Source organism: Platalea leucorodia (genome assembly GCF_965183815.1).
Source record: "Platalea leucorodia genome assembly, chromosome: 1".
In the NCBI taxonomy this organism is placed as follows: Eukaryota; Metazoa; Chordata; class Aves; order Pelecaniformes; family Threskiornithidae; genus Platalea; species Platalea leucorodia.
The window spans coordinates 96,949,221-97,021,309 of record NC_138823.1 but is presented as its reverse complement, the minus strand read 5'-3'; the positions used below and the strand labels follow the sequence as shown (position 1 = coordinate 97,021,309).

Sequence of the window (72,089 nt, the reverse complement as noted above, 5' to 3'; positions counted from 1 at the left end):
TTTAATATTCATTATCAATTAGAAACTAGATTACTGAAAGCAGGAGACCTTTTTAGAAGGTACAGAATCCAGTATTTTGTTATTCTGACTGAAAACACCTCAGGTGATGAGTAGCACCATTGAAATCAGTTATGATACTTCACAAATAAAACAGAATACCCCCTAGAGAGAGTTTTAATAATCTACCCTGTGTAAGATTCTATAAGTCTTCTATATGCTGTGTGCATCACCACTTAGATATTTACATGCCAGACTGGTAGGAACAATTTGAAATGTAAGCCTTTAGAAAATATTCGGAGACAAGAATGACCTGGGAGCAGATCCTGAGAGTGCTATTCAAGGGGAAGAGCACCCAGTTCCCCTGGCAGCCTTTGTTCAACATAAAATAAATTACACTATTAGCAGATCAAAACATTGCTAAACGTATGTAGAATCAGGTGGGCTTTAAACTGTTAGAACCGCTTACTAGCATGCAAGAACGGAACAACACTGCTGGCTTGGTGGAAAGGTCAGGGGTGCTTTCATCTGTATTTGGTATTCTTTGAACTTAGAGAATCATATTAGAGAGAGAAGAGACACTTGTGTGCTAGCGCATCAAATTGCCTTGCTGTTAAACTGGGGGCCCGGCACATTAACCACAAGATCTACCCAGGAGCAGGAGCCCCCTTGAAGCTCTTTCACTGTTCCAGGAAAATGCTGCACAGTCGCAGAACGGGGCTGTAAATATTAGATTAGATATAAATACTGCATATTGCCACTGGTAGTTTTGGAAGATGCACTGTGAAAATTCAACTAATGCAAGCTTTTAGAAACTTTCCGGTGCTGAATGTTATGAACAAATCAGCAGACCTGAGGCTATGTTTGAATAAAAAAATGAGCTGGAGAATGTGTCTAGTTCCTCTGGGTTAGTGCAAACACGCCCTGAGCTAGCCCTTTGCTTTTGCAGCCCCCACATTGCCATGTCTGTCTTGACTCAACTTTATTTTTTTCAGTATGGGCTGAAATTTTGCAGTAACATCTTCTCTATGTAAAATGTTACCTTCTGTTAGGAGGGTGAGAAGATGCCCGAGATCCACCAGCAATTACTGTCCCCTAAGGCATCCCATGTGGTCTCCAGCCCCACCAGGAGAATGATGAGCTGTTTACGTCAGAAGCCATTTTGACATTGTTGTACATCCCATTAAAAACCCAGATGAAATCAAGACCAAAAGCAAATTGTTGTGAAGCTCGTGTTTCACACTCAAACCACATTTATGGGAAAAAGAACCCAACCTATGTACGATGATTACACTCTAAACGTTTTCTTTTGAGAAAAAAGAGAAGCCACTTCAGCATAAATGTGATGGTCTGGAAGATTATTCAAATGCAATGCATATAACTGGTCTAGTTCTTTTAATATCAACTTTTCCTTGAAATGAAGTAATGATTTTTAGCCAAGTGGTGGTTTTAGGGAAGGGTCACTTTTTTTTCATTATGGGGTTGGAGACTGGGAATTACGCAATAATTTCAAGTGCTTGTCCTTAAAGTTCAGTTTACTAATTGGTTGGCGAAATACTTCCTTAAAACTTCTTTTTGGTAGCAGTTTAAAACCATGATTTTGAGGGATTTTTTGTTATAAAGCCAATTGGTTTTGTTCTCTAAAGGAGAAGAAAGATGGAGACATGATTTCAGTGCTAGCAGTAAAGAACTCAGGGCTGAGTATGTTCAGCAGTTCCAGTTCTGTCAACCGTGGTGCAGCTGCAGACTTCCCAAGGAGCGTTAGCAGGCATTGACTCTCTGGCCAACAGCAGCGAGTATGGTGAATGCTCCCAGGATGCGGGTGGATGTTTCAATTGCACAGCTGTGCACACCTCCTGGTCACATCAGGGTTATCCTCAGCACCTAGCACAAGAGGTGTCCACTGCTTGCCAGTGAATGGAGGGATGTCATTAATGTGGTGAGCCATTTTTCCTCTCAATTTATTAGCAACTCTATCAGGAAGGGGGACAGAGAACCTTTGGTCCTCATGCATTAAGACCCACGGACTGCTGAGCTCTCAGCAGAGTGTATCCCTGCCGGAAGATACAAATGCACTGATGACGAACCATGACTGCCTGCCAGTAAGAACGAAAGATAATCTTTTCTGTGTTACGACATTTAGCAGGATTGGGTTCGGTGAATGAATAAAGCTTCTTCAGTGCCATAGCTAGTCCCTGCCCAGCGAGCCCGTGTAGCTCTTTTGGCAGAAGCTTCAGAGGAACCACTGCATCTGCTTATCCCCCTCATTCGGTTTAAGGAGCAGATGTTCCCACCTACATTTCTTCCATACTCCTGGGAAGTCTGCTAAGCCTCTCTTAACTGAACAAGAATTGGTTGCACAAACTAGCTCCTGCGAGGACCGTGCGGCCCTTTGCAGACTCCAAAGCCAGAGGGCTCAGACTAGACCTCCTAAGCACTGACAAGGACTTAGCAGATGTTTGGCAAGCAAAAAGGTGGTATACAAGGATTCCTTGTATAGTGCAGCTTTGTGGGTATGGAGTCAAGCCAGGATGCAAAGTCTAGTTAGGTACCTGCTGGGGAGGATGAAAGAGTCGAGATTTATTGTGGTGGCACCTTCAATATGAGCAGACGCCAAAGCAAAGAGTAAGGGCTAGTTTTACTAAGCACTTGGGCGAGAATCATTGTGCTGCATGTCTCCATTTGTCCCTCTGTCCTTCTAGTTATTGTCCTATTGTCCTACTGCGCCCAGCATGCAACTTAAACCTGAGTCTAGCCTTCCTAGCAGGCTAGCTGCAGTTCAGAAGACTAAAACAGCGCGTTTCACCCTTTTGTGAAGAATAATGGTGAAGCATTTGTCACAGCTGGCACTACACAGCAAGCTTTCACAGAGTCCATTTTGGTGCAGCTCTGCATTGCAACCTACAGAACAGGAAAACCACATCCTTTCTGAATGTAAGCATATGACCTAGAAACTCCCAGTGTGAGGTGTGATTTCAACTCTACAAAAACCAGAAAGCCACATTTTGTAGCTGCTGCTAGCAAGGTAGTTAGATTGCTGGTGCAGAGAGTAGGACATTGATGCAGAGGTTACTGAATCAGTAACGGATTTAGGGGTCTTTTGTTAAGTACGGTACAAATTAGCAGAAACAGAAAGCAACTGAAAAGAGTAGTTTCCCTCTACTGTATCTTTGCCTTCTGTGTGCATTCCATCAAACGAACAGGCTTTTCAGAAGTCCTGGGAAAAACTTACTGGCTACTTTGAGCACTGAGACACTTGACTGCAATGAATCATTTTCTGATCCTTGCTGGACTAGGGAAGAGGCCACTTTGTATTTACAGGATAAAAGTGGCAGAGGTCATGGCCGCCTAAGCAAGCAGGCTGTGACAATTTCAAAATGGATGAATTTTCATTTGGCTGGACCTTGCGGAACGGAAACTGGCTCAAATTTTTCTACTACTCTTATTCTGACTACCAAATCTCTCCTGCTCACAGAATTCCTGGACCAAAATTTTACCTGGAAACAGCTCAAACATATTTTGAAGATGTGATGATTATTGTTTTATGTGTTTTCTCCTCTGCATGTCTGGTTTCTGCCAGAAGAAATGCATTTGTGGACAGGGAGATGCAGGTCTCAAAATCCAGCTCAGCTTTGCTGAGCCAGGACATTCGGATATCTTGGCTATGATCCCAACAAACGTTCAGGGGTTGGATTCAAAAGGCTCAGGCACCCAACTCTCAGCCATCCATGCAAGGGTGGGCATACTGCAGTAGGACCTATTGGATACCTCTGCCTCCGACACCCTAAGATACCTGTCCACAGACTCCATGCTTAGGCAACCCAGACCCATCCCTAGCAGACCCAGATTTACTTTGGAAAATCTAGCCCTCAAACATTCACATGCCTAAGTGAACCGAACCTCCAAACCACTTTCATTTTTGAGAGGAAGGGCAGCACAGACTTGAGAGCAAGGGAAATCCAGCTAGGTGCTCTTTGTAGCATTACAACACAGCCAAGGATATAATGAGGGAGATTCAGTGAAGATACAGCAGCCCCGTCGAGCAATGTCTGTGCTCCCCTATTAAGCAATGTTGTCACAGCCAAGTAGCCAATTCTCCCTGCCGTTCAGCTCACGGCTGCCTGTACCTCAGCTGTTTTGCACTTCTTGTGTGATGATGAGCAAATCACCAAGCGCCTCAGTTTTCCTTCTTGCGAAATACTGATGATCCTACTACTCTATCTCAAAGAACAGCCAGCAGTTCAGAGACTGGTGACCTACCACACACACCTGGGAAAAACCTGTAGCAGAGGATGCAGTAATTTTTCTTAAATGCAAGGGACTACGTGATCAAATAGGTGTACTATATCTCTGCCATATATAGTTCTAGGTCAATATATATTTAAACACTGGAAGATGTTCTTTTAACCAGAATTCAACCACAGTGCGGTCAATAAACCACTGACAGACTGTAATGTAGTAATCCTTCCCTTATTTTCCTCTGCTAAAGAACACAGCTAAATGAACCAACTTCTCCAGTACTGCTTTTCTCATATTAGTTGTGGCTGTGGTCTAGAGATAGGTTCATATTAGCATCTCATCTCTTGTTTTCTAACCTCATCTGGTCCAAAAATGTCACTCTGTGCAATCAATTAATTTTTGAAACCCTGAAGGGGAATGGATCATAGAGTCATGACTAGCAGGAAAAAAAATTGAGAGATGATTTTTCTAATAAAACAGAGCCATGACACAAGCAAAAAAAAACCCAAATTATTTTGAAAAGAAATTGGCCAACCTGAGAAATATCACAAATTGTTTGTAAATAAGTAATGGAGAGAGAAGGAAGCAAAATTCATCCAGCTCATATTAGCCATGAAAAAACAGGTCCTTGATTAGAGAGAAGGTAGTTGCTGCTCTGAAGGCTGGACTCACTCTTAAGTGAAATCTTCTCATACCCCAACAGATTTTTCTGTATCTAACTATGTCATTCATGGTGAGCATCCAGAATTCATCTATATGTAGTAAGTCAGAATCATTACCCTACTACATATATGAACGCAGCTGTCACCTACTTCAGCACAAGCTTTATCAGCTGGACTGGTCCCAAGAGGCAGTAACCACTCATGAAACTGAGCAGCTTCAGTATAGTTTGTGGGTTCTCAGCACCACCAAGATCTTGCACAACTCAGACAGATTCAGTCTTTAGGATGTATGGGTAGTTTAATTAAGTGGTTATATCAGATACATCTATAAAAATGGCACGCCTGATATATTTTAGATTATCTGGGGACACCTGCTTACACACAATACATCCAAAGTCTAGAACCATGACTATATAAACATATCACGTGCGTGTTTGTTTTTGTTTTCTGAAATGCAGAACAAACCCTGCAAGAGAAAACAACACAACAAACATTAAAGCAGAGCCGAAAGCTGTCCAGAGCTGCAGGTGGAAAAATTCCTCTCTGCATCAGGTGCCTTTTGTTGCATCACTGTGCAAAGAAAAGGCTGAAGGATACAGATGCACTTTTTATTTACCCATATATTTGGGTGAAGGAGTGATAAATAGCAAGAAAGGATATCAATTCACAAGTTTTTAAGGAACTCTCTTATTTTTCTAAGGAGTGAAATAATGAAATAACCACTGTCAACTTCAAAGACCAGAATTGAGGTCAGCAAACAGAGCACCCTCAAAGCCTGAAGGAAGGGGGCAAGAGGAGCACTTGCTACTCACCATATGAATGGCAAGCAAAGAGAAAAGCAGACCTGACCTTTCAGGGAGACCTGGAAACAGCCCCAAGAGCACTGGTCATTAAAACAAAACACACAAAAAGGCAGTAAGAAAACTTCACTCCAGTGGGAAGAGGAAGTGGTTTAAGGGGATTAGCTCCCAAAAAACAAAGCTCCACTCTTCCTCAGACTGCTGAGGAGTCCCAGAAATAGTCTTCTATAGCATTGACGGGGCTGTGAAAACGGACAAATGTTGGCAACTACTCAACAAATGATAGTGATGGGAGGTGACATCTCTGGACCTCAACCAGCTAGCACACAATTGTCTCATTTTCATGGTGTGTCAAATTAAATTTAGACTTTAGCGCTTTGCTTGTCTTGTGCTGTTATCTCCTTTCCAGAGCAGAACACAGAAGAACATTTACAACTTTGCACTGACTTTGACCTGCAAACACAAATGCCAGCCCACAAAAACTAGTGCTCAATCATTTTTTTTCCCAGCTGCGACCCTCTTTCCCTTTCATGTCGGTCCATTTCTTCATGAGTGGCTCTCATGCATCTGTATCACAGAAGCATTTGAGAAGATTTGGTGGATTTGTACTTGATAAGCTGCAGGAAAATTTTCTCAGCTAGGAGCCTTTCATGGTGGGCAACAAACACAGTTCCCCTTTTCTGACAGTCCCTCTCCAACAACCATAACAACAACTACAAAACCCACAACAGCCTAGTAACCTGTTTCACAAAACTGAAATGCCCTAAAATCTTGGGATGTTACAAGCAGACACAGTGGCAAGGCATTCATGGATACAAAATAGACATCAATTTTGCCTCGGCATTGGGATAGCTCACTCAGTCTTCTCTATCTTGAGACTAAACAGATGATACCGTGGAGCCACAGCCACGCTTGAATCAGCTTTGCTAGGACCGGGATTACACCCTCTCATTCTTTTACTGAAGTAACGGCCTCCTCAGCTGTGCAAACCCAACTCATCTGGAAGTATTGCTATTGAGATCAGACACACTAAAAGTATCGATGCTTATTTGAAGTTGGCATTAAGAGTCTGATGTCTTGCTGCATCAAGGCAAAAAATATCAATCCCCTGAGCTTCAAAATTATTCAGATTTGGGCTTTAAAATGGAAGGGAGTTTATGGACTCAAAACAGGGCTGAAGTTAAAGCCCCTGAAGTTGGTTAGTTGGCTGTGTGACTTCAGGAGACTCTGAATTTGAATCTAAGACTCAACAGAGAGCAGTTGTAGAGACGGATGAGGAAAGAGAGGTATCAAAATGAAAGCAGGCAATACAAGTTTCAAGTAACTGCACGGGGACTTTTGCAGAAGAGGTATTGGTACGACTAGATGCTAGATTAGATCTGAATTAGTCTGAGCTTACCGCAGAAGAAGAGGGGATGTCTAATACCACCCACTTCTCCTCAAGCTGGAAATGTGAGAAAAAATCCCTCTGCTTGTGGTATTTTGGCACTTCTGGGTTCACAAGATCAGTATACAGAGATGAATAAAAATTAGGGAAAGGCCTGAAGCAGAGCTCCAGCCAATATCCATAAATTTCCACTGTTCACACTGTTTCACTGTTTGGTGAAACACTGGAACAGGTTGCCCAGAGAGGTGGTAGATGCCCCATCCTTGGAAACATTCAAGGACAGGGTAGATGGGGCTCTGAGCAACCTGATCTAGTTGAACATGTCCCTGCCAATTGCAGGGGGGATGGACTAGATGACCTTTAAAGGTCCTTTCCAATCCCAAAGCATTCTACGATTCTACGAAATTTGAGAACTCGTAGATGGTGCAAAATTTGTGGATAAGTTCAATGGGAGATGGATGAGGTAGGAAAAAAACTACAATGACTTCACAAAATCTTGAAAAACATAACTCTTCTGGAACACAATTTTGTTGCACAAGCAGACAAAGACTCATCAAGGAGTCCTCACTGGTTCAGTGAAGCACACACATACAAATGAATAAGGAAGGACTTGAGCACATGCATAAAGTTAAGCATGTGTTCAATCACTCTACTGAACACAGGGCATAGGTTCCACTCCCTAGCAGTCATTCCCATTTGGAAACCCTTGTCAGGGAGAGAAAGAGGAAGAACGAGGGTTGTTTAGAATGATATTTTTAGATAGATTTTTAATGGAGTATTTGTTAAGCTTTCTTCCACCCTGACTCCCCCCTGCCCACTGTCTGGGTTTTGCGTGTGTTTTTTTAATGGTTAGCAATGCATCACAGTACGGCTGCTGTTTAAATATTTGCCTGAAAAAAATGTAGTCTGTGCTTAAGAAAAGTGGTTTGGCACAAACCGGACATTTTCAAACATCCATTTACCAGATGGATCACTTTGTTCAATTACAAAGAAAAAAAAAGATGGCGAAGGAGTTGAAAATCGAGTGGAATGTTCCTGAGCACACAGCATTGTTTACTATCTGCATGTCTCCTGGCATCCTGTGAGAAACTATCAATAAGCCCTTAAAAAATGTTCCTTTCCTTTAAAGAAGTCTGCATTTTTAACAATAATAAAAAGGCAGTAAATATACTCTACAATAGCCTGATGGAAAAATGTGCTAAAGTATTTCTATAAATCAAATGTAGCAGTTTGGCATTAGCTCTGAGGCAGTAAATTTAGTAAATTAGGACCAGATGATTTTAAAATAGAATGTTACATAACTTTCTAGCGTGATATATATATTTTTTAATTTAACACAAGTTTGTCTGTCTTCATAAAGTTATCTTGGCTGCTACCAGAATGTGGTTCGGTCTTTAAGAACCATATTTTTTGTTATTTATCAAGTGCAGAATGTTTTAAATATCAAGGTAAGGAGGGGAACAGATTTCTCAAAAGACAGAAAAGGCTATCATCTGTACTGATCCACATAAGGTGTGGGGTGCTTTGTATCCCTAATGCCCCTGACTATTTCTCTCTCATTATTTTGATTAATAATAGGCTATTTCTCTATCCATCTTCCTTTTCTTGCCCTCTTTCCTTTTTCTCACAAATTCAAAGAAACGTCTCCCTCCATTCCTCCCCACAGTGGTTACAGCTCCTACAAATGCAACTTGGTCCAACAGACACTTCTTTCACCCGTGTGCTCAGGTCAGGAGTCAGCATTTGGCACCTTGCATTTCTTATGCTTTCCCACTTTTGATCTCTGCACCAGAAGATCCATCACGGAGAAATAAGGGAAATGAAATGATAGGACCAGTCTCACAAGCCTACTCCACCAACTTTAGTCCAAACCTTTTGACCCTATCTACACATATATACCTGAAACCTGCTCTCCCAGCACATCTTTGACTTTGATGTTTCCGAGCCAGCGTTTGCACCACTAGACAGTCATGTCAGACTACTCCTTATGTTCCGGGGAGAGGGGATTGCATACACATGGCCTTCATGGTCTTCTTTTTGGGCAAACACTCATCCATACCATGGTCTTTCACTGGAAGCAACAACTTCTGGAATAGCTACTGTGGACCCATCCCACAGCAGCCGCGCTCACTACGGCACGCTACAATGCCTTACTTTTGAAAGCATGACTAAGGTCCTTTTACAGTGCCTGCATACTGTCTAGAGAGCCAGAGCCAACACACTCTTATCTCAAAACTTTAAAGTTAAAAGAGAGCCTCTCCAGTACCCTGACACTCCCAAGGATTTTTAGCAATGGCTTCCAGACGTACATTCTCCAGGACCCTATGGCACAACAAATGAACTAAGCCCCTCCTCAAAAGCCATAAGTACATGTGGAGACAAATCCTTGCAGCTCCCAGACAGGGCTGAACTCTGAGGAGGTGAGGAGTCAAATCCTTGTATCAACCCTTATGACTCAAGCCCTCATCAGACTTCAGGAGCAAACACCATGAGTCAATTGGGATGTGAAGGAAAGGGCAGACAGAGAAGAGAACGTAGGTGTTGAAGGGAAGACCGGCAAGCGGTTGTGTGCAGCCTTCCTTTCATGTGATCCCAAGACTGGTGCTTCTATCAGCTGTGCTATCATCCAGACTGAAGCACGCAGAAGAATAACTGTGGTGGATACTCCCGAGAGCCGAGTTATCTGCAAGCGCTGCCTCCCTCAGCAGTCAGTCTACTATGAGGAGCCAATTAAGTCAAAGCCAAGGCTCGGGATGCTACGTGGTGTGGGCCAAATCCTGGTCCCAGCGAGGTCGAGGGAAGCTTTGCCAATGGGAACGTGCTTTGTCCTTTTCACCCCGTCTTTGGCTACCCTGTTGCTGGAAGCATTCAGATTCTGCAAACGATAGCAATGGAAAAGAGAGGGAACAGAGTTCCCACGTTCCTTCTCTTCTAGTATTGTTTCCTGAGAGTCCTGCAACACGTAGTAATGCAATGATCTATTTTTTAAATGACATTGGATTGAATTGCTTGTTAAAAATAACAGAAGAGGAGGAGGGGTTTGGAAATCAGTCATTTTCCTTTAAAGAATGATTTTGGGAGAGTAGACCATAAACAGATTTAGATGGCAGCAAAGATAACCATTTTTGGCAGTTTTGTTGAGATGCAAATTTACTCTGAGTATGAGATGAGAGCTTAAACACCAACACCCAAAGAAGAGAAAAATAAGTCAGTGTGAGACATTTCACGTGCCGTTCTCTGTTGTTATGGGTATCAACTGACCTCCACAGATCTGGTTGAGGTGAAAGAGAGAAAAGATTATTGCTTTCCTATTGTATATCCTCCATCCAAACACCTCCAAAAGAAGCAAATTTCCCTGAAACTCCTCAAGCCTCAAAACACCTCCAGGCTGAGACTTCATGGGAAGTTTGGTGGTAAAGGCAAACCAGGAGTTTCCCCTTTGGATTGTTGTTTGTGTTTTTTTTTTTTAAATCCCTAATTTGCATTTTATTAAATTTTCATTTTTGCTTCCCCTCCTCCCACTGGAAAGAACTGGTTGCTGGACAACAACCAAGCCGCTGGCCCTACCAGGGAGAAAGGCTTTTGGTGCTATGAAAGAGTTGCTGGTGAGAGATGGGGAGAGGGAAAACATGAGGATATAAAATATAACAACAGTGGATTACCTTTGCTAAAAGAAGATATGCAACAAAAGGTTTCTAAAATAACAGGCTTTGCAAGCAAAGTGGTCACAGTTGGCTATTCCAGTCACAAGCCGATTCCTTGGATGATGTGCAAAACTTCACAATTTACAGTCAGGAGAGATTGTATTTTAGGGCCAGTTTTGAGTTTTTGCCAAGTTAAAGTAGTGTGCATTTTGCAAATCAGGGGGAAGGAGAGAGTATTTAGACAAGGGTTTCTTTGGCCCTGGCTCCCTGAGATGGGGCTAAGATGCAGAAATGCTCTGCACAGAGGATTCATGGGATTTCAAGGATTTTGATGCACTATTTTAAATCTATCTCGTAGACGTGTAAGGACTTCAACGCACGCCCCTCTTTACATGCCATTTTGTATAATGCGTTTCTGTACAACCTCCTTCCACACAAATTCAGAGGAAAGTGCTGGCACGTGTGTTTGGAAGCGGGGCTCCCCACCCTGTTGACTGCGGGACCAGGAAGGCAGGAGGGGAAGGAGAGGCAGGCAGGAAGAGCAGGCAGGAGCAGGGCACCAGAGACTAGAACGAGCAGAGCCGTGCGCTACCACGTTCAAGACAAAGCTTCTGGGGATGGGAACTGCTACATATTACTCTGTGTGTGCAGGTACGGAGGTGAGAGAGATCCCATCTGCTTAGAAAAAGAAAACTTACTGATGCTAGTCTACAAAACCTTATCTTTCTAGACATCCAACAGCATGTCACAGGAAAGTGAACCTTTTTACTCCAGACCACTGTTTCCTACTTAATCGTCCACACTCACATTCCTGCTTTCATGAAGGAACTCCTTTGCGAGCGAGTTATGTGCTATTTGAGTCAGGACTTCATTCCCACAAACCTCGTATGCTGGACGCATGTATTCAAAAGAGCCTGGGGTGTTTCACAACTGGGACTACAGTGTTGTGGTGGGCTGGTTGGCCTCCACCAAAAAAAAAAAAAAAACAAAACCAAAAAACCAACCCAAAAACAAAAAGAAAAGAAAAACCTTACTCAGTTAACTCCTATTTTAATACCTGGTGGAATAACGTAACATGATCCACCTGGATAAAATCTGAGCTCCAGAGTTTCGCCCAAACTGGGGAAAGTTCAGGTAAAGATCTGAACTTTTGGATGCCGGCACTGTGACCTCTTATGACTGCATGAAAAGCTTAACGCGCCTAAGCTTTGTGCCTAAGTTTCTTGTCTGAGGCAATTCCGATTCCAATTCTGGATTCCTTTCATCTTAAACGAGCTGTGACATCTAAACATACATTTCCTCTTGAGCAACCTCCCTGTATTACATTCATCATATTTCACCCGCACAATTGTGAACCAGAGAGAACAGAAGCCTTTTGCAGTCTCCATAGTTGTGCTGCTTCTCAGCTTTTCTTAAGAAAAAGAAAAAAAACGCTCTTTTGGCATCAGTAGGTTGAATGGCATGCACGCCACACGTCTGGAAGCAAGCCTGTGTTTTTTAACCCATGTATTAAAAATATTCAGTGCCGGAGGGGAAAATAAAGGAGCGTATTCTGCGAGCACGACTGTTAGACTGGTTGGCCTGTTTGGGAAATGAATAAGCCTTTGACGGTACCTCTGGAAGGAACAGGCCAGCATGTGCTCCGTCCTGACATTCTTTTCCCTCTCCAGTCTTCCCCGCATGCCGTACGTTCTTCTTGCCCTCCCAACACCACCGCTTCGTGGGCAGGCAAGCACTGGGGACCCAGCCTGCCACAGCCCTGCACCCCTGGTGAAGCCACCGGCTTCTGCCACCTCTCCTACCCAACGCACCAACGTTACCTGCACCAGTGCGCGTACCAAGGCTCGCAGTGCCCTGACTTGCCTCGGCGTTGCAAAGCGCGCGTGGCAGCTCAGCTACGACTGCTGCCGTCTTCCGCAAGTCCCTTCCAACGCTGCTGAGAAGGTGAGGTCCCCCCGACCCAGGCGCTCTACGCCAGCCGGACGGCTGCGGAGCGGCTGTGCTGCGTGGACCTGGAAAAGCTACTCTTCTCCATCCTCACCTGCGGTTAGTTCTCAGCGTTGGACCTCAGATAAATTTACTTGCTTTCAGCGTTACGTTCTCTCCTTTCCTTTCTCCAGGGTGAGATGGGTCCCTCGTGCTGTTTTAACAGCGATTCCGCTGCTTCCCTTTCCCGTGTTCATCTTCCCGAAAAGGTGACCGCCTGCTTCTCGTAACAAGTGAAAATTGTAGTGGTATTTATTTTCCTCCCCTCCTTTTTCTTTTTCAACTGAACAGACTTTTCAGTTTTGATTCACGGGGTCAGGCTGGTGGCTTAGTGATAGCCAGTGCCAAAATATCTAAGCTCCAACTGCCTTCCATGATTCCTCAAGCCAACAAAGGCCGGATTCACTTTCAAAACCTTTCAGGTGGGAGGACACCGGTATGTTTCCTTCTGGCTGGCATTTGAAGCAAAGCAGAGAGGACAGAGGGAGCTGCGTTTATTCCCTTTATCTGAAGGAGGGTCACTAAACAGGGCCTTGATGGTTGACTTACAAAGTTAAATGGGCGATTCCTGAAGAAACACTGCATAAAATGCCCTTCTTGAGAATGTGAACGGCTTTTGTGCTTTATTGTGAAAGGAGGTGGGATGCCTGTAAGATTAGTTCATATATGTTAAAGGAAACGTAGAATTCTAGACCAAGGCAAGTGAACTAGCTCAGTGGTTAAAAGGCGTCTTAGGTAGAATGGCAAAGGACAGTCAAATTTAAAAAGAGACTTCTATCAACAATTTTTATTCTCACAGTTTGACCCTTGCATTTAAACCTGACCACTACAGTGATCGCTACCCACCCCTCTGTCGGCCAGGACAGGCTTCTGTTACTGTTAAATAGAATAGACTGCTTGCTTGAAAAGATTTCCATCACTGGTCAAAAAAAAAAAAAAAACAGAGCAGACTTTGTTTTGGTTTGCTGAAATGCAAAATATTCCCTTCTTTGGGTGAGAATGAAATCTTTTTCTCATTATCTCCTAGCGAGGTGGGAGAGGGGGGGCCTTTCTGTGCAGACAGACACAGAAGCCTGCCCACGTCAGTGGTGAATTTTTGTTAACGTTCCTTTCAGGAAACAGCAGCGTTTCATCTTTTTTAACAGATTTGTCCAAGCAAGCAAATTCCACCACTCTGAGTGTGTATAAAACCATTCTATACTGAAGAAATTCCATCCGCTGCATATCCACTGAACCAGCCTGGGCAGCGTTATAGAGGCGGCAGGACCAAGGCTAATTGCCACGACTCCTGTGCTCGCAAAGCGCAGTGGCACTATAACGAAACTAATTTTAATCCCAGTCCCCTGGCCAAGTATCACAGCAAGAAGCGATGCAGACGCTGCACATTATCCAAAGGACAGTTAGGGCTTTGTGCAGGAAAAAAAGATAGCTCAGTGTTTCCCAAACACAGAGCTCACAGACCCTTCCTGAAAAGACTCTCTCAGCTGTGAGGGAGACACTCTGCTGTGTCTCTCCTTTCTCAGGTTGTGTCATGGGGAAATAGGAACAAGGGATTTTTGTCTGAGTAACCTTTCAGAGCAGGATATCTGTCTCGTGTTCTCCTCCTGTCAATTGTCACAGGGTGATAGCTGGCTGATTTGCTTCAATGGGTGTTCCCTTCCCAGCCCGGCCGACAGCTCCGTTTCACGTTGTGTGCTGAGGGCCGTGGTGGGTGACCGCAGAGCCTGGCTGATGAGCAGTGCCTTTGGCTGCCCTACCGCTTCACCTGCTGCCGTCCCCCAGATACCCCAGAACCCCAACTGGCACCCAGGAGGGCACCGGGAAGACACAGACCAGTGGTGCAGCGAGGAATAAAGCAAGCGATAAGCTCACCAGGATCGTGTATGAGAGTAGGAGACGAGCAGTAGGTTGCCCAAATGAGCAGACAGTAATATTAATTGCCTTCAGCAAAAGCAAAGGAACAAACAAAAGCCATTGATGCGGGCACAAGACAAGTCACAGAACCCATTTGCTACTTCGCTAGAATTGCAGCGGCGTAAAATATGAGGCGGTGAATCAAGCCATTGCTGTGCTGCGAAGCAAAAAGACACATTACACGAATTACCCTCCTGAGAACTTCAATAGGGCCCTGTAGTTATAAATCCTGGCAATATAGCTCAAGTTGCCTCTGCAACACAGACATCAGTAATACCAGGTCTTGGCTCCCGCATCAACATGTTCCATTGTATAATTGAGCTGATTATCCAAGGCAACCAACTCAAAACTTTCCTAGACTACGCCTGAAATACAATATTACATAGCAAAGGCACGGCAGTCAACAAGGTCATTAACAAAAGCAAAGTGCTTGCAGTAACCACAAATGCGTGCTTGCCACGATCCTGACTTCTTATAGCAATGCGTCAAGGTTAGGGGATCGTATTCACAAATCTCCCTTTCATGGCGTATCTAATTCCTGATACTCGTGATAGATCGGGGAGCTCTGCCACACTGCCAGCTCTGCTAAGAAGTGTTGCACTAAGCGGGAGTATTTCACCCTTGGGGAAATTAAAAACCCAACCAAAGTGCAAAGAAAACCTAAGACGGTTAACGGAGTAGGCGAGAGAGAGGGAGGGAGAGCGCGTGAATAAAATGAGCAGTGGGACTTCACTGAGGAGGTGGTGTGCGATGGCAATCTCTCTTTCTCCCTGTAAAATAGCAATTCTTGTATCTGCTTCTTCAGAATTGTAAAGTATAACTACCAACACTGATGGACTTTGTGTTTTCGTGCCCAAAGTGTCAATCCAGTGGCATCTAATTAAAAGTTTTTAATAGGAGTTATGGAAAGCGATAAAGGCAAAACAATATATGCAAGGGAACAACCCAACTAGAATTTTACATTAACACATCTGTTACCTCACAGTAAGATCAGTCAGGGACATTTTACATACATTAAAAGCAACGCAAGCTAAAACAAAAGCAGAAGGCACAGCTTCTCGAATATGCTTAGGTTTCATAATGTGATCATAAAGCATTCTGAAAAAGGAAAAACCCCAGTTACATGAAAAGTATCACTATTGGTGGGATGACTGGAAACCAGATGCACTCTGCATTTAAATATAGGTGAAGTCAGAAATAGGGTTCTACTTTTCTTATTTTTGTCTCTGATACTTATCCCATTCTCATTAATGTGGTTTTACAATCGTTAATGCGTTTATCTTCATGACAATGGTGCCACATGAAGAGATTATATAGAGCTTACTCCGGGAACGGGATTTGGATGCTAGTCCAATACCATGCTAACACCTTAGCCGTTGCATCCTCTGTACTTAGGAGAAATTTCCTCATAACAGAAGAAATTTTTATCCTTGGAGTACGAAGGGCAACACCATGCAAAAAGAAAATCAAAGGTCAAACTCTACAGTTAAGAAACACTCCAAAGAGATTTGCACTCTCCTAATAGTAAGCTGGTTATGCATAATCACTAGAAGAATTCTTTTCTTAAATACAGCGTCTAAGGACACAGCATATAAATGTGCTGTGTTCTCTTGAAACCCAAATTTATTTTGATGCTACACCTGAAACAATGCTGCCCAAACTCAGCACATGTAAAATATTATCTATTTCAAATACCCTCTTGGAAAATCAGAAGAATCAACAGCAAACAGAAACGGAAGGAAAAACCCAGCGAAAAATCCCTACGAAGGGCTATAGCCAGTGAAGCTACAGCACTGCATAGGGAGCCCAGTCACAGAGGCACACTCTGCACTGCAGAAAGCAGAGGCTCACTTTTCTCGCTAATAACCGAGACATCTTTTGTACTGACAGGGACTCACACCAATGAACTATTAGGGCATGTGCTGTCAAGATGACAGTACAGAAAAAAATTGGGTTTGCATTCAGTTACTAAATTTGTATAGTACAACCACGTATTTTATGCTGGAACTAGAGAATGGAGGAGATTGCAGATAAAAGTATGACATTCTTTAGAAGCCATGAAGCCATTTTAGCAATAGGATCCCTCTCTAGAGGATTAGTCACATGAGAATTTAAGGATATCACTGTGCTATGGAATGAAGCTATGTTTGTAATCTGGTAGTACAAGATTATTCCTTGCTGTTTTTCCTTAGGCCACTAGAAATATCCTTGAATCCATCTGTGACCTAGAAACGTTGGGTAAGATCCAACTCGGGCAAAAAGGAGAGAATTTATTTCCTGTTCATCTAAACAAGCTGGAGTACGTCCCATACACAAAGATTCCTATTATGTGCACCATATTAATCACGCCTGATTAAGGAGTCTGACTTAAAAAGCATGGAGGACCACCACACATTTATTTTCCCCACTCTTTCCTGCCCCCAAGATACCAGAGTTAATTATTACTCTCTTCCAAATAATCCTTATCTGCCACGGTCGCTCTTTATAATGGACATCTCTAGATCATCCAAGCCATCTTGGCCTCTGGTGTCTAATCAGCATTCAAATAGCAGTTTCCCAGGCAAAGCGAACACTCGGCATTTTCATTCGAGAGGTAGTAGTTAAAAGATTATCTTTTGGGGACAAACAGGAACAAATATCGATTGCAAAGCCAGACACGGAACAGCATGCGGCGTTCAACCCCTCCAAAAGCCGCACAAGAAAAGGGCTGTTACGGAAGGGACGGACAGAAGGGGTTCGGCAGCAGGCGGGGGGCTCCGTGCGCTCAGGCTGGCGGGCAGGCCCTGGCCCTGCAGGCCCCAGACCAGCCCAGGCTGCGAGAGGCGTTTGTAGTGCCTCGCCACTTCGTCACTTGAGAGCCACTCTTCCCAGGGCCGTCTTCACCCGTCGCCTGGGCGCTCTGAACCTTGACAGGCCCCGAAATCCCCCAGCACCGGAGGCAGCAGCCGGGGCGGGGGCAGCAGACAGGCGGCCTTTTGTTCCGAGCGTCCGTTCCGTGCGGGGAGCTCGAGGTGTGCGGCTTTGCAAGGGCACGGTGGCGGGAAGCGGGGCCGCCGGCCCCCGCTCGGCGGCGGGGTTTCTCCCCTTCTCCACGGACGGCGGGGGAGCGGCGCACCCCGACCCCGCCGCGCGCACTCCCCTCCGCCCCAACGGCCCCCCGCGCGCGGGGCCACCGGCAGCGCGGAGGGGAGAGGGCGGGGCCGGGGAGGGCCCACCTTGTCCCCGAGCGTGGCCAATGGGGGGGCGCTATGCAAATGAGCGGGGCAGCCTGGCGGCGGGGCGCGGAGAGGCGGCGGCGCGGCGGCGGGAGGCGGCGTAGCGGCGCGGAGGCCCCGCAGCTCCGCAGCCATGAAGCACAAGGTGAGCGGCCGCCGCGGCCGGGGCGGGCGCCGTCCTGGGGCTGGGGCAGGGGCTGGGGCGGGCGCTCAAAGCCTGGCGGGCTTGTCAGCGGCTTCCCCGGGCGGAGGGGCCGCAGCCCTGGCAGGAGGCGGGCGGCTCGGGGCTCCCCTCGGCACCCCCCGGGGTAAGCGGGTACGGCCGTTGGGCCGGGGCGGCCAAGCCTCCCCTCGCCTGCTCCGGCGCCGGGTCCCCAGGCGCAGAGCCCCCGCGGGGGAAGACGAGGGGACAGCGAAGGGGGGACGCCGGGGGGGGAGCCGCCGGGTGCTCCAGGGGCGCTCGCCGTGGGGCGGAGGGGGAGAAGGGGCTCCGGGGGCGCCCGGCCGGTGGCTCGGCGCCTCTCCCGCTGCCACCGGCGCTGGCGGAGGGTGCGAGCCCGGTACCGCGGGAAAGGCGGGTTGGGACGGGGCGCCCAGCGTCGGTGCGGGACAGGTACCGCTGCTTCTCCCCGGGATGTCGCCCACCCGTGCTCCAGCCCTTTGCCAGTGCCTCGTTGTCGCAGGGCAGCGTTGCAGGGCGGTCTGTTTGATGGGTCACAAGCAAGGGGAAAAAAAAAAAAAAAACAACCGTATATTTCAGAAAATGGGTAGCTTATCCCCCTTTCCCGTGTTAAATAAAATCAGTGATTTTAGTTTAACCTTTTACCAGCGTTTTTTTTTCCCTAGAAGACACAAATGTGGAGGCTTTCATCCTAATATTACTCTACTTAAAAACGTCTGGGCAAGGTACCGAATTGCCCACGGGGCATTAGATTACTGTGCAGACATACCGTAATCTTGTGTGATTGGAAAAAAAAAAAAAAAAAAGAGGGGGGGAAGGAAGGGAAAAACTTTCTTTCCTCTGCCAAAAATAACTTCAACGTCAATGAAAAGGTGATTTCCAAATGTCACACATTATATACTTACTCAGAGACTAACTTGCTTTGGAAGTGAAGTCCATCTTCTTACTGAATTGAGGTAGCGGAGTATAAAAGAGCCCTGATGCTGTAACCTTGTGTAAGGCTTAAATGTGGGCAGAATGAGATGTGTGAGTGATACCTATGTAAATATACACAGATTTTCATGCTTTTCCATAGGTCTCTGAGCTCAGCCCAAGCTTTTAGGATCTCTAAAACCAAACTTTGGGAAAGTTTGGTTTTCAGAGCTGTTGCCAGTTTCTCCATCTCATGGTGGTTAAGAATAACCAGGAAAAAGAAACTGTATAAGATATAGACAAAGATACTCCATGACTTTGAAAATTTTGATCTGGATCTGATGGTGCGCTTTTTTTTTTTTTAATTCTATCTCCAACAACTGACTGATTTGAAGTCTGAGATCAAATTCATCTCCTGTCCCTTTCTACTCCCCCTCAAATCAGTTCAGGTAGAACTGATTACCTGCTTAGAAAAGCTGTAACTCTTGCCACAAAACGTCAGGCACTTGGGGGTAGAGGAGCAGTGTCGCTTAGTCCAGAGCTCATGAACTACTTTCCAGCTGCCCATGGCTAAGTGACACTTGTATCCCAGTGGCGAAATAGTGGTCCTGCATAGTTATACAGCTTCCTGACTTCTCGTGTCACTATCTATCCTTCCTCTGCTGCTAGCAGATCATGCCTCATACGTAGCCCAGTGGCACTGCAAGAATAGGGACCGATAAGGTGGCTCAAAAGGGGGAAGGCTTCCCTGCTCTGTAATGTTTCCTTTGCCCTGTCTGGTTGGAATGAGCATTTTGGGTTGGGTTTGTGATTACGTAATTCTAGACAAAGCTAGACAAAGAAAGAACAAGCCATTTAAAAAAAAAAAGACAGACAACTGAGGCTTTTGGCCTCAAAAGCCTTCTTGTCAGACTAGGGGTGTTTACTTTCCCTGGGAAATGTGAAGTAGTTACTTACGCTGTTTAACTAGCACAAACATCCTTAGATCTATTTCTTATCCCTGAAATAACATATAAAGAAAATACCTGCTCATTCAGTCTCTGTTATTTTCTTTCTTTTTGTATTTTCTTACTGTCTTTTATTTTTCTATAGGAAAACAAAAGTCCTGTAGTTTTTATTGTATACAGAAAACAAAGGAACAGAGCATGCTCATGGCCTGCCTGGGGACATACCATCACTTCAGAGGTGGCTTAGCTTCCAGGTGCAGAGTTGGGTCTATTTAACTGCTCCTGGTGTTATACTGGGGTCTGTCATTCTTTTCTTTCATTGTGATAGTCCACAAGATAAGGCCTGATTTAATGAAATGGTTGAGATGCTTGTTATAGTTTAATTAGATTATTAATAGTTGAACAGAACAAGATCTCACTCGTGTGAGACCCTGAGTACATCTCTACAACTCCTGGCTTCACTTTCAGTGTGACTAAACCCAAGGTCATTTCTGGTCTAGAAATCCTTTCTGCTTCTCAGTCTGCCCATTTTTTTTTTTTTTTTTTTTGCTCATAAAGTTTTCAAAAACTTATTCCCACTCTTCTTTCACCTAAGTTTCTTTTATTGTCCATCCCACTCTTTAAACATTCTTCCACCGTAATACTCAAGTCCTCTGAAAGCCAGTGGGAAAATCCTGTGGATTTCAGCAAGTTCAGAATTTTATCTTATATGCGTCTCTACACTTCTATCTTTTGTGCGCTGTGTGCAATTCAGTGAAGATGTAACTGTTTAAAGCAAAGACAGATTTGACCCCAAGTTAGGTCCTGTTCTACCATTCATGTACTAATTAAATATTGGAGAACGCAGTAGTTAGAATAACTGAGTCATAGGAAATGTTAAGCATAGCAAATAGTTGTACGTTGGTTGCGAGCGTTTCTCAGTCCTACTTGTCTAAAAGCTACTTTCAGAAACTAATTCCTGTAGGGTGCGGTTGTATTATGGCAGTACCCCAGTTCTGCATGTGATGACAACAGCATCCTTTTGCGCTAAATCTCCACGTACCACAAAACTGCATCCCATCAAGTTCTCACAGGATGCCATTCCAGTATTCTGTAATCCGGAAGGTAGGATCAACCTTTTCTGAAACCAAACCCAGCCTAGACTGTGATTCCAAGGATGAAGCAGTTACAGCTAAAACGTACTATGTAGGAACAAAAATACCAGTGGGTTACCACGATCCGAGAAGAACATGGATGGGAGAGGATATATCTGGCCAGCAATTCCAGTGCACTTATCTCAGGCAACCAAAGTGTGACAGAAGCAAAAGGGAGAAGACTTTGTCATAACAAGGCTTTTGTAGCTTGTTGGCTGTTGACAAGCAAGACAAAAAAGAGGGGGAAGGAAAAAGGGGGACTTATCTGTCTACTAAAACATCCAAACAGTTAGTGAAAGAGGAGATGGAAAGAAAACTGCATTCCTTACCTCATTTAAGCCAAAGGGAATGACGTAGATGTAAAGTATGAGGTCTTGATTATCTATTTTTAGCCAATTTGTTGGGCAAGGAAGAAACCTAAGTAAATAGGGTTTGAAATGCCTGCCATTTGTGCTAAGGCACAGTCCTGTAATATATAGACTTGATTACAATGCCTGCACGCCAAGACAAACAAAATAGTGTCACTAGGAAGAAATACTATATTCCCAACCAGAAATGCTTGTGAAAAGCTGCTTGTAACCCTGGCAATGAAAGGCTTTAAGTGTTGGGCCATGTCAAGGGAAAAGAACTGCCTGTACTTTACTAACCAAATCCTCTCTGTTTTGTTTATTCCTCACGCTCTTCTTTGTTTTCCCTTTTTTTTTTTTTTTGATATCTCAGCAATCACAGGGTGACAGTCAAACTTAGAAGTAAATAGGAACTGTAAAACCTTGTAAAAGGTAATACTAGAGGAACAAACTAACAAAGAGAGAAACTGTCCAAAATTGTGCCGTCTCCGTTACCATCGTGAATTTGCAATGGAAGTTTTGTGATTTTTTTTCTCTCCTCTGTGCATGTACGGAGAGGGGTGGCAGAAGCCTAGCAGGGTCAGGCCTAAATCAGCGGCAGCACTAGTAAGGTGTAGCAGTAGGACTGGCTCCTTCCCAAAGCTTGGAGGGCCACTGTCATTTTCAGATTCCCGCTCTTCCCCACTGTGGCCTCTGTGTGCTACCACCCCCCCTGTAGACTTATGTACTGCTTATAAGCCTCCAGTTTTGGGTCAAGTATGTATTTGTATACTTAATAGAGGTAACTGCCTCAATGCCTCGGGGTATTTGAGAAACTCCCACGATAGGATTTGTTTGCCCTCCCAAAGACTTGGTAGGATAGCAAGGTACTGTTAATTCTGTTTTACAGATGGAGGTGCTGAGGCTCAGGGATGTTATAGGACTTGTTTCAGAGGAAGAAGAGCCATCACAAAGCATTACAGCTGACAGCATGCAGGTTTTTTGCATGATTTCTAAAATTCTATGGTTTTATGCTAACAGCTGCTCATGAGTAATGTAGCTGTAAGTGTCACCAGTCTGAAACTGGTACTCTAATCTCTCTCTGTCCAGTAGTTATAGTATATGACAGGGAAGCAGAATTGCCACATGAACAGTCTTCCTTCCATTTTTGATAGTTCCAATTCAGTTTGACCCTAGATAGTGCAAGAAGCATTGGATGCTGATCTGCAGGTTTTGCTTCTGCTTTTAAGATCCCGCTAGAGATTGCAGTCACATTAAACTATTAATTTGCCTTGAGGTACCTTTACCCAACATTAGTCATTCCAGACAGTGCCATACTATCAAAAGACCCAATCAGAGGGTGTCCTACTAGATCAGAGAGCAGGAGAACTGTAAGACTTTATGGAAACATCTTCTGCAAAGGAAAAATTAAAGTACATTTCAGGAGAGTTCTGCACCCTTCGAAGCCGATAACCACCATTTTGCAGAATACAGGCTAGCCTTTGGAAAAGTCTTATGAAGCGTTACTGTGAGCTCGTTAAGGGTGGACTACACCGTGTAAGACCACATACAAACTCACCTTTGGAATCTTACGATCTCAAGCACAGCAACAAGCAGGGTTAGAAAAGATTATATTTGCACTGATATCTTATCGCTGAACATTGAACTCCTACGTGTAGTGGCTCAGGAGAAGTCTATATTATTGAACTGCCTCTGCTCCATTACAAATACCAGAGTCATTGCAGCAAGGCCAGGTGTGTCTGGTGACCCAACTAAAAGTTCAAATGTGCCAGTTCTGAGTCAAACACACCCCTGTGTGCCACTATTGGAATGGGCGTACCTACTGGCTGCTTTGGCCATCTTTAGAAACGGTAGGAGACAAGAAACCTGTTTGTCTTCTCACAAAGAGCTTGCACTCATGGTAGTTCTCGCCCAAGCATGAGGTCCTGCTCTTGCACAGAAGTGCAGGAGAAGAGGATGTTCCCTCGGTATCTGGAAACAGCAAACAGCCTTGTGCCTCTGTGCATACAAAGAGCAGAAAACCATGACTGGAGCATAGGGCTTCCTCCTTGTCATATTGCTGTTATCAAAGATGTTAGGGGCATGGGAATGACTTGATGGGCTAAGGTCTCTTAGGGGCCTACGTAAAGTCACTTTTGCTTATTTTCTTTGGACTAGCTTGTCACAGACATTTAAGTACTTCAATCCCATTCATACCAACAGCAGTTAGGAATCCGCCTGTCTCTAAGATCTAGAGTTTAATTTCATTTTTCAAGCAACATAAGCACTTAAGAGAAGCATGCACAGGTGCCTGCTTTAGCTGTAGCAATGGTGGAGAGTCTGTATCTTCTACTGTTCCCATTTCTGGCTGCACTTGATGGGGACAGGTAGCTGAACTTCTTGAGACGCTAAAGTCCACAAACCTCTGTAGCCCGCATTCAGTGATGTTTGGAATTGTAAACGTGCAAGTCGCTTTTCAAGATGCTTCTTTATGTAATACGTGATCTCTGAGCATCCATGAAAGCAATGGACATTTACGTGTTACAGCAGTACTCTGACTGCTGAAAGATGCTTTATGCTAGGTCTTCAGTAGGATTGATCAGCCAGTCCTCTGGGACTGTACTACAAGAAAATATTTACAGCATGTATTCAGCAATATTTGTTAAGTTGGGCTACTGCTGAGTAAAGCTGCAATTAGAGGTACTCCTTGCTGCCTGTAAACGGCTGCAACTCTGGCTATCAGTGAAGCTGCGTCACTTTATAGCACCTAGGAGTACAGCCCTTGAATATTGCTTGCCTGTCTGTCACAGACTGCTCTTGGCAAGTGGCCTTTTTCTCTTGCCTTTTGGTCTAGACATTACAGTAGTGGAAACTGTCTTAATTTTAAGGAGTTCATTTTTCCACAGCAGATTTGGACATAGCTTGCGTTTGACAAGAAACAGGACTGCTAAAGCTATAGTTTGCAGTCCTAGAAACAGAAGTGCATAGCATGACAAAAACTGTGTATTTTTTTTTCTCTATAGGGGTGAGGCCCATTCTCACCTTTCTATTTTTGTGTTTGTTTTAAAAACACTTCATTCACAGTCAGAGTGGATTAGCCTGCCCGGAAAAGGAAGAGTAATAAGAATGGATTTACTCTACAGGAATGCAGTCAGCACATCAGAAGCCCCTTCTTAAGCAGGCCTTATTCACAGCAAGGTTGAAATTTTTAGCAGGAGCAATACTGTGAATCATTTGGTAACAACAAATCTTAGAAAATGCTGAAAGATCCTAGGAGTAAATCTCAATTCCTCCAATGAGTGTCCTGCTTATTTGAGGGCAGGGAGAGGAAGATGCAGACCATAAAAATTCAATGATTCTCTTTCAAAGGAACTTTTTGATCCAAAAGGTTAAGTACAAAACAACGGGAAATGTGCACTCTCTGTTTTACATAGAGCTTGCAGTAGGTAGGGTCATGAATGCCCTTGTCCTATGGGCTTTACACCTAGCTAAAACACTTGGGTAATAAAACAATTTCTACTGTTATAGAAGGGCCTAGTTTACAAGCAGATACCTTGTCTTTTTTCTCTCTCCCTGCTTATACTGCTTTATCTTGTTCGCAGCCTAGAAACTGCACAAACCAATCTCTCACGTGATCAAGAATACAGTTAAAGTTGTATTTCAATCTGAGACTAAGCACAGTAACTATAACTGGTTAAAACATACCCGCACATTCTCCCTCTCCCTTCTCCAGGGGTACGCTTCCCTAGAAAATGTCAGCTTGCTAAAATTGAGCTGTTGTGGGAGGCTTGTTGACTTTTGGCCAGTGCCCTGTAGTACGGAGAAGACCCTGACCAAACGTGGCAAGCCTCATCTGCCAGCCAGGCCCTGCTCCCCTGGAAGCGTGTCTGATTCACAGGCAGCTTGCTGCCTGCCCCCCCGCCCCCCCCAGCCTGCTGAGGGCCGGCAGGAGCCTGGAAACATGAGTTCCCAAGCTTTTTTTGCTTCAGTAAGCTGGACTCTCAGAGCATCCCAAGTAGCGGCTGCTGCGTAGTATCCCAGATGGTGACACTAAAGCGACGCAGAAGGGTGGCTTTCCCTTCTACTGAGAATTTTTTGAGGGACTCAGGGGAAGAAGAGTATGTCCCAGTTCAGCTAAGTTCTAGATTTAAAAAAAAAAATAAATAAAATCATACTTTCCAAAGCTGAAGACATCAGACAGAAATAAGTTGGTGACAATACCAAGGTCCTACGTCTACACAGCTACGGTTTCTTGACAATTGAGTTGTCATTGTTTCCCCAGAGCTGCACAGAGAAGGGTTACATTTGGGAGGAGGTTGGTTTTTTTTTTTAAGGAAACTTTGTCTGGAAGAAGACTGCTCGCAAATGCCAGAAAATGGAAAACTGAGAACTCAAAACACACGTTTCAGGATTCTTTCTTTCCATCCTCTATTTTTTTTTTTTTCCTTCTGCTCTGCTCCTTCAATTCTTAAGCATTCAACATCCGATCTCCTTTCATTAAGTTTTTAATTGCTTGCCTGAGGGAAAGAGGTTAGGTTTTCCATCTGCTTTTTGATTTTGATGTACTGTGGTTTAATCACAGTGAGATCATATTTACTTTAAGGCTATTGTTTGCATGCTTTATTTTTTCCTTCCCCCCCCCCACCCCCCCCCGTTGATGTCACAGAAGGCACACAGCCCTCAGACAGATTTGAAAAGGCCTTTTAAAGTCATGGAACTAGATCACACCCTTCCTCAGATGGGAGGAAAGGAAACTGGTTACAAGGGTAAAACATACACAGAAAACTTTGCCAGTTAGGTGTGGTGGAATTTCCAAAAATTATTAATAGGTCTTGAAGGTAAGTCAGAGGATGTGGTTTGCATTCCCAGAAAGAGCAAAGAAAATGGTATTTCAGCACTCGTGTAAAACCCCAGAAACTCAGAGAGCAGGGGAATAAGATCAGGATATGTCATCAGTGGATCTCTGCTCTGCTTCACTGTAAAACGTTACTGTCACTAACTATATCTGCCGTCTATGATACCTCCAAGACAGGGTGGGTGGTCTGACAACACAGGAGCAGCATGCATTAATCTCAGTGGTGTTCCCCAGGGCTGAGCAAAAGAGTATTACCTCAGCTATGCCCTTTTTTAGCGTAGCTATGACCTGTTGCGTCTCACTGCACAGACTCCAAACAGAAGGTTTCTATGTAGTAAGAGGGAGTTGCCACTTCTGTTAAACTCCCCCCCGCCTGCTCACTGAGCACATCAGAGGTTTTGTGCAATTCAAATGGTGTTTGTGACAGAATACATCCCTCTTTTACTGCATCAGAAGTAGAAGGGGTAAATCAACTCATTTAACATCTGACCTAAAATTATATTTCTATGATTACCTTTGTAATGCCCAGGAAAGCAGAGCAGCACCCCCACACCTCACATCCCCTCTAACTAAAATAAAATAAAACCAGCCAAGCCAACCAAAAGAATCAATCAAGAGACAAAAGAACATCATCCGAACAAACAAACAAAGCCTGACTTATTGTCCTTCTAGCCAACGTAGAGTTATCATTTTGCTGTTCTTAACAGATACAGAGCCAGGAAACTTTCTTTTCAGCTCACTTGTCCAGTGTGAAATGTCAGGCACAGCAATAAGTTGATGCACTCAGTGCAGAACAGTGAAGTATTTTATTCACACAGGCCAGAGTTTCAGTTAAGATCTCTTGCTCTAACCTCCATTTTCACATTTTTCCTTTTTACTTCCCCCCTACCTTTTCCACCCTCCTAATTTCTTCTTTTGGATTCACATATTTGGATTCCTTCCCAAGTTGCAGGTTCACCGCCATGCCTCAGTTTTGCAAAGTACTTTGCCAGCTGCCTACAAAAAACTGGATACACAAACATCTTCTCTTTGTTTAAAATGGAATAGCTGTGCTGAAACAAAAAGTGTTCTCAGACCAGAGAGCACTCCATCTCTCACATGTTCACGTTACATTTGAATCCCAGTCTTGGGTGAAGTGAGGGACCACATCAGCATCTGAGGCGGGACTGTGAAATGCCTGGGCTGTAGTCAGTCTGCTCGCTGCCTGCCTGCCGCCCCTGCTGGGTAGCGTATTGTGCCTGCAAACACTGACAGTGAATGTATCCAGAGCACGACAGCCCTGATGCCTAGTGTGGCTTACGCAGGTGTGAGGCACTGAAGAGGGGACAGTCCCATTTTTCATCCTTACTTTCTGTCTAACTGGTCACATTACAAAAAAAACCCATGCAGAACAAACTCTGAAATTCAGGCCTCAGGCCAGACAGAGGGGCTGGGACAGCTTGGTGGAACACTGAAATAAGACACTTGCCATTCTCCCCTGCAGACCCAAGGTTTTCCACATCACAAGCTCCAGGCAGCTTGGCATACTTTAGCATAACTGACAGCCTCTGTTCCAGAGATGCAGGGGACTAGACCACAAGGATACTTAAAGTGGATGAAGGTATGTCCTCCTTAAGGCTGTTAACCTCATAGCTCACTCTCTCATGAGCTGTAAAATCAGCCTTCCAAATCTGTGCGTGGAAAATTGCCTTCATTTCCATCCAGCAGGACTTGTAATTATTTGGGCTAGCAACACTTGACCAGAAAATTATCTGCACTAAAACAAAACTTGTTTTTTGGTGGAAGAAAGCAAGAGAGTGCCTGAAAAGCAGAATGGTGGGGTGGGCTTTGCCTGGTAAGAGTCAACTGAAACATTACTATGCTGAGCATTTGCAACCAGGCTTCCTCTTTTATCATTAGTTATGAGCCAAGGAAGCTCACAGTTCCCAGAGCCAGCGGGCAGACCCACAGTCTGAACTAGATGCTAAGGACCTTTCAGAGTCGTCTTGCTGAAGTTGTGGTAAGTGCAACACCCTGGTAGCGCAGCGAGCTCTTTCATACGTGTTGTGGTAGCACTTCCTGCCTCTTCTCCGTAGCTGTCGTCTTAAGATAAAAAGTAAGCACCTGCACACAGCTTATTGCTGGCAATTAGCTGTTACAGGTCTGCACACATGGAGGCTGTTACGGCCAAGCAGTAAGGTGCCATTTCACAGTCCGTTCCCCATGTCGGTGCCCACAGGGACATCCCTAAGGACGTGCCAGTGCAGCTTGGTGTGCGCTAGATACTGCCTTTGCTGTTCGCACTGCCTTCTACCAGGCTTGAGGAGATCAGCAACACACATTTTTCAAGGCTGAGTGTCTTCCTCAGGAGACCTCTGTCAACTTGTATTAAGTAGTCTTCATGAAGAGTTGCTTATTATAGACAGACCTGTTATGAACTGTGCCTCAATAGTTTCTTTCCTTGCAAACACAGCACAAGAAATTCTTTATTTCAGGGGCAGTGATGGTAAGAAACAGAAAAGGAGATGGGAGCTGAAAAGCACCAGTGTTAAACTGTCCAGAGACTCTTGCAGTGAAGCCCTTCTGTCAGAAGGCACAACAGAGCCTGAACTTCCCTCTCTTCTGCCAGTACTGCTTGTAGTCAAACTATTTCTCTCAAAATAAAACTCAGCTCTTTACTGGATTTTCAGATAGGTTCTTCAGTCTCACAGGCAAATCTTTACTATTAGGCCTATTACAACCACAAGGCTACGTAAATGCTTAATCTTACTTTGGAATAGCAGTGGTTCGTTTTAAAGAAACCTGAAGCAGAAACAAGGGGTAATGAAAACCAAAAGGAGGGAGGGGAATCTCTATTAAAAATATTATGTGATAGATAATTAAAAGAAATCCCACCAAAGTGAAGCTACTGGTTCATGCATAGACACTCCTTTGGGGTGTCTCCCGCCAGTTTTCCTTCCTTTGTTCCTCTCTTCCTTCCTTCTCCTAAGCTAGCTAAACATAGAAGAGAAGCCGTTTTGCATTTTAAGAAACTGTTTGTCCAATAATAGAAAAAAAGGGGTCCCACCCTTTTTTCAGTTTAAGGGCAGAGGTGATTTCCCTGGTTCTGTTTTCACATGAACTCTACACATAGGAAGCATATTTGAAAATAAGACAAAGCAGAACAAAACAACAGACCCCACCAGCCAAGCACAGAACAGGGATCAGTATCCACAAGCCCGTGTGCTCTGGAACATCCTCATATTGCACCTCTGAGGGAAGCAACTGAAATTCTTCGAGCTTACGGTTGGTTGAACCTTTTCCTCGAGCGTTCATTCATTGCAGAGCTGGCTGAGGAGTTAAGTCAGGAGCCCTGCACTAGGAGCTTGGCACCACAACACTCTAGCCCTTAAAGAGTCCATTGTATTTAATCTCATAGCGTGTCATTTATTATTCCTGTGTTTTCTTCCGTGGCTGTGGGCACCTCACACACTCTTGTTACTCACGTCACCGGTTGTGTTTACTCTAACAGAAGGGTTAGATATTTCCACCACTCTCTAACTCTTGCCTCTTCCCTCTTCTGCCACTCAGCCTCATCAACAAACAGCCTTTTCATCCTCCAAGCCACAAATTACAGAATTCTATCAGTTCCCTTTGCTGCGGGGAAGGCCAGCCAAAACAGATCATGTTTTTCAAAGTATTTTCATGCATCTTTATGCAGCTGCAGGCATGTTAACCATCAATTACAGTCGGTTAAGGACAGAGGAGGCACCTTTGACTGTTCTATAATAGACCTCATTTATGGGTCTGAATCTGGCCTGTAATCCCTTTAGCATATAAGAAGAAAAATAGTTTAGAGAATCTTACTTTTTTTGCTTTAGGTTCTCCAAGTAGAACAGCTGAGAGCTTTCAGGGAAGCATCTTTTGCTCTCAGTCAGGTTTTACTAGGACATACATTCTGGATGCAAAAGAGAAAAATCTAAGGTGTGCAGAGAATATGAATTACGCCTTTCCAGGGTTATCTAATGGACTTGCAGCTGGCCTTAGAGGAAGATTCGGATAGAAGTTTCAAATCCCAGGTTCACTTTACCTAGAGAGAGCTTGAAAGCTTTGCTTTTGTCTCAACCAGTGTAGAAAGTTAGGACCACGGGCACTGTAATTTGCATTTAATCTAGAGAATATCCATTTCAGTTTTAGTTCTTTCAGACAGAGTTTCTGACACAAGGCATCAACAAAGCCTGCTGAGCATTTTTGTGCAGCGTGTTCTAGCCGAAATCCCCAGGCAGCAGTCATTAGGGTCAAGCTCCCTTTCACTTTGACCTGCTGATGACTGGGGTAGCACTTTATTTAACAGAAGACTCAAAAACTTCCTTTTTTCAGTGATTTTACAGAAGATGCTTTCTACCGCACTCAAGAGTCCAAGGTTAAGAGGAATTTAAGCTTCCTGAGAACAATTGTTTTGTTTTGCCTGTACCGAGTATCGACGCAGTGGGGGCCTGACTTCGACTTCCAAACATCCCAGTACTACTAGCGAAGCTTGAGTATACAAAAGCTGAACTGAATCTTTCCAGTCAACGATTAGTTGTAGAGAAGCACTTGCTAATTGAAGTATAGCTGCTGTAACACAGAGGCTCAGGAGAATGGAGCTGTATATAGACCACAGGTACTTCCAGATTTTGAAGAGAGCACCGCTGCACCTATCATGCAGCTAATTTAATTGGACCAAAGGAGAGCAACAGAGACTTTCATCCTTATTAAAAGAAGGTGGTAGCTGCCAGGATGTTCATTTTATGAAGCACAGCTGATTTCTATAGCAAACCAAAATTTCGTTCCTATCTAGGATAGAATCTGGCACAGGCTGCCCGGGGAAGTGGTTGAGTCTCCATGCCTGGAGGTATTTAAAAGATGGGTAGACGTGGTGCTTAGGGACATGGTTTAGTGGTGGACTTGGCAGTGCTAGGTTAACGGTTGGACTTGATCTTAAGGGTTGTTTCCAACTTTTAACGATTCTATGATTCTTTCCTCCCCTGACATTACAGAACTTGAATTTGTAGTTCTTAATCTGTTGCTCTCCTTTTTTTCCCCTCTTTGTATTAGAAATGTAGAGGGACTTCAGTGCAACTTGTCAGTTGCCAAAACAAGCTCCAAGACAAGTTTCTCATGGACCCTTTCTCTATTGCCAATTTGTTAGGAAGTGGACAAGGTCACTTAGTCATACAAAAAGGTCACTGCTATGGCTTTGCCTTCTCATATTAGATGTTAGTGCTTCTTTGATGCCTGTTTCACAGGCAGATGAGTGACAGATCTCTGCCTCCAAGAGCAAGTCCAATTAATTCCAGATAACCCTCCCCAGCTGATGAGACCAATGAGAGGGAGTGTTGCGAGATGTAAGCTATGATGCCCACAGTATCCAAAAGTTATTAGAATTTGTCAAATCAATCCAGATAAAGCCCACAAGTGTTAAGGGGCGTCTTCGATCAGGACTTCTTTTTACACGTGGAAAATGTAGAGACTACCATTTTGATCACCACAGCAGGTTCAAGGTACCTCTGTGGTTTTCAAAAGCTTTCCTGATGACCTTCTGTTGTGACAATTTCATTCACAACAGGCTTAGTGTTTCTGGTCCCAGTGCTTATTTGGGGGAATATTTTGCCTGCTTCACTGCTCCACCAGTGACTGGTGCTGGTGGCATGGCTCTGGGCTATTTAAAAGGCCTTGGGGAAATTGCTGTGAAACAAGTGGCAACCAATTAGTATAATTCACATGCTGGTGCCCGAGTTAACACTGACAGTGAGAATCTGAAGCTGTTTGCAGCAAAGAAGTTCTTGAAGCACATCCAGAAAGTATTAACATGCTGCACGCCAGGTGGTGAGAAGGTCACTGGGACAGAGATAATGAGCAACTGGAAAAAAAAAATTCACATGGGAACTTTTATCTGCTCTAATTCTACCACCATTCCAGCTTTGTTCCGAGAATTGCTTTGCTGTAGAAGCTAATCAGGCTTTTCAAATACCTTTAATCACCAAAGCATAGAAGAATAAGCATTTATCATTGATTTAGCCTGCTTGTTTTGTGTCCCCCCTGTAATCTTCCTCCTTCTTTAAACAACATCCTCTGCAAAATAGTCAGTTGCACAGGCTGAGCTGGTCATGGTAGTAGATTTTGCCTGTGAAAGATGCCTTAGGAAGAAATGTAGAAAGATAAGAGATCAACTTGAATATTCAGACTAGACAGGAGCTTTTCTTTCCTGAGCCCCTTGGGCTTAGCTGAGCAGCCAGGTCAACATGGCAAGAGTGTAGATGTAGTGTGGAAGAAGAAACCGCTGGTTTTGACCATGCTAAAGAATAGTTTTACAGTGCTGCCAAGGTACAGACAAAACTGCTCCCTGCTTTATCTCTATTCGCATTTCTTAGTGTTGTTGACTGATGAGCTGAGTAGACGTACATCAGAGAGAACGGTGGGCCCCGGTGCTGTTGTTTACGTGGGAGTTCAAAATGGTAGTCCTGCTTTTCCAAGCCAAAGCTTAATTTATACTGACCTTGCTAATGAGGCTGATGAAAGGCAAAGCCAGTGTTTCTCATACATTTGAAAGCTGATCCCCCATTCAGAGAAGAGAAAACTGATCTCACGCACCCCCTTTCAACACCGCGTCTTGGGAAAAGCATATTCATCTACCTTCTGTGACATGTGAGCTTCCCCTTTCTCCATCCACCAGGCAGCTCTTCCTATAAGTGTAGCATACGGCCACGAGGTTAAGAAAAGCTGAACTGAGCAAGGTCGAATGGAAGTCTGCTGTCTTGATGAAGCGCAGAGATGATAAGAAAACATCAATGTGTGTCAATGGGAAAAGATATAATAAGTGCGGTATTAAAAACTAAAGTTTTGGTGTGTCTGAGAAGGAAGATAAATATAACAAATAAAACCAGTAAACTGTACTTCACACTGCGTAAAGTACACTGCGTAAAGTTGTAAAGTACACTTCACACTTAACAGAGGGAAGATAAATCTTCAAGGCAGCTGCATATCCTATCTTACGGTGGATTAGCACCATTTCAGTTTGTGTACTGCATCCAAATACTTTAGCTAGAACACTCCGGATCCAGCGCTCCCTATATTTTTTCAAGTGCTTACAATTACTTTATAACCATCTCTGCTGACTGCCTTCACCGAAAAGCAGGCAGGCATGGAGCAGTTGTTGCCAATGTATTTGGAAACATCACCAGAGCCAAGAAATTAAGTGTTCACGGCCTTCGTGAGGGGTCCAGGAATGTCAGTACAGACAGCCTGCCTACTTTCCGTTGAATACCTAAGCTTGGCCGATTATTCAGGACTGGATGTGCCATACAGGCCTGCAAAGAAAGAGGGAAGGGAGCCGATTCAGTCCATGAGAGGAGATGGCACTTGTTATTAACACATCTGTACCTCGCAGACCACAATCTTGCATCAACTCAGAGTTGGCTTAAAACCAGAGGTACTGCTGGTAGCACAGCCACAATGAAACAGAGGTCAGGGCAAGCTGCAAACCCTGCCTGAAACACTAAGCAAATGCTTGGAAGTAGACCTGTGTGACGTTCCCTGTATTAACGTTGCATTAATCAAGCAAAATGCACATAAGAATGCTTAAACTGTGTTGACACAGATAAAAGGCACTCCTTGGCTGCCCTTAGACTCCTCCCAAGTTACATATAGACACACTCTATGGTAGCGTTTGGTACCTAAGTTCTTAAACTCTTTCACAGAAGAACAGGTCCACGTAGGTTGGCACAGCTTTCCCAATGGCAAAGACATGACTCCAGCTGGGGAGTCACTGGACACGTCGTTTTTTTAAATAATGTTCTCTTCAAGATCTTTCTACAGAGAGTGGGACTCTGAGGTACCTTGTCCTTTGAGGTTGGTGTTTTCTTTTGGTGGTGGTGGTTTTGAGGCGGCAGGGGGAGGAAGCTTTTTACTGATTAAGCCAGGGCTATGCTGCGCTGTGCTGCCAAGGAAGTTTACAGGAAGAATGAGAAGGCACAGAGCTACATACCCACATGAGCATCGTAGTTGAAAAACTGTGACTGGTCTTTCTCACCAGGTGATCTACAGATCCCTGACTTTAAGGAGCCTGCAGGTGGCAGCTAAGAAAAGCCAGCCCACTGTCTTTACAATAACGGGATCTGCACCTCTAGTGGGAAGTGTTTTGGGACTCTGCAAATGTAAAAGTGTTTGGAAACAACTGCTCCGGATTACGTCCCCAAGAGTCTTGTTCAAGTTTTATTTTAAATATCAGCTAGCTAGCTGTAGCAGTACACAGAGTATATTAATAAGGAAATCAATGTCAAGAGATGAAGGTACAAGCCCCCAGTTACAGGAGGAGCATCTCAATGCCAAGAGCAGAACTCTCCTGACTTCTGTCCAGGTGAATAGACCATCTAAAGAGCTTCTGTCTGACCTAGTATTGCTGCAGAAGTTCTCACTAGCACTGTTGCTAATGCATAAGCCTCTCATTTCTCCAAACTGGGACAGAAGAATCCTGTGCTGCGTTATTTTCATTTCCTGTGCACTTTTTCAAATTCAGTTCTTATTTCTCTCTACCTAGAATGTGCTTGAAGTTTTAGAAAAATTCTAGCTTGTTTGTTCATTTTGTTTCTCTTCCCCTTCTTTCTCCACAGAATCTTATGGCAAGAGCCCTGTATGATAATGTCCCCGAATGCGCAGAAGAGTTGGCCTTCCGCAAAGGAGACATTTTGACAGTGATAGAACAGAACACCGAAGGTCTTGAAGGATGGTGGCTCTGCTCCTTACACGGCCGGCAAGGCATCGTTCCAGGCAACCGTGTGAAACTCCTGATCGGTCCAGTGGTACAGGACGGCCCTTCTGGCCAGGATATGTCCAATCCAGGATTGGTGCATCAATCCTTCAACCAGCAAAAGATCTACCAAGTGCCAAGCTCACATGCCTCAGCACGGGACCCTGTCTACCAAGTGCCACCTTCCCATCTGAATCAGGGAATTTACCAAATACCCACTGGTCACGGTTTAGTGGGACAAGATATTTACCAGGTGCCACCCTCCATGCAGAGATGTATTGACGGTCCAGCTTTGACTAACAAGGTGAGTACATTTGCTTTCACGTCATAGCTCCAAAGCAGGTCACTTGCGCTGACTACCAGTGAAGTGATTAATGTCTAGTGATAGCCTGTGGACTGGCCCAGTTCTTAACAGCTTGCTTAATTTGCAACTGAGATACACAATAGAGCACTTTGGAGCTGTGCTGCCACGGCTGCTAAAGGTGAGGGGAAGTATGAGATCTTGTGTCCTCACAGGCTCCTCAGGGAGGCTGAAGCACATCTGGCCTATGGCACTCTTGCATTACATGTTCAAAAGAGAGCTGCTGCGGTAAGATTACTCTCCCGCAAATTAATGAGCAGTTACATCATCTGCCCAAGTAATTTTTGTTTAATTAAAAATTATGTACTGCCTTGCTGCAGAAGTCCCCATGGGTCTAAACTACAAAGAGAAAGCAATGATTGATGAGAGAAGGGCCATACTTGGAAGAGCAAGGGAGCAAGAGCGTAATGATAATGAGGGATGTTTTAATACCAAACCTAAAGTTTTAAGGGTATGTTTGATGTTTATCTACAGCTAAATTTCTTGATTGAAAGTGGGAGCTGCAACAGCTCCATGGTGCAGCCATTGTTGCAGCAGCCGAGAGCTCCCAAAGCTCCAGTGAGAGGTGCTGTGTTATATGGCCCCCTCCCCTTATTCCTGCTGTCCCTCTCAGGTTCTCCCCATCTCCTGTCACTCCCTCATTTTATCTTCACAGGGTACCTGCCAGGTACCCTGGTGGCACACAGGGCCAGCTACCCTGGTGCATTGGTGGCTGAAAAGGGTTAGGGAAGGTACCTGAGGGAGGAAGGAGATTCGCCTGCCCTTCCAGACCCCTTATTGCCAAGCCAAAAAGAAGTTCCTACAGTCCCTCCATTCCCAGCTCAACAGCTCCAGCTATTAGCATCCTCCTTACCTTCAGAGCTTAAAGCACAGTATTTATATCCAAGTTATGCGAGCAGATGATGTCTCTGTCAGGAACTTCCTGACTGATTTAAACTTTCATCTCCTAATTTAGATTGGCAAGACAGTCTGTTTCAGGTTTTTCCCCCAGCTCACCCCCAGCTCAGCCTTTTTCTTATCAGGCCTTTGGGAGGCATCTTCTAATGCTTTTATTTCCTTGTTATAATTTCATTTTCCTTGATAAGAATAATTGGATTTTTTCATTCTGAGCAAGAGAAAAAAGATCTGTGAAATCATTCCAGGTCAAGTTGTGAAGAGTTTGTTTGCTCAGCTTTTCCACAATTATCCTTTGTAGGGCATGCAGAAGAGAAAATGAGAAAATTGCACTGGCTGCACAGGTAGAGATAGGATCTTTATTGGAGCAATCGTGCGTTTTCTTGAGAAATCTCACATCTTTTCTCTCATTTTCTCCTTTCCCTATAGACTAGATACAGTGAAATCTTTTTCAGGGGCAGTACAGTTTACCTATCCACAGTAGCATTTAAATACCCTCCAAGGTAGTTAGTGAGTACGTGGTAAATAGCCTATTGACGTTATAGCACAGAATAGATCCCTTTTTAGTCTGTGTCTGCATGAAACATTACAGTGCTATGCAGAGATGCCTCAGCTGGCCGGCTTGGGCCGCAGGAGATGCGCCACACTGCAGAGCTGCACTGAAGTCTGTTAGGAAGTGCAAGATAGTGCCATGTACTTTCATTTTAGGATCTGACCTGCCTAAATGGCCCTTAGCATAGCTTACTTAGCATGATGCAAGCGTGTGTTTGTGTGCGTTCTGCATAGTGTAATCCTGAAAGGAAAAAAATTCTCCCAACTGCACGCAAAGTCTCTTCTCCCTCCCCCCACCCTCTCCAGCTCCATTGAAACTAATAGGACATTCGGCATAAACCTGATTGCTACAGGGAGTGTGTTAAAACCCTAGATACACTGAAAAAATTAAAACAGAGATTTCACTTAAGTGCAAGCTTCTTGAGGAGATGCAAAAATCAGAGGCACTAAAGCACCTGTTTTCTCTAAGTTTCTGCCTAGAAATTTTTCAGCAAGTCTGAATATACATTTTTCTGAATTCAAGTCACCTTCTTTAGAAAATTAAGAACATTTATTTAGCTGATTTATAACTTGTTTAATTTAATTCCTTGCAACCTATGAAAGGTCAGCTATGCTGCATGAAAACAAATGGCTACACTGCCCACTGTAGAATAAACTAAACACACTTGCTGAGGGTAAAATGCTTTGTAAGTGTAAGTAGCCACCAACCTGCTTAGCACCAACCAATTCTTGTTACTTCGGACAGGATCAATTTAATCCTGACTTTAAATTAGCCTAAGAGCCCTGAGACTCAGTATTGACTGTGTATTAGCGGTAGGCTTGCTGGATGGCAAACCTCATGGCAGCGTCCTGCTTTGATCAGAGGCAGACATGTCTCTGGTCCCCTGGAATTGCTCAGTTCTACATTAAAAAGATCCCATTGGGATTGAAACCATGATAGACCAGAGAGAACTGTAGGGTTATTAGTATCAGGAGAGTCTGAGGTAAAACGTACTCCATTCTTTATCATCCTAACATTGCAAAGACTGATTTTTACTGCTACAGCTGCAACTATCTGCTAATGCCTTTGTGAAAGAAAAGCCTAATTAAGGGGAAGCACTTTAGCACTTGTCTCCTTTGTCTGAGGAAACAGCCTGTCCTCCAAATCCTCCTCCTCTAGGGATCAGTAAAAACAATCCTTAGTATTAAGGAAAGCTGGAAATCCACAAAATTTGATTTTGGAAATCAGTGCTTTGACTTCCAAAATGATGAATCTCTTTTCTCAGACATGTGACACCTGCCCCAATGGCTTAAGCGAGCCACTGCCTTCTTCCATCAGCAGAAACAGCTGGTTAGCAAGCTGTGCGTTTTAGCAGTTTTAAGGGCATTGGAGGGTTTTTGCTATGTGGTCGTCCTACATGTAAACTTTCTCCTTTCCCATAGCAGTAGCTAGAGAAGACCATGTCCCCTAGACACCATTCCAAGCAGGACCAGCAGCAGTTTCTATCCTATCCATTTCTGTGCGCTCTTGCCTGTTTTCTTTGTGCAAATGTGTGGTTTGGCTGCCATACAAGTTTAACAGGCAAAGCTTAGGAACGGCTGTCAGGCAGGAATTGTCTAGCCTCAAGCAACAGTAAATCAACAGCAGGCACGTTATAAAGCTGTGCTGAGGTAACGCATCTCCTTAGCCAGAAAGGCAAAGCAAGTCAAAAAGGAGTCCTGAGGCAGGTAATTATAATGATGAATTGATTCTGGCCAAGCTAGTTGTTGACCACAGAGCTGTATCTGCTCCTTCTATCAAAGTACCACCTTCTAAAACTCACCCTACAAGTGACAGAAATAATGAGGCTTGGTTTAAAATTAGCCTCGGTTAGCCCCAAGCTGTTATAACTGTGCTGCAAGTTTAGTCACAGAACTGTTGTAAGTGTGAAGGGTGTCTGAGCAGCATAAAGATAACGAAGGCTGTATCTTAGAGTTTATTCCTTCTTTCTGTGCTCTGCCTTCAAACTTACTCTCTTTTGCTGCAAGCAGCAAAGAGAGGCAATCTTCAGACAAATCTGACATTCAGGAAACCTGGGTTTTATCCTTGCCATAGACTTCTGCTTAGCCACGAGTGGTCTTGCACCTCAGCAATCTCATCTGCAAAATATGTGGGGTAATTATGAGGGAACTTATTCTGTACAGACTGCTTTGAGAACATCCTTTGGGAAAGGTGCTGTCAAAGCACAAAGTCTCTTTTGCATCTGTGAGTAATCGTTAATTAACACATGAGCTTTAAAGCAGGGAAAGCTACATGTGAAAAAAAGTCACCACCGTAATTTAAACACTCTCGTTCTGGTTCAGCATTTCCCCTAACTGATCTGTTGTGCTGTCCTTGCCATCCTGAAAATCGCATTGGCCAAAAAAATTTAAGGGAAACATTTCTGTGTTGGAAAATTGTTTTGACAAATTCTGAAAGCTTTCTGTAGGAACCAGTAGCTTTCAGGAGAACTTTTGATCAAGGGAAATCAGCACAAAACAGAATATGAGGCTAATGCACCGCAGCTGTTCAAGCAGTGAAGAGGTTGCACTGCAAGGGTTACCAGCCCTGAACTACGGCTCCCACAAGGCATGGACCAACTCAGGCAAATGGAGATTAATGCCAGCTTGGAACACATCAGCTTTTTTGTTTGTTGGTCTGTTTGAACTAGAACTTTACAGTTCAGGAAACACTCAGATTTATCCACCTTTTAAAAGTGGACAAAGCAGAATAGGGAAGGAACTCATTCACACGCGAACATCCCTGGCCTATTTCCAAGTATAAACTTGCCCTTGACAGATCAAGGGTTTCACACCCCGCCATCCTGCAATCTCCACCTTTTTCAAGAGTTCACTGCCTTCAGCAGGAGGTTTGGGTAAAGCATGGCTAAGGGAACAGACCTTATTCCCTGGTCTTTATTTATGTTAGAGTCATGTTGGTTGAATCCATGAGAAAGTGGAAACACCACCCCACAAGCAGCACCACCCTGACAGTTCTGGCACAGACTTCAGTAGCAGAAGCCAGTTAGCCACGTTATGACGTTTTTCCTTCCAATTAGAAAAGTACTGTCTTAGCTGGGAGGAAACAAATGGCTGCATATAATGTTTGTTCCAGAAATAAGCCTGCCTGTACATTATTATCTTTTTTCTTTTGCCTGTTTTCACATTTATGAAGTAAGAAGGGACATACATTAAGCATAGTAAAAAGTTGTGTGGCAGATATATTTTGTCATCAAAAAGAACGTGAGAATATCTAGTATTTTGTAGTTTGTTGGCAAAATGTATTTACATTCCAAGATAGAATAATGTCCCCGTTTACCCTCAAGTCTGAAATACCACAGCTTCCTATGATATGGTTTACTTAAATGGCCCAGTCAGTCATCTTATAGTTCCTCTTTTCTTCTGCTTTCACATTACAAATTCTACTTTGGGGATTTGTATGCCTCATAATAAAATATTGCTTCAGTGTTAAAAGTGCTAAACACACAGCAAATTTGCTGAGTGCAGCAGGAACGGTAACATATACCTCAACACTCGGTGCTCTGTTTCACAAAGCGCCCTCATAAGGATGACATTCTCTCAAATTAAATGCAAACTCAGTAGTAAAAACAGCACACAGCCTTTTCCTTAGATTCGGGAGTTTTACTTGTAACTTTCCATGTGACATTAATAGGAGAAAAGCCATTTTACTGCTAAAAAGCCTGTGCAGTTAATCTATCCTCAGTGGTCTCCGTGCAAACCACCGAGTGAAGAAACCCTCATCCACAAGTCAGATTAAGCAGTAGTTAGTCACTGATGTGATCTGTGAAGAAGTATTTTAAGAAAAAGACTGCATTTTATTAGGCTGAGCAAACATATGAGCTCAACATTACTCCCTGTTTCTCCCTAAGTGCAGGACTTTCTTTGATCAGTTCTATTTGTAGACCAGAGGCATGCATTTTTTCCCTGTAGTATCAGAAAAAAGGCCAGTCCTGCAATCTCATCCAACAACTGATGAAGGAAGACTAAGTAGCATCAGAATATCATCATTCCACATGTCTGGCATGAAACGTTTCCATTTTTCTTTTTTAAATAGCAGTGGTAATATTGCATCAGGTTTGTTTGTTTGAATCTAAATTAAGCTTTCGCCTAAAACAGATCATTAGAATGGAATCAAAGTGAAATAAATGTAGTTAAGTTCTTAGGAGACAGAAACCTTCCATAAGACAATCTATCCCTAATCCTTAAAAGACTCTAACATATTCCCATTGGGTCTTACCATCACAACTTTTTTATATGCACAATCAGTCTGGTATAATTATTACATAGATGCAACAGACAATTAAGCATGGTGTTTATATTTATTTAAAAGGTGTCTATACCTTCCATAAACTTGCCAAAGCAAGCTATGCTAATCTAAACACCAGTTAATAGGAGCACTTGTCTGTACAGCTGCCTTGAGAAACCCATACAGGAATGGAGCCAGAGCATAGCTTGTGAGCCAGAGAACAAATCAAATTAAATGGAGCTTCTTCCTGATGGAAGGTTTTCTTTGCCTACTTCTCTCAGAGCAACATAGTTCCCAACCTAAATGATTTAGGGACATCTCCATTGCTTCTGCCCAAGCATACCTCCGAGAGCACTCTTGTGGAATTGAAACTCTTTCGAAATGCTTCGTCTCAACCATTTTTTTTTTGCCCACTAGGAAATGCCAGTTCACCAAACCTGAAACCAGTGGCAGGGAAGGGATCTGTTCTGAGAAGTGTCTTAAAGGAAGAAAGAAAATATTTTAAGGGAAACAAGAAGTCATGGAAATACCCTACTTCAACGATTCCCAAATGAAGCTTCCCCCCCCGCCCCCCCCAACTTTCCAAATAGAAATTCAATTAGGAGGGAAGAAATAAAACAAATAAGATGAAGCTCCTCAAAAGAATTAAAACTAGTTGTTTGGACTGAACCAAACTGGTTTATTGTTTGTAAGCCTTTAGGATTTCATATAATTCACAACAGTAAGACCACTCTCTGCCCTACCTGTCCCCAGCACCTCATCCTCTCATCCTTTTGCTTCATTTCCTCTCCTCCTCCAAACCTGCCCTAAATTTAGGCTTCTGTCTTTGAAAAGAGACAGTTGTAGCATTACCAGCATAGAAAACAAGTGCATGCTGGCCAAATACCTCTTCATGTGACAACCTTTTTAGAATGGGAAGACTAGACAGACTGGGATGGCCAAAGCAGGACGCTGCTTTAAGTATTTATCATGGGCAAGATACGAAAATGCTGAGGTGCTGAGTTTTGCCACACACTTCTCATTAATCAAAACTCCAGCTCAAATTTAATCACAGGTTTCCAGAGAATCCTTTATCAGATAAACATATTTCTCCACTAGAAGAACTTATCACACAATAATTTGGGGATTTTGTTTCTCCGTAAGATCCATCCAGAGACCTTTCAGAGTGCATACCTGTTCTATCACCAGTACTGTAATGTGTCGGCTCATTAGTCCTGTTGGCCAACACATGCAGAAATGGTGATGTCACTGTCTGTATAAAAATGAGTAATTGTCATGGGGATGGCACTGGTAAAGCTCTTAGTGAGAGAATTGGACAAGTATCCTCTTTCACACTTCTCTTAAAAATGCCGAATATTTAATAATAATAGGTATGTTTTGTTTGTCTCTCTTGTCGTCTTCCTCTCAAAAAATGGGACATCTTCAGAAGTGTTGGTTTAACTCTTTTTAATCACATTTTGCAAGCAAGATTGACTCAACCAGAAGCTAGGAAATACCCCTTCCCAGTCAGCCTTGCAATTCAAGGCCAGCTAGCACCAAGCCTGTTCCACTGAAGCAAGCAGAAATGTTGCTCATAACACAACTGGCAGAAAGCCCTAGAGTTGATGCAAGCGAGAGCAGGATCAGGTCACAAAAGCATCATTAAAAGAAAGAAAAAAAGCAGTAAAATCTGGTCAGTGACAAAATTGTTGAGCTTTTTGGTGCCTTGTAATGCTCATTCAGTAAAATCTGTAGAAAGATGGACCTTTGTATCTGCATTTAGAACACCAGCAGCAAGCAAAAATTCAACACCATAATTCAAAGCTACAGCTGATGCAAGTCAGCACCATTCCACTACACTTAATACAGCCCTGTCATTTCATGCTAATTGGAGCTTAGGTCATTTATGTAACTCCATAGATTAAAAAAAAAAAAAAGTTGTTTGGAAAGACAGTAAACCCGCACTTTAGATTTGGGAAAAATACAAAACTGAAAAATAGTGTAATGAACCTGCTTTTGTGTGCTGGTTAATAGAAAGGGTCACACCAAAAGTTGCAAAGTCAGGATTAGGCTAGTTGCAAAGCAGTTAGCTATACCTGTATCACCAACAGCTGAGGGTTTCAATAAAGGCCAGCTCATGGTTTCACATTTTCTCTTTTAAATTGGTTTCACAAGTTCTGCTCTACATCTTCAAGACTCACAACCCAAAACTTGCATAAGTCTGGTTGAAATAATACGACCTCAAAAGGAGAAAAGCGTAACACCCATTTTCATTACTTGTTGCTGTTTGCATTAGAATACCACAGGGGCATTTTTTAAGACTGTGCGTCTACTGGTGAGGCACTTCATAGCCACATTTAAAAGTTAATGTTTAAATCCCCGAACCTGTAAAGTTAAGCATTTTTAATTTAACACACCATGAATCAGTGACATCTGGACATGCTTTAGCCCTGAGAGCGCGTACAGTTACGGCCGAAAAGCAGATTTTCATAGGTATAGGTCTTGGACAGCAAATGGACATAAGACATAGGAGAAAATAAGCAGGTATTCTGAAGATGGAAACAACATCAAGAACTGCAAGTCAGTCCTATATCAGGGTAGCATTTGTCGCGTATCCTTATCTTCACACGTCTTGAATCTTACTTCTCAGAAAATTCACTGAGGAACACCCAATCAAAGAGAAACGGCAGCATCACTATGTGTGTTGATACCGCATTTCTTTCCGCCACACGGTAGAACTGATAACTCAGTCAACCCAGCAAAGAAAATACAGTAACTTCTGTTGGTTTCCTCTTGCCTTGCAGAAACATTTGGGCTCACAACACTAGAACAACTCATAGTTGCAGCTACAAGCCTGGTGCATTAGAAGAAATACTTCTATGGGCTTCCTCCCCTCTCTTTCAGCTTGTGAGCCTTGATCAAAAGCTCTCCAAGGGTTCAGTCTGGGCAGAAAATACTCTACTAGAGCATTTTATAGTGGCCTGATGTTCATACGTTATTTAGGTTAAAATGAAGTGTTATGATTTGATAATCCTAAGACCTATAGCAACGTACAAACCCAAACATTTGTAAGAGTGAGTATCCTTAGCATGTGCGAGAAGGAAACCCCAACCTTTACTCACTGACAGCTGGGAAACATGGTGAATGCCATCGTATCTAGCAAATAAGTAAATCAAGGCTACTGCTTCGTAAAACCATTTTTGCTCTTTTTTTTTTACGGCAGACAATACTGAATGATAAAAATAGGTATTACTGTCAGGAAATTCATTATCAGTCACTAGAAATCTTGATGCAGCTTGCAAAAGACAGGAGGGGAAACACTATGTGCTTTGTGTAAAAAGAACAGAGTTTTAGCCAGGTTCTTTCAAACACACAAATTACCTTAGAGACTCTTTTCTTTAACACAACCTTCTTGCAGTTCAGCTTAGCCACAGGAAATTTCCCAAGAAAAAAAGCATTTAAGGAGACACACCTAGCTTCCTAAGTACATGCAGCAAAACAGAAAGAAGGGCTGAGAGGTCGCTCGCTGCCTGATCCAGCATCATTTGATGGCTCTTGCCACTGCCTTCCAAAGGACTAAGAGTTCAAGAGAGGAGGGATTAGGTTTTTTTCCCCCCCAATCTCTCTCTTATAATTTCCCCCATGCTCTCTTTGGCTATTTCATTCTCCCTGCAAGCCTAAGAGAGCCCAGGTAGCTATTATATATCCACCTAAGAAGCTTAGGAACAGAATCAACAACTAGAGTTTTGTATTAAATTCACAAAAAATACTTTACAACAGAAGACAAACATGCCTTTTTTTTTTTTTCTTCTCTCCTTTACTTACATTTTGATTCATTTTTCCCGTGTCCAAGTTTTATAACAGCCCCATTTCATACACCAGCACTTAGCCTCCTCCAGGGCAGGACTCTTCTGAGGCTAAGCTACAGCTGATTTTAATAGATAAAGGACTGAGAGCTGAGATTAGCAGCAGGTGATGGCAGTAGCTCATCAACTGCTGAGAGTTACCCATGGGGTGAAGAGGAGGGCATCGTGGGAGGAAATCTATTTTAATACAATTCTTCACCCAGATTTAAAAGAAATACATGAAATTTACCTCACATGCCTCTTCTTTTCTACATCCAGAAAGCACTGATCTATTTTAAAAGCAGTCAGCAGGCATCAGTAGGTTCTTGGGATTAAGAAGCCTTACTGGGAAATAGCAAGCTGCCCTTTTCAGCTCCCCTGCCTGCCTGTGGTTTGGGTGGGGCAAGGTGTTGCAGAGGTGCAACATACCTCTGCTTCAGTTCTCTCACCCATAAAACTCGGTGAAGCTTGTTTCCCACCATTCTGCATATCAGGCACTGCTGTTCATGGGAATAGGCTGAATTCTTCCCTCCACAGTGCTGCTATAAATTCAGACTAATTCTCTTGGCTTCAGTAGGTTTATTTGCTCTTTGTCCTTGTCAAACAATGTAAACTAGTGTTATGCATCTGCCATAAGCACGAGAACTGTCTTGTTGCTGCCTTAGTTAGGAATGTTCTCTATTGTAGCCTAACATCCATTTTAAACCTAGAAGAAATACAATGGCTTTTTTCCTTTATATTTAAGGAAGAGGGATTTAATGAACCACAGGACTGGATATTTTGAAAAGTACATGCACACTCAGCTCTTTTTCTTGGTTAGGAACATGCCGTTGGTATGGAAAAGACCCAGGTAATTGCTTTTGGAAGAGCACGGTCTTCAACAAGAACAGAACAAACTTTCTGCTCAATTGTCTTTGTTTTGCAATACCGAAAGTTTGAAGTAGGCTCATATACATGTTTCACCAGAGCCAAACCTGGTCCCCGTTAGTTGCTCTGCATGGATTAAGTGGTTACCGATGTTTTGAGAATGTTGGGCTAGATAGTTTGTGGGAACACCATCTGTTTCCTTGGACGTGTAAACAAAGAAAATTGCTGGTTTGAAATGCAGGATTATTTAAACTCGGATGACCACAGGCATTCTTAAAAGAGAAGAAGTAAAAGGAAAAAGAATCCTCATGAGGTCTGAAGTTCAGTGACATTTGTTAGGAAGTAAATTCCTAAGTACCAGAGGGGGCTGCTATCCCTGTTCCAGAAGTGGGAGAAGGGGAACTTTTCTTTTGCAGCCACCTCCTTCTGAAGTCCGTCTTCAAGACTAAACTGCCATTAGACATTCAAAACCGTAAAAAAATGGTTCAACAATGCATTGAAAAGGCTGAGCATCTCATTCAGAAGCAGCCAGTTCATTGAATATATTAGTGGGTGAATACTTGAAATCAAAAGTTCTAAAAATATTGGGTTTGGTAGCTTTCACACTTCACCTACCCAGCTACCTCCTTCTTCCCCGTACAGAAGCAGCAGTGCGACCACGTGTCCTGGCTTCCCGTGTGAGGTACTAGTGTCCTGGGGACATGAAAGTCAGAACAAATACTCCACATTTTCACTTTGTCAAATAGCATGGGTATTCTTTTAATTACTGCTACAAAATGTTTGCTCAAGATATGTTTTGGTGATGAGCAGCTTCTGCTCTGAATTGACTAGGAACAAGCAGTCCAGAGGGACATGTAACCTAATGAAAAGTGTTGGAAGGGAAGAGGAGCGGAGGTACAACAGGAAACGTTCTTGTACTCAGTGCAGACCAGATCAGCATTTGTAGGGGATTTTATGATGAAATCACTCAGAACATGTTGTTACTGGATAATAATCCTCCACACAGGAAAATATACCGGAGTCACCAGGAGAAAAAAGTTGTCTTTCATGTTATCAACAAACCTTGGTTGTTGCTGGGTTTCTTAAAGTCGGGAAACATAACCCCCAATTTTAAAAAGGGTAAAAAAGAAGACCCAGGGAAATACAGGCCAGTCAGGCTCACCTCTGTGCCCAACAAGATCATCAAGCAGATCCTCCTGGAAACTATGCTTAGGCACATGTGATTGGTGACAGCCAGCATGGCTTCACTAAGGGCAAATCGTGCCTGACCAATTTGGTGGCCTTCTGCGACAGGGTTACAGCGTTGGTGGATAAGGGAAGAGCAACTGACATCATCTGCTTGGACTTGTGCAAAGCATTTGACACTGTCCCACACGCCATCCTTGTCTCTAAATTTGAGACATGGATTTGACAGATGGACCACTCAGTGGATAAGGAATTGGCTGGATGGTCGCACTCAAAGAGTTGCGGTCAACGGCTCCATGTCCAAGTGGAGACCAGTGACGAGCGGTGTTCCTCAGGGGTCGGTATTGGGACCGGCGCTGTTTAACATCTTTGTTGGCAACATGGACAGTGGGATTGAGTGCACCCTCAGCAGGTTTGCCAACACCACCAAGCTGTGTGGTGCAGTTGACACACTGGAGGGAAGGGATGCCATCCAGAGGGACCATGACAGGCTGGAGAGGTGGGCCCATGCGAATCTCATGAAGTTCAACAAGGCCAAGTTCAAGGTCCTTGCACATGGGTTGGGGCAATCCCAGGCACAAATACAGGCTTGGCAGAGATTGAGAGCAGCCTTGAGGAGAAGGACTTGGGGGTGTTGGTTGATGAGAAGCTCAACATGACCCAGCAATGTGTGCTTGCAGCCCAGAAAGCCAACCATATCCTGGGCTGAATCAAAAGAAGCATGGCCAGGTCGAGGGAGGTGATTCTGCCCCTCTGCTCCACTCTTGTGAGACCCCATGTGGAGTACTGCGTTCAGCACTGGGGCCCCCAACATGGACCTGTTGGAGCAAGTCCAGAGGAGGGCCACGTTGACCAGAGGGATGGAACACCTCTCCGATGAAGACAGGCTGAGAGAGTTGGGGTTGTTCAGCCTGGAGAAGAGACGGTTCCAGGGACACCTTATAGCAGCCTTCCAGTACCTGAAGGGGGCCTACAAGAAAGCTGGAGAGGGACTTTTTACAAGGGTGTGTAGTGATAGGACAAGGGGTAATGACTTTAAACTGAAAGAGGGTAGATTTAGATTGGATATAAGGAAGAAATTCTTCACGACGAGGGTGGTGAGGCACTGGAAGAGGTTGCCCAGAGAAGCTGTGGGTGCCCCCTCCCTGGAAGTGTTCAAGGCCAGGCTGGATGAGGCTTTGAGCCACCTGGTCTAGTGGAAGGTGTCCCTGCCCACGGCAGGGGGGTTGGAACCAGACGATCTTTAAGGACCCTTCCAACCCAAACCATTCTATGATTCTATGATTCTATGATTTTCTGTCTTTTGTATAGCTATTTCAGAAGCCTAAAAAGGAGCAGACATAAAAGCCTCTGATGCATTTTTATTTGGAAAATAAATGCCACCTTAAGTAGAGTGCACTACTAAGCGCAGCCCTGCAGATAGCTCAGGTCTTCTGTCCGCAGTCACCTGCGTAGGCAGGCTGTACTTTTGAATACCCAGAATCAGGCACTTGGTGTTTTAACCTCTCGCTTCCTTTGACAACAGCCGGAAGCACCCAGAACAGGGGTTTGTTTCACGAAATTAAAGGAATGGCCCCGCTTGACCACTACATCGGGTTAGTCAAGTCGGAAAAAAATGAAAGTGTCAAAATGCATGATACAAAAAGTCCTGCAGCACTGAGTGAAACTGGCTTCCTTTATCTGGCCAGTCTAGCTTTAGTGTAGTTATTTAGGATTATATCACAGCACAGTAAATAAAACCAGCAGCCTTGTAGTAGTGTAAGCTTTTCATATAGCATCCGGTATATCAGCCTTTTCTGAAGAATGGGAAGGGTCACCAAGGATGAGGCTCAAGAATAACCGCAGCTGTGTGTTACTCCGGTATGCAGAGTGAGGGAGGATCTCTCTGCAAACACTGGGCACGAGTGCAGCTTCTCTTCCACGTGTGTTCCAGGCTCTATGGTGTGAGGATACCATCTGCTTTGCTACTTGGGCTTCTGTTTTTCAAAAGCAAAATATCGTGTTTACCTATAACAACAAGAGCAAACGGTTTTACTTGTGCATGCCTTATTACCTGTGCTGCTCGGATCAGCTCCCTTTTATATGTTAGAGGCCTGTGACTTTTCTTTGAGTTTGTTCATGGAAATTCATTCTCTGAGCAAGGAGCGAGTAGTGGTGTCAAGGTATCCTGGGTGACTTTAGGCATGAGATGGGTAGGACAGTTATTGCTGAGCCTGTGTAAAGATGCTTCTCTAAACTGCTGTGCAAACCTTGGAGAACTGAGGTGCCATAAAGCTTCTACAGAGATGCTATACATCTCCTCCGCGGGAGGGCTGCGAGGAGCATCACACATCTGAGGCCTGGAGGAGATCTGGTCGAATTTGACTCCTGATCTGCATGTAGGACGGAGTTCAGCCTCCCGAGTAGACCACAACTGAGCAAGGGTTTGTAAAAATTTTAGATCGGGGGACCAGTCTTTTTGGAGCCTGACACAGCCTGACTCCCAGCCTTGGGAGGCTTTACCTTAAAATCAGCGGGCGAAGCAGAGCCGAACTGCAGCGGTGCACCCCACTTCCAGGGCTGGCGTGAGGCCTCTGGTTGCCTGCCATGAACAGTCTGTTGTTTTGGGGTTTTTTGTTTTTTTTTTTCCTCTGGGATGGTCAAGCAGTTTCCCAGCACATTAGCAAGCAGCCTAATGCCACGGTGTTCACAGTAGCAAAAGGGTTCGTGGAGGTGGGCTACCCAGGATACAGCCCTTTGTTTTTACCATGCGTTGTCTGTTCTCCTGGAGGATCATTTTTAAACAGCCAGTGACTCGTTACTGAAGCAACACCGTGGCTGTAATTTTGAAGCCCCTGGAAGGAACCTGTGAATAAACATTGCTTAAAACCAAATCCTTCTGTTCCTGGCTTGGGTGGAAAGCATTGGACTGGCAGCACCCAACTGAAAAAAAAAGGGATGCAAAAAATATATGGCAAACTATGCTAGTCTGATCACGAGCCCTCACTAACAGAAGAAGCACGAGGAAGCGATGTTGATACAAGTTAGAAGTTTCTCAGATAAACAACGTAATCCCAGTATTACATGAGAATGGCCTGGGATGGATAATGTCCGGAGTGATCCATTACGGGAACTTCCAGTAACTTAAGGGAGAACTTTCTTAAAAGTTTTGTCTGTAGATACGTTTTACAATGCAGTAGGTGACTGTGGGAGAGGAACAGTCTCATAAATTCAATATATTTTTAGATTCTTTTTAAAAAACTCTTATGTATGTAAGCTCTATTAACCCCACACCCAATTCAGCAGGAGTTCTGTCATGGGAAGCGAACTGACCCCGCGCTCTGCAGACGGTATCGCTTCCAGTTCCTGGCTTCCCTGTCCTCCGATGCTAATTCAAGGAAAAGCAGCTGCAAAACCCACTGTCTTCCCCCACCTACCAGGCGTGGGTGTTCCTCCCTCACCTAAGGCGTAGCTGGCGCTATCAGGCACGCTGCCTTGGGCTGCTCACTTCGAACCAGACCTGTACTGTAAACTGGTATGGCAGTCACCTCAGGGGGAGAAATCCAGTGATCGTTTCGTGGTACAGGGCCAGAGGTTACACAGCAATATTTGGGCAGCAAGAAGAAAAGCCTGTGTTGTTAACATAGCAGAGAGGAGGTAGCAGGTTAGCATCAGGGACTTTCCCTGCAGACCTCACCTCAGTCAAGCGACACTCACTGTGAAGTCTGGCCAGGATGCTAGGATTCCTTACAGCAAACACTGTTACAGGATCTTTACTGAGCATTTGGCCAGAAACTCTGTTCTACATCTTGCATACATTTCTAAAGATAGTTAAGTAGCTCTGGTATAGAATTCCCCCCAGCTGAGCACAAAGCCACATCTTGTATGAGCGTATGTAATTTGTCATTTTATGCCTTTGGTTTACAGTATTTGTGTTTTTTTGTTAGAGCTAAGTAGCACCAGCAGAGGTTAAGATGTCAGCATTTCCACTATAAACCCATCTCTTTCTGAGGGTTAGGTAACATTTCTTTTATACCACACTATACTGAAATTCTGCCATGCAGATGCTGTGCAAGACGTAAGGCATTTATTTTTCACCAAATTTTATTTGAAGTCATTATGGTAGTTAATGGTTTAGAAAAATGTCAAAAAATGTAAATTCTAAGCTTTTTTTTCAGACACTGTTCTTGCATTATATACTTCAAGAATAGCTTAACATTTCCTGTCTCTTAGCCACTAATATAGACAAACCAAAGGGAGACAACGTAATTGAATGTCCCACTTTGGAAGGTTTAAGCATAGCCTTTCTATGTAAAGAATTTCCAAAGCCACAGCTCACACTCAGTCATCCAGGATTTTGTGCTGTGGAGCACAGTAACACAAGACGTCCTGCTGGAGTAGGTGGGAAATACCTCCACAAGCTAAGGTGGAAGACTCCCAGAGCCTGAACCTAGTATTTTAAGCCTCTGTCAGTAAGTGGGGACGCTTAACACCTCAGTGGGAGGAGCAGAACGTACATAGCTCTGATCTCAGCAAGTGAGCGGTGTAACCATCACATCGTGTGGTCTGTGCTAATGGGCAGTCAATGGGAAGAGGAGACCAAGCTCCCTTAGACCTGCTGGAGAATCTGTGCTCGACAAACAGAAGATACTGTAGCAGTAGCAAGCAGCTGTGTCAGAACTGGTCTGGAACAGAAAGGTGGTGCATTTGTAGCTACTAATAGTAATTTTGCCATGTTCAACTGTCAGAAGTACATGTAGACTTGGGTTACTAACATTGTCACATAAAGCGTGAATGTTACTCTTACTGGTTTGTTTATACCCTGTGCAGTTACAGAGAGAACATGCCCAGATCCTCAAAGACTTATGTTTCCTCTTTTTCTTTTATCCCACAGGTAATAACTCCAGTCAGGTCAGGACAAGGTTATGTTTATGAATTCCCTTCCAAATACCAGAAGGATGCCTACGATATCCCCCCTGTTCGCCCTCTCCAAGGGGTAGGTACCAGTAAAACTGCCAACAGCACTGACAGGGCACAAAAGGTGATGAATTTCTACCAGAAGTTTATGAGCAAACCAAGTTCTCTCATTTCAGAGAGAAAATACGTTTTAATTAGATGCAGTGGCTTATTCACAGAGCGTAGAAGTATTTCAAAGTTGTATTTGATGTTGACTTAAGATTTGGCAGCACACCAAATGCAGAAGTCCCATTTGTTTTCTGTGTTTTGATCAAAGAGTATATATAAACAGAATAAACTTGCTGCCTGGGAACAATTTTTTTTCCTTTGTTGTTGCATAGTTGACAGTAATTCACTCAGTAAGGGTAAAATTATCGCCTAGATGAACAGCTTCTATGCAGGGAATTGTTTCCACCACATATCTACTGCACCATGTCGCTGAACTTGAAATATATCTTTGTTCTGGGAAACACCCTTAGCATTCAATCTCCAAGACCACAGACATCTAGAATGGATGCTTGCAGGACCTGTAACTCAACGACCCTGCATCTCTGCACCACCCTTTGACAGAGCAGCTCCTCTAGGGAACAACACTGAACCCAGTAGTACATAACACAGACTGACACCAAGTGGCTGGAACTGTTGAGAAGTCTGGGTTAAGAGACCTTCAGACAGTGGCCTTAGACCACACGCAGAACCCACTGTAATCTAGGACATGCCACCAAGTGGGACACTTGAAACATCTGACAGCTGTACTTTCTGCTGGTAAGACACCTCACACTGCATCCAATAAAGCAGATAGGCGCTGCTGACAGGGGCAGCCTTAGTTTCAGAGAGTTTCGTGTCTACTAGTACAAGCTTATTCCTCAGTCCCTCTAATCTCTATCAGTAAGAGCGTGATCAGTTCTGGTCACATGAGTATACTGCTCCCCTGTTCACCCCAACAAGTATCTGTAATAGACTGGACTTGATTTAACTCTCGGGATGGAAGTCAGCCATGACTTCGTGCCTCCAGCCTGCCTTCCACACAATTGCCCAGTGAGGACCTAGCAAAGTGCCTTTCCTACTAACTGTCCAAAATACCAGGCAAATCCAAGCAGCTCTCCCATATAAAACAAAGTTGAAGAGCTCTGATCGTCTTCAGGCTGTTTGAGAGGAAACGGAAACCAAAAAAACTCATCTGAGATCAGAGCTTTCCTGAGGTGACTTGTTTCTGTAACCAATTTATTCTTTCTTTAGATATATGACATTCCCCCCACATCGGTTAAGGGGCCTGCACTTCCAGTTCCGATGGGAGAAGCAAAAGGTTTAGGAGTCTATGACATACCGCCTGCCAAAGGGGTAAGTATTATGCTGTTTCCACAAGAACCTGTATTTTCATGTCTGACCAAAGACGTGTTTAAACAAGAGCTCATGTATGATCCTGAAGGAAAAGGACATTCAGTACTTTCACGATTTCTTTAGGTTTTTAAACTGTTAAAACTGGTAAAGTGAAGCAGTGAATCAAAATTATTAAAGTTATGGAGTGGGAATTGATAATTAGACCTACATTATCTTTGTGGCAGCATGCTGCTTTCTTGTATTTTGCTGCTTGTGAGAATTTGCATCAAGATGAATGTTAAAAAGTGAGATATTAAAACTGATGCGCAGTCAAACTCAGGAGAAGTAGCTGACTCCATGAAAGTCAATGGCAGATCTTCCATCCCAGCATTTTATAGGCTATATGGAAGATGTAAAATATTTTGCTATTCTAGCCGAAGATATCATTGTTTGCTTTCTTTGATTCAGGTCTATGCTACACCTCCATCTGCATGCCGAAATGATACAAGCCTGAGGGAAAATTTGCAGGATTTTTCGTCTCCAGTGGGCCACAGTGTAAGACCAGAAGGAGTATATGATATTCCTCCTCCCATCACCAAAGCAACTGGGAAAGAACTTAATAAATTTTCTCCTGAGAGCCTTTTATTGCCAGACGGGGTGCCCCAGAAACAGAACGTTTATGACATCCCTATGAACCATCAAAACCATTTTCTTGGACAGCAAATCGCACCTCAAAAAGATGTTTATGATACCCCAAGGGGAATTGCATTCCCAGGACAACAGACAGGACTGAGTGAAAGTCTCATCCCAGAAGGAAGAGAAGGTATATATGATGTGCCACCACCAGTCCTCCAAGACACTAAAGGCTTACAGGATGTGACTGATGGGATCAATAGGTTGTCTTTCTCCAGCACAGGAAGTACAAGGAGTAACATGTCCACATCTTCAACAACATCAAAAGACTCTTCTTTATCAGCATCAACTGCACAGGACAAAAGACTAATCCTTGATCCAGACACTGCTATAGAGCGGCTTTATCGCCTCCAGCAGATGGTGGAGACAACTGTCAATAACCTTATGGCCTTCATTACAGTAGAGTGGCGGTCTTATGGATATATGGAGAAACACATCAATGAAATTCACACTGCTGTGGATAAGGTAGAGCAGTCACTGTTGGAGTACCTCCAGTTTGCAAAAGGATCGGCAGCGAATGCTTCCTGCCTATCCGAGTTCAGCCTTCTTAACAAAATGAGGAGGGAGGTGCAAAGGCTGGAGGACTCTCACCAGATCCTTACCCAAACCAGTCATGACTTGAACAGCTACAACTGGTCTTTGAATGTTCTAGCTGTCAACAGACTGCAGAACAAGTGTGATGACCTGGATCGGTTTGTTATGGTGGCAAGGACAGTCCCGGATGATGCCAAGCAGCTGACCACTACCATCAGCGTCAATGCAGAGGTGCTCTTCAGACAGGCATTGAGCAGCTCATGTTTCAAAAACATACCAGAGAATATCATGAACACTCCTGACTATGTATATGACAATCCTCATATGCAGCATCATGGAGAAAAAGCACAGAACCACTGCAATTCCCTTTCTCCCCACCTGAGTAGAGGTCAGCACCCCCACAATACCACCAGTGGGGGCTCAGAAAAGAGCTGGATGGATGACTACGATTACGTTCACCTGCAGGTAAGTAAACCCAACATCTTTGGCTGCACAAGGCCAAGTAGTTGTTGTTGATGCTTCTGTTTGCAGGAAGGTAGCAATCAAGATTGTTACACTAATACATGTTCAAGAGTAATTTCACCAGGGCGATACTTGCTTTCAGATAGGACTGTTGCATACATACTAGCAATAGCCTTTTGCTCTGCCACACTATCCTTTTCTTCTCCATACTCTTAGTGGTGCCCTACCAGTGAAAAAGGCCAATACAAATAAGCCTGTTATTTGACCTATGAGTTGTCATTTAGCTCAGGAGCAGTTTTGATTTAACACAGTGTCTTCTTCTATTATGCAAAACAGGGGAAAGAAGAGTTTGAAAGGCAACAGAAGGAGCTGCTGGAAAAAGAAAATATCATCAAGCAGAGCAAAATGGAGCTAGAGCATCATCAGGTATGTTCGCTCAGGTGCAATAATCACATTGAAATGCAGTGTTCCTTGCACGTAAGGAGCACTGGTCAAATAAAACATCATGGCTGTGAGGTGTGCATGAGTACCAGCATACGCAGTTGGAAAATCCCAGGTGCTAGATGGTGAAGACGGCAGGTATTAGGTCTTGGCTAAACAGTAGCTCCAGGTTGGTTTCTTTCCAAGTGGGACTTGTGCCAGTCAGGCTCCACCATTAACGGGTTTATCAATGCAGAGGACAAGGACACGCACTGTAATGCTCCAAATGGGAAATGGTGAGCATCAAGATTTTAGCACCTTCCTCGCCGTGTGCATCTGTGATAGCGATTACTTGTGCCAGAGACAGCTTAAGTATTTACTGCAGAGTAGCTGTTCTGAAGATCAGCATCTCTGCCCCGTTCATTTCCTTGTTGCCACTTAGTAACGGAGTAGAAGCACAGCCACAGCTCTCAGTGTTTGGAATGACATCTCTTGTGGCAGGAATAAGCCTTTGCCTTGAAAATAATTTTCAACCATCTCAATTTAAGAGACTAATTATTTTTTTAATACAATGGACCATTGCAGTGGGCCCAGTGCATACACATAGTGAAAAGCAGTCTCTGTCTCCAGAAGTTTACCACAGAGGAGAAACAGATTTCTGCAACATCTCACAGCGGATCAGTCACAAAGCCAGCTTGAGAACTTGGCTTTCCTGACCTGCAATCCAGTGCCTTAATCACTGGACCACACTGAATATACACGCCACCTGCACATCTGTTCAGTGAACGTCAATACCATTAACTTAAATACTGTGCTTAACATCACTTTAAATGCTAAAAAAAGCAGGTCAGTTAAGATTGAGGACTGTCGCTTTGCCCTCACGTTAATTCTTCAATATGTTGTTGCTGTATCATATGGCAGAAAATTGTACAAGCAACATGGAGGGGAGAGTTAAAGGTTTGTCATCTCGAAATCCCACAGAGATGGCAGCTTTTTAAAGATTGCGTAGGAGTCGTTGCCACTTGGATCCATCTCTCTCACTTGTGATTTCAGAATATTCCAAGTGAGCAACAGTGTGTAAATTCAGAAGGGTTGGGTTTTTTTTTTAAATGCAAATAAAGAATTTTAGATGTTTTTCTCTTCTGAACTCTGTGTATTTGGATTTATGGTAACCAAAGCACTTGACTATCCCTCTCTCTCCAAAATAAAAGATCTTAGAAAACACATATACTAGTTGCTATTTAACATAAGGCCAATGTGGGGTACTCGGGGGTATCGTGAGGCCTAAGGTGAAGTTGTAATACGTAACAACGTCTTACGAGAATATTCTTTGAAGAAGGCCTTTTTATTTGCCTTTCAGATTAATCAGTTTCAGCGTCTGGAGCAAGAGATCACAAAGCCGGTAGAGAACGACATCTCAAAATGGAAGCCGCCTCAAGCTCTCCAGACTGCAAACAGCACCGCCACCTCCCATGACAGCCAGCTGCTTTTATTCTACTCTGACCAATGCGAGACTCACTTCAACTCCCTCCTAAATGCCATCGACGCCTTTTTCAGTTGCGTCAACGCTTCTCAGCCCCCCCGAATCTTCGTGGCTCACAGCAAATTTGTCATTTTGAGCGCTCACAAACTTGTGTTCATTGGGGACATGCTCACAAGGCAAGTGACGACTCAGGACATATGCAACAAAGTGATGAACTCCAGCAATCAGTTGTGTGAACTGCTGAAGAGTGTTGTTCTGGCTACCAAGATGGCTGCCTTGCATTACCCCAGCACAGCAGCCCTACAGAAGATGGTGGACCGAGTAACAGAGCTGTCTCATCACGCACAGTTGTTCAAACTCTCGCTGGTCCAAATGGCGTCCTTATGAAATGCAGTGGAATCCCGTCCACGCACAGCAAAACAGAAAAGCAAAAAAACTGGAGCTATTTTTATGTCAATGTTGTTTGGGGTTTTTTTTGAGATTTTTTTTATGAACTATTTTAAATACATTCTTACGCATTAGAGAATCTAATGAAATCAGGGATCTGGTAGTTTATCTGATTCTGTATTATGTTTCTAATAAGCATTTAGATATGTATGCACTGCATATATGTATATGTCGCTACATTCCCTAAAACTCAATTAAGCACCTTAAAAATCATGCATCGGGTAAGCAGCGCCTATCTTTTGTATATACTGCCTGTTTCTTTTGTGTATTTGTTAACTGGATGCTGCGCTCTTCTTATTTCATTCCATCTTGATTTTGGCACATGGATTTGGTTGTGAAACCTACTTGTAGCAATCCGTGAAGCAAGTGTAATGGTTCTCATAGAACTCCATTCCCTTCTTAGAAATTACTTTCTGTAGGTTAATTCCATGAAATTTAATTCTCCTCTAGACGTTACTTTTTTATGTACGGCATTCGATCATTCCGAGTAGCATATATGCACAACTGCAACAAGCAACGCATCAAGCAACGCATACAGCATTTGTGAGAAAAGCATTTTTAGGCCATGTAAGAAACAGAACCTTCTATGGAGGAAGGCAGAATCATATATATTTAATATCTTGTGGCATTCAAATTTCGCTGTTTCTAATAACTGTACAACATGGGATTTCAAGACGTGGATGGATTCCCAGCAATGTGAATTCATACACGTTTACCTTGTATGACCTTGCATTGGCAATTCATTTAAGAGTCAGGCTCGAAAGCCTTATTGTTCATGGGCTCAGAGTTATCCTGAGAGCATCCCAGGATCCACGGGGCTCATCTTTGAGGCTGCAGATGAGCAATGTCTCAAAATACCAGTCCCTTCCAAAGGGATTAACGTACAAATTGTAATTCATATGGAAAGAAAACAGCTTAATTTGAAATAACAGATATTTAAGCACCTCTATAGCATATACACAATTTAATGAAGAAACAGCACTTATTTTTCTAGGACATATTCTTGGGAATTAGTTCCATCTGTCCCAATTCTGACTTCCATTCAACTACTGGGCTTTTTTTCCAAATCCTGTTGCATATATGCTGGTCCTTCTGCACTACACCGTTGCCAAAAATTACCTCCCGTTTTAATGGGGCCATTCCATCAGTAAGTACACACAATCCCACCCAGTAATTTTCAATTTAGACCCTTGAAAATTGTTAGCAGAGTGGTAGACACCTTTAGAAATCTCACGTATGCTGGCTGCTCCAAAACACACATAAACTTACTTGTCTTTGTTGCCTTTTGTGAACCCCCTAAAAATAAGGCACGGAACACCAGTTGCCTGTGATCCTCAGACTGGAAGCCACGCTTCAAAGTGGGCAATAGCTCAGGTAAATTCCAGGTGATTCTGGTGTTTTTAAAGTAGAAACACTACTGTCCTTGCATAATTCAGGGTAGTCCCGCGTTGATGTGCTCCGAGTGTTTGCATCAGCGAGCCCGTCGCTGGTAAATACACACTCATGAGATTGGTAGCAGCGAGAAAACAGGCACTTGTGCCTAACTTCCCTTCCCAGTTTGCATCTGAACATGTGCCTTACTGAAATGGGATTTGTCGTCTTAGGTAGCAAAACCATTTCAGCAGTGTATGAAATCTTGCAGCCTTAACGTCTTGTCTGAGAGTGAAGCTACCACAGTGCTGCGTCCAGAGTCTGCAGAACGTTCCCGGGAAGGCCAGCGGGAGCCAGCACAACCTCAGCTGCCCCAGAGTCAGCTCTGGGGCTTAGCTCTGGCACAACAGCCAGAAAGGGCGGTTAGCAACCTATAGCCGGTTACCAAAAAGCAATCCACATGAACCTGTTTTGCGCTAGTGTTGTTTGTGATTCTTTTGAATTTCCTTGTCCTTTTTTTTTTCACTGTATATTCAAGAAAAATGAAGAAATATTTTGATGTTCATGGTTTGCACTTTCAAAGGGAGAACCTTTATTGCAAGCCTGTATTAGTTCGTTGTTTTCTAGAGAGTAATTTTAAAATTATTAAATTACTAGCTTTTTTTGTACAAAAAAAGGCAACTCTTGGTCTTATTTTTTCTTGTTTTCTGAGCCATCTAAGCATATTAAAAGGGAATATTGCTGCTTGCTAATACTATCAAAGCCATTCTAAAATGAGGAGTTCACTTTCCATCTTTTCACTGATCAGTGCTTACAGTGTGCAGTGAGAACTTGAGGGTCTAAGAGGCAGGGACAGACAGTTTCTCTGCCTGTCCAGAAGAAGCAGGTGAAGCATTTATCCAACTCAGCTACACAAGGCATCAAGTCCAAAATGCAACCATCAGGGCCTGCAGGGCACCGGGCCACGCTCCTGCCCCGTTCCCGGTGTCCATTCCCGCTGCGTGAGCTGTGTCCCAAACCACCTCCTCACAGCGCAGGCGCTGGTCCTTGAGGCGAACGGGGCGGTTCCTCTCCACACCGTCCCGCGATGAGGTGGGGTGGCAGGACGCGGACGTGACGGTCCACCCATTCTGGCCTGCTCCCCCTCTCCAGCATTTACTGGTGAAGCCACCAGTAAATCCACGCAGGAACTGGAAGAGCGACTTCGTGCAGTGCAGCCATCCTTCCCCCCCCAACCCAACGGTAAGAGCACCCCTCTTCTACTCCATGCCAAGCTGAGCATTATCTGGGTGCGGGTTCCATCCGAAGGAGCCACGTGGCTTTAAGGATCACGGAGTCTTTCCCAAAAGTTACTTTCCCATTTCGCTCTTGCTGAGGCACTGCCCTGCCTCCCATCAAACACCTTGGGCACGCCAGGAGGAGAGAAAAAGGCTGGGACTGGCTCCGCGCTTACGCCCGCTCCCGGCTGCCAACGAAAGGCATCCCTGCTGGGGAGCGCAAGCGCAGCGAAAGCCTCGAGAGCAAAGCGCCTGCTCCGGCTCGTGGTGTCCTCGCGAGGGGACAGCTGGTGGTGCGGGGCTGCTCCCCGAGAGTGCTCCATTTCGTTCCGCTGCTAAATTTAAAAAGGTCAACTGACAGCAAAGGAGGGACTGGACAACCAAAACGGTTCGGAATAGAAACTGGAGCCTCTTCGCTCTCCTCCCTGAGCCGCAGTGTCCCCACGCAGTTGCCAAGAAACCGCTGCTGTTTGGCAACCAAGGCGATGGTCAGCGTGAAATGACTGTCTGATGTCCAGCGTGGAAAAAAAGCAGACTTTTTGCCACTGCCTCACACTAGTGGCAAGTGGAACACACTTGGCTCCTTACTCCAGACATTAAGTAAATACTAATTCATATTAATTAGAAAAAATGCTTCCTTTCTCTTCCAGGATGATGAGCGAGGGAGAAAGAGGAGAGAGAAAAGCCACCCTTGAAACGGGCAGGTTTTAGAGATATTGTCAATTCATACTGATACATGACACGGGACATACTTCATCGCGCCCCATACTGCACAGCCCCCTGCTGCTGCCTCTACCGTTTCTCACAAGCCAGGGCTGCGCAGCTTCTGCGTTTTCATTAGCTGTGCATTACTGCGACCTTGGCAAACCCACGGCCTGCCGTTCCAGCAAAGGCAACACGGGTGAAGGAAACCGAGTTCCCACACCGTCGCCTGATGCTAGATTACACCCCAGCACCTTCACATCCCCCGTAACTTCTAGACCCTAGAGCTTCTGGCACTCTCCGACACGTACATCTGGGCTGCGTTTCAGAAATGTCCCTCCCACATCTACTGCCAGCACTCTTCAGAGTATTGCTATACCGGTAACACCTTCCCGCTGCCCACGAGCTAAGCATCTGTAGCTGTTCTGCTCCAAATCCAGCTTTTCCCTGTTGAACCCCACTTCCAGACTGCCTGCTCCATGGTAATGTGCCTCAGCCTCAATCATAGGGCTTTAGAAACTCATCGGATTTACTCCAAAGGTAGTTCTTCACCCTCCCTTGCCCCTTTCTCCTCTCACAATGTTCATGGCATTAGTCCATAGAATAGAATCATAGAATCGTTAAGGTTGGAAAGGACCTCTGAGATCATCAGGTCCAACCGTTAACCCAACTGCCTGGTCCACCTCTAAACCATGTCCCTAAGCACGACATCCACACGGTTTTTGGATACTTCCAGGGACTGTGATTGCACCGCTTCCCTGGGCAGGCTGTCCCAATGCCTAACCGCTCTCTCCATGAAGAATATTTAGACAGGAACATTCCCGGGGCAAAGACGGGGACTTGCCAGTCTCGGAGGACGACACAAAGCATTCCTCCCACCTCTGAAACATGCCTACTCATTCATCTTAATCTGTTACACTGGCAGTTTCAAAAGCAACATATACACATCACAAATCAACGGAGCCCTTTTTCTGCTAGAAGATTTTTCCATCTCAGAGTTGGACTGTCCAGATAACATGGATTTATTTTTTTTTTTAACCATTTCTTTTTGCTATTTGCACCCAAATTCCACCTAAGACAGCAGCTTTCTCTGTCTGAAGAGCCCTGGATACAGTGGTGTGGTTTTTCAACATCAGAGTTAATCTACAGTTATATCGAGTGCTGCAACGTCCTCCCAGAAGTTCTTCCGACTCAAAGAGGATGTTGAATCCAGGCTTGAGAGTACCTGGATAAAGTGAACGGCAGCAGGAGAAACATCTAATCCAGCCTTGTCATAAACCTGCTGACTTCAGAGAGAGCAGGAGTGACATGACACTTAACCTCCTGGGAGCTAGCATGAGGGCTAGCACAGACTCCTACTAACTCGTACCACCTCAGTTTCCCTCCAATGAACTGCCCAGAGGCAATTTTACTTTGATTAAATTAGAGCCAAATTTGGAGTGCAGTTCACATCGTTAGCAAGGCCTGATCATGCTGGACATGCTGCCAGCCGTTGGAATCACTTAGGAAACACAAGTACATCATTCTCCATTCAAAAACGAAATATTTAGTCTTTGGTGTCCGTGAGTTATGCAGGGCATGAAATAGTCAGTCTGCAGCCTGACTTGGGAGGAGGCACCTTCCCAGGGTATTGCTTTGTGCCTCTGGGGCGCTGCTCTGGGTTCAGAGCAGGGTGCTCTTCATCCCACCACCTTCCAGGTCAGTGGCTAGGACCGCTTAGGGATGGCCTCCCAGAGCAAAGGGCCAGCAAGGACAGTTTCGGGTCAAAACATCAGGGCATGGCTGGGCATGCACACTGCTGGCTGTTGCACAGCCCTCCTCTTCAGCCTTGTAGGGCAGCAGAAAAACAGGAGTTGGCAGCTCCGTGGCAAGAAACAAGGAGACAAAAGCTCCTTGTGCCTCCTGATAAACCCACGTCTCCACAGCGACATGGGCTTGGCTCACAGTTGCTGTGAATTTCTGAGCAGGAGAAGCTGAAACACTGCAAGGGAAAAGCAATCCTGAGCAGAACATGACTTTCCCACCTCTCCTGGGGTTTAATTTGCAAGAGTAACCTCCTCACAGGAGTTTGTGCTTCAGTTCTGTCTTTTCAGCAGACAGTATCAGGCTAGGCTCAACCCAGAATGGATCTGCAATTTATTTTCTTCTTTCTGCACCTCTCTGGATTTAACTTCTGGCCCTGCACCCCCACAAGCAAAGTCCACCAAGTCAATGTTCCTCATAGGAGTCCACCTTGTTGCTGTTGACCCCCTCCATCTCCACGAGTCCTCCGAGTCCCTGCTGAGGGAGAAGCCCAGCGCCTGGGAAACCTGTGCCCAAGGAGCACGGCTGCAGCTGCAATGGACGCAGCATACGTACCGCCTCCCTGACAGGGGTTTCTTTTCCTCTGCTGAACACCAAGAGACACGGTATCTTTTTCTGTACAAGCAGCAACTTGATACATCAGGCTGACTACAGCAAAAACAGAACGGGGGGAGCACAGAGTATCAGGTCTACAGGAGATATATAAACCTCATCTCATCCGCAACACGCTGCCTCGGCTTTGCGGCACAAGCAGCAGCAGCCGCCTCCGCAGGCAGCGGGCTCCCAGAAGGTTACACATACCATACGCACAAACAAAAAAAATCACGATTCCCTGGTTCCATGCACGCTCGCGCCCACGGGGTATCAGCTTCTGTCAGCCAAGGGAGGGATGTAAAAGTCTCGCTGCTGGCAGGGGGCGGGGGCTGTCCCCTGAGATCAGGGGGATTTTTTTTTTTTTTGCCCTCCTTCCCTGTAATTTCCCTTCATTACAGGAAAAGTGATCAGAGCTTTTGATGCAAAGCTGCAAGAAACCAAATCCAAGAGGTCCTTCATAGCTTCCTACTTAACTAGCTTTATCTTGCTCAACGCTGCAGCCAGGGCTACCCGAACCATGGCCAGCCGGGAAGGCGCAATAACAATGTCCCAGAAGCATCTGCTATTTATATGAAGGCAGACTTCAGCGTGGTTAAATGAATGTTGCAGTGAAGGATAAGCAGAAAAATCTGAAAGAGGAGAGCAGAAGGGAAGGGGAGAGGAGGAGGAAAAAAAAAAAAAAAAAAAAAAAAAAGCCTGTTCTGGCTTTAGATTGTCTGGCAGAAAGGAATCAAGGTATATCTTAAAGCTTTTTGGGCAGGTAGAAGGCTCCAGTGCATTTTCCTGTGCAGTAATTCACGTCTGCCTATAATCCCAGTTGAGCTCAAAGAAAAAAAGCCACAAGGGTGAGTGGCCATGAACAGGAAAAAGAGAAAAATGGACTTTTACTGTTTTTTTACCTTGTGCTTTGTTTTTATGAAGGATGGTAGGAGCAACCCACCCAAAAGCCTTTTATCTCAGGAGGTGATTTGAGCCAGAAACGGGTACCTGTAATTAACTTACGTTCCAGAAGGGGAGAAGTTAACTTACCTGGCTTTTCTTCATGCCACATTTCAAAGGAAAATTAATTTTTGATAAATGAGAATGAGCATGTGCGTTCTGCAGCGCGTGACCTGCCGTCAGTTTCAGGCCTCACTGCTCAAGACGCGGCTTTCAGTTGCCCACTCGCAGATTTACTTAAGGAATGAGCACAGCCCTCCCGGCAACCTCTATCACTTTCGCAGGAATTGCTACGATGACCAAAGGGACCTTCCTAGAGCAGGGCTGCACTGCACAGCACACCTCATTCACCCACGTATATAGGCAGAAGTGGGTGGATGTGGGATCCACCATATCCATCCCGCAGCAGGCGGAGCTGCCTCTGAACACTGAGAAGTGAAGGTGGAAATCCACATGTCCCGCAGACGCCAGCAGCACACAGAACCACCAGCTCCATCCGAGGAGTAAAGCTGCTGAAGGCACAGAGATCCACGAATGAGAAAGCCTCTTTCGCGCTCCCTCCTTTCTTCTCTGTGGGGATGGTGATGCTGAGAAGCACCCCAATTTGGATGAGCCCATCTCTGCTCCCAGCATGTGACACCCTGCATGCAATTCGTCTCATCTACCTGAAGACATTTGCATGTGAGGTATCATCAGGGTTCCCTGTAAAACTGAATAGGGAGAAATAGGCTCAGTAAAGACCACGCTGTGTGATTAAATCTACTTTAGGATGAGATAAACTCTCCCCAGGCTCCAATGATTAGGTCTCCTTAGGTCTTCAAGGGCAACTGAGACAAGTAGCTGCAAATGACCGTATCACGGGCTCCTGGACTTTGAGCGTGATGAATCCTACCCACAGACCCTGCATCTGCCTCCTGAAACTCGGTGCAGCCGCATACACAGGTCAAGTCACGAACCGAACACTAAAACACCTTAGAAACTTGGGGATCCCTCCTGGCCCATCAAGCCTGCAGCTGGTATCGGTACCATCAAAGCGTTGGTCCCGAGGGTTCAGCAAGTCAGAGCAGTCCTGGAGCCTGAGCCCGCAAACGGCGCGAGCCACATCCGAGCTGAGTCCCCCCGGCCCTGCCACCCCCCGCTGCGCTCAGGCAGCCTCCAGGCTTTGGGATCAAACCTGACCCTAAAGTCCCATCAACCAAAATGCGCTCTGTGCTAGGTAGGGGAAAAGCCAGACACGCAGGTAGCTCACACCTCTGTGCCTCCACTCTCCCAGCAGTTTTCTTGCCAGCTCTGGACTTGTAGCAGCGCAGAGTCCAGGTAGTCCCGGAGGGCTTGCTTAGGGGCTCACGGCTCCCAGCCTACACGCACTCCTCTGTTTGCTTTTTCTCATACCAGGGCAGAGAAACACAGGGAACCAGACAGAAAAATTAGGCAGATGTTCTTAGGGTCACAGAGACAGTTGTTTAGGTGATGCTTAGCTCACCTTCAATAAGCAATCCTGCATACATCCCTGCCTTGCTGGAAAAGCATAATACACAGCTTCAGCCACTCATTTCCAGGGAGAGTGCGTGCCAGATGCGGAGCTACGTAGCTGTACATCTGGAGCGGGTGTCCTTTGGCACGGGAAGGGCTGAATCACCAAGGAAGGCTAAGGGAGCTTCATGCAATTGAACAGCATTTAATTTTGAAGTGTGGGTTTCAAAATGATTTTTTGACAAAGTGAGTTTGCTTTCTTTTACTAGTTAGAAACATTTTGTGAAAGATCTTTTTCATTTACTCTGACTCCTTCTCCACTGCCAGCACATATGCTCCATCCCATTTTTGTCTGGTTTTTTTCCTCATATGGGGACAAGGATGACACAACCGCAAACAATACGTACCTTACACAGCAAGTACATCCACCCAGCTGAATGAGTTTTCACATCTACAGCATTTGCACATTTTTGTTTTTCTCTTCACAATATTTAGCAACAAACTCCCAAAGAGCTTGTGCTCAATGCTTCACACAAGCAAAGCCCTGTATTGGCGAGGAACCGCCTGTGCAGTGAACTGCAGAGGCAGCTGGCGGCACAGGAATAAACAGCCAGGTATTTGGGCGCTGTGCTCATTAGCAAGTAACCAGACAGGGAAGCACCAAGACGCTCACAAGCTGCTCCTGTACCACAAACCAACCATAGTACTATTGGGGGAAACGCAAGCACGCGCTTGGAGGCCAGCAGGAGATACCAGACCATCACCATGCAACCCAGACTCCTGAAGTTTACTGGTTTTCCAGCAGATGAATCTGCCTCGGGCTGTGCTAGCATAGAGGGTAATCCCACAATTCACGTATTTCACACGGACCAGTTACATCTCATCAGCTACTTATCAGAGGGTCCCCGCTACAGATAACTTTGTCTGCTCAGGGTCCCACACTAGGGCAGTAGCACAGCACCCTGTGGCATCTCTTCCACAGCAAACCAAGATCTTTGGAGCAGCCCATCCAACTCATTTTATGTGGAACAACTCCAGCAGAAAATGCCAAACCTCCGCTTCCAGCCAAGGCAACAGAGAATGAAATCTCCATGTCCTGTGAACATTGCTCAGTTTCCCATCTTTTAGAAAAATAATCAAGTAGAAAAGTGAAATAAGTGTTTTGTACCTGAATGTATCCGTAGCCTCCCAGGAGAGGAGGCTGTCCATTCCCTTCCTCACAATGCTTCTTTTCCACAGACACAAAGATGAAGGCAAAAGCCTTACACACAGAAAAGCCGCAGCTGTGGCCCCATCACTAGCTGAGACGCATCTATTTTTAAACCTCATTCCATGCACACAGCAGCGAGTCCTCCAGGCCTGATTTGTCTCTAGCCCTTGCACTTTAGGTAAAGAACACAAATCAAAAAAAAAAAAAAAAAAAAGGCTTTCTAAACTCCACCTTTTGCACAAGTAGGAACTAATTAGCTTTCACAGCTTCCTTACACAGGTGAAAACAACTACATGGAGGGTGGGACAGCCTCGCACCTGCCGACTGCAGCACAACACCCAAAAGCAGAGCCCAGCGTCCCAGGCCACGGGCACAGGTGGGCAGGAAAGGCTGCGGTCTCATCCCACGTATTGCACTGAACGCTGCTCTCTTGCTGGTCGTTTGTGGCAGTAAACACGACGGCTCTTTGTAAAATAAAGGATTTGTTTTTCATTCTGGACTTTGGAGACTTTTTTAGTTGGGGGGGGGGGGTGGGACACGTGTGTGCAATATGCCATTGGTTTTGTTCTCTGAGCATCTCTAGCCATCAGCCTGCCAACATTTAAGGAGGTAAGAACTGCCCCATTGGATCAGGCGGTGGTGCACGTAGCCCCATATTCGCTTTCTAACAGGGGTAGATGGCGATGTCCAGGATAAACTCACAAATCTGACTCTCCCTAGCGCTTGTCAGGGATGTTAGGAAATACAGCCCTGCCTATACCTCTCCTTATCCTGTGAACTTGGGATTTGCCCATAGAAGTCTCCATTAGCCTGTATCTGCAGGTTCATGAATGTAACTTCATGACATCCTGTGGCAGCAGGTTGCAGGCTTTCACTACCTGCTGCATGAAGTGCATTTGTTTATCTACGTGTGGGACATCTCAAGAAACCTGTTCCTGCAGCCACCGCTGAAGTACTTGGCATTCCTAGAAAAAACCATGCCCCAGCAGCGCTCCTGCTCCCTGTGGAGCTGCCTGCCGCCAGGCAGAGCTGCAGCGTAAGAGCCAGTGTCAGCCCCAGCCCTGCGGGGTCATTACAGACAGCCCGGGTTTTCATCCCAACGCATTTATTCTCACTCATGAGTTAGACGGTCTCGCCAAGCACTAAGGATCATTACTACAAGAGCAGCAGCCCTCCAGACCCAAACAGCAGACGGACTCTTCAGGCACACACCTGCACAGCTGGGATAAGCCTTGTTTTCCTGGCAAGCCACACAGACTGAAAAAAAAGAATTAAATTAAAAAGAAAAAAATGCCAGCAGCTCTCTCAGTGTAAATGTTAGCTCTGCTAATGGGGACTCACGGTTACTCCTAGGTAATAAATGAGGGGGTCAGTAAAGGGAAAACAGGTTTCTCCAAAGCCTTTTTCAACATAGTGCTCCCTCCTCCCTTAGCCTGAATACAGAGATTCGTCAGCAGGAGAAGTCAACAAGGGTCCAACTGTATCTCTCTCTCATTGCTTTTCTCAAGGATTTGTGTCTTTACTGCAAAGAAAATGTGATGCAGGCTCTCTCTCCCCAAGCCTAATATTAACATAGGATTATTAACATTGTATATTTAACATTAATATTAGACTACAGTTGGCCTACCATTAATATTAGACTTGGGGAGAAGATTTTAAAGTGAGCTGATCATGAGCCTTTGTTTTACCTGCTCGGTAACCAGCAGGATTTAGGCCAGCTCTGGTGGGGTGGCATGTCACCTCCCATCTCTGCAGCCAAAGTACGAGAAGCGCGAGGACACACAGTTGTGAATTGGTTTTGAAGAGATGTGGACAGCAGGCAGCTTGCCCTTGCGATTAGACTGGGGACAAAAACCACAAAGCCAACCCATTTCTGAAGCTGCTGTTCACAATGTTACAGCATGTTTGTAACCCTGAGGCCTGAAGAAGTGCTGCTGTGGTGTGTTTTGGTGGTTTTTACTTAAGCATGGTGAGAGGTAAAAAAAGCAGATCCCTCTTGGCACTTTTGAGACCTCCCTTCTTGGGGCAGATAATTTTTGAGGTCACTTTCCTTTACAAAGCAAAATCCAGTCTTCTTCCTGCGCTGCAGAGCAAGGCGCAAACCCCCCTAGGCATGGGGCTCCACGCGTCCCACAGCTTTTTTCTGCGTGAAGCACAGGGCCAAACAAGAACCAGGCTCAGCCCCCACAAGGAGCTGCCCTTGTACCTCCCAGCCCCGCGAAACCCCAACAGAATTACAAAAAACAGCGAGAGCAAATGCAAAGGAGCTCAAGAGCCTTGGCGCTGATGGATGCTCAACATTTCCTCCTGCGAGGTGGACCTCTACCGGCAAAGCTTGAAGGCCCGTGCCATCTAGTGGTGAGAAGCCAGCCCCAGCGCTCCCTTTCTACCCATCTTTGCTATTAAAATCCTCCAGGGTTTCAGACTGGATCTGCACTGCGAGCAATTCACCTGTTTAAGGCACCAGTCCAGGGATAAGCACTTTCCCCTATCTATGCCATCACTCCAGTACTCAGGAGAAATGTGAGGACACCCCGGAAATCAGGACAAGGAAAAGCAAAATCAAGTCTGCCCTCAGTATCCAAATCCTTTGGAAAGTGAAAAAACTAAGGCTGCAATAAGCATCATTGGTAATACTTAAACCTTGCAATTGTTAAATAAGCCTGGTGATTTTGGAAAACAAAGAGGCTAACACAGAACGTCAGTAGAAGACCGGCAAATGAGAGCCACAGAGTGAAATTCCCAGCTCCCTGCCTTCCACCTTGGCTCGCCCCCTTCGCTGGCCTGGAGGAAGGATGAGCGTTTTCCCATGTGGAAGTACCTGTGCCGGTTGTTTGTGAACATGCCCCCAGCCCCCTGGGGCCGGAGGCCGATCAGCCCCGTTCTCCTCCCGGAGAGACAAAGGCCAAGTGGCGCCAGGATGAGAAGTCGCAGCAGAGGTGGTGCCACCCAGCCACAAAACCAAGCAGGCTTCAGGGGGTTTATCGGCTTCAGGGGGTTTATCATCGGCGCTCGAGAACGCCATCGGCGCTGCGTGCCCGGCGCGCCCGACCTGGCCGCGTCGCCTCGTAGGGCCGCCTGTTCGCGCCAGCGCCCTGCACCAAGCTGGGCCCTCCCACAAGGGCTCAGGTCCCCAGGCGGCACCTCCCTCCCAACGCAGGGTCTTAGGGGACTCAAGGGTGACTACTCTTTACGTTCTCAAAAGGCAAAACCACTCACATCGGAAACAACTGGTGTGCAAGAGACTTATTTTGTCCTGTTCTACCACGGCAAGGATGTTGCCTGTTTAAACACAGAGAAGGGCAGCATCTGATCAGCTGGCACCGAAGGGCTGGTTCGAGACAGAGGAACCGCAGTAACTGAAAAGAGGCAAGTTCTCCGAACGACGGAAGGCTCCCGATTTGGCCCTTAAACGAGGAGCGGGGCGCTGTGCTAGGAAGTTCAAGACGGATTGGAATAAAAATGTAGCTCCAGTGGTGCAGCCCAGCCCAGAGCAGTAGCTCAACTCGCTTCAAGCCAGAGCTGGCGTTATTCGTGAAGAAACGCATTGATTGCCAGGAGGCTCTCAGCTCCCCAGGAGACATTCAAACCCCCTAGCACAGGGAAGAGGACGCCGATACCACATTCAGGCAGCTACCCCCCCGCCGCAGCGGTTCCAGGGAGGAGGCAGGGTACGCGCACCTTCTGGTTCCGAAACTCTGCAGTCGCGGGTTGCACAGCGCAGCTGCCTGCATAGAAGGCTGGGCGTTTTAACGGGGGGGTGGAAATCAGCCGCCTGAGGTGTACGGCGTAGACCCAGGCACGAGGGATTCACAGATAAGCGCCGCTCAGGCCACAGCTCCCTGATGCAGGACGCACGCCACCTTATCCTGCCGAGGTCAAGTACCCTGCCAGCCTTGGGGAGGAGTCCCTGCGGCAGTACGCGCGGGGCGTGCGAGCAGAGGGAGGTACGCCACCACCGCTGCGTGCGCAATACTTACCCCAGAGCGACCGCATGATGCCCTGTCCCGTCCCCCCCTAGATATTAGAGGCTCTTTGCTACCAAAGTTAAAGGAGCATTTGTGTTATCCGTTTTCCATGGTGGAAGCTGAAAAGCCCTGTGAATAGAAATACAGGAAAATAAAGTGTAAGGTGTATTTCGTCCCAGTGTTCCCATTTGTAAAACGGAGGATGTTTGCCTTCTGAAGGGTTTGAGCTCCTCCGGTGAAAGAGGGCTCCCGCCCCAGCCTTCCACAGCCGCACCTCCTCCACAGGTGACTTCACATCCCGACAGCTCTCGGACATTAGCGCTGGTTGCTTCTGCTGTTTGCTCCACGATGCTGCTCTGCCCACCCGCAGGTCCATCTTGCCCGTCCTTCTGTCCGGCATTGCTACATGTCACCGTAAGCCCTAGACCAGACACAAGCCCATCTCCTCCCTTTCACACAGGCAGCCTACGAAGCAGTGCGAAAAAGCCTCCATAAGCTTTCAGAGAGAACACTTTATTGATTATAAACACCCACAGGGATAACAGAGACGCTCAAAACATAAGAGCTTCCGATCTACATGAAGAATACAGCTAACGTGTCTTTAAGGTCTAATATAAAAGCCAGCATATTTACACTGCCAACTTCCAGCCTAATCCCACGTAAAAAAAAAATTCATGTAAGCATTACCCAAGCAAGGTGAAACACCCCTTGTGTTTTGCAAAGATTGTGTGTTTTCATTGCCTAGGATCAAGGCCCCGGGAGAAGCCCGAGGACAGCACACGCGGGCCCGCGGGGAAGGAGCAGCACCAGCTAAGACGGCCGTCGGTGGGACTTCGGGCAGAGCAGAGCGGTGCAACGGCACCTTTAATCCTCCCACTGGAACAGACCGTGACGCATTTCCTTAGGAGCAGGACCAAAGCAGAAAGGCAAGCACATGTTTTACAAGCATCTGACACCAATAGCCCATCACCCATCACCCCCCACCCCCCCAAACCAAACTTAAGTCAAAAGACCCAAGTGCTCAAGTTGTGTAATGCCATGGCATTTTACTGTAGCCCGTTTTTACAAGTAAGAAGAGTAGGACAATAGTAAAACAGCTCGTTCTCTCAAGATTAAAGAGATTTTATCTCTATTTTTTTTTCCAAAGTCTTCTTTTAATATCTCATTTTTCAATGAAAGAACCCAGGATTCAATTTATGCATTTTACTTAACAAAAGCAATCAGGGATGAAGCACATCCTCATTTCCTTCTCCTTCTCTCATTTCCAAACTAGAACAACTTCCTGCTTTACCAACACGCTTACTTTTAGACAAACTATGAAGTCTACACCCATTCTTAAAAGCATCAAGAACAAAGGACGAAAGAGGTGGTTTGATTTTTGTTAGGTTTGTTTTGGGGTATTTTTTTTTGTTTTGTTTTGTTTTTTTAATTGCTAAAATGAAATTACAACTTTCAAGTATAAAGCAGAAAACACACCTTTAATAACTCCTGCTCCACAAGATACACTCCAACCTGTTGTTTAAGATGAAGTCATCTGCAGGTATGATGCCAGCTAGAACGTGACTTT

At 44.9% G+C, this 72,089-nt stretch overlaps 1 protein-coding gene across 1 annotated transcript; it reads left to right on the top strand.

Annotated features, from left to right (window-relative positions):
- Positions 1 to 17,939: 17,939 nt before the first annotated feature.
- NEDD9 (neural precursor cell expressed, developmentally down-regulated 9) lies at positions 17,940 to 59,148 on the top strand. Its single transcript, XM_082323369.1, has 7 exons — positions 17,940 to 17,989; positions 34,808 to 35,248; positions 51,765 to 51,866; positions 53,066 to 53,167; positions 53,615 to 54,838; positions 55,172 to 55,261; positions 56,616 to 59,148. Exons 1-7 carry the CDS (start codon positions 17,978 to 17,980, stop codon positions 57,123 to 57,125), a joined length of 2,481 nt encoding a protein of 826 aa, XP_082179495.1. The 5' UTR covers positions 17,940 to 17,977; the 3' UTR covers positions 57,126 to 59,148.
- The last annotated feature ends 12,941 nt before the right edge of the window (positions 59,149 to 72,089 follow it).

Coding starts and splice junctions, on each gene's coding strand:
- NEDD9 (XM_082323369.1), top strand. Junction 51,867..53,065: donor CTGTTCGCCCTCTCCAAGGG/GTAGGTACCAGT, acceptor TTCTTTCTTTAG/ATATATGACATTCCCCCCAC. Junction 54,839..55,171: donor ACGATTACGTTCACCTGCAG/GTAAGTAAACCC, acceptor TATGCAAAACAG/GGGAAAGAAGAGTTTGAAAG.